The following is a 70,081-nucleotide window of genomic DNA, read 5'->3' as shown; positions in this document are numbered from 1 at the left end:
AAGAAAAAGAAAGAAAAAAAAAACGTGGCTGACACGTGACGCCCAATCATTGTCCACATAGGCGCCATGTCATAATTAACGGCACATTTAACAGTTTGACTAACGAATGTATGAGACTGTCCCAAAATTTACACTTTAAGTATGATTCTGAGACGAAAAAAACTTGATGTACTAAATGTTGAAAACCATGAAACATGAGGGTAGTAAACAGTCTTTTACCCTAATAATAATAATAATAATAATAATTGTTAACGAATTGATAATAATAATAATAATTGTTAACGGATCAGGTTCGGATAACCCGTTAACTTAACGGGTCGGATTGAACCCAACCCAAACCCGATAAACCCGACCTGTTTACAGGTCTAGGGGGCATCGTACCATGGTGGGCGCCTGCCCCGAGCGGTAAGTGCACTTCCACCATGGCAACACTTCCAAAAGAACCAGGTGACTCTCCAAGTAACCACCATTACAAGTGCGAAATGATTATCAAAAGTTCAAAAAGCATAATCTTAATAAAATTCAAATCATGCGCATCTAACGCTATAAAATTACACAATCCAAGACTGGTTTCATAACATAAATGACAGAGACATGTCTCACATTTGAAGCTTAGTCCGATAACTTCTACATAATGAGTGATTAAACAAGACACATACAAAATTCTCCTTGGTGCATAAAACTTCTTCGCAGCCCCTTAACGGTTGGCCTTGGCAACTCTTTCGATCTCATCCTTCTTCTTGATTGCATAACTGCAGATAAAACACCACTAATCGTCAGCGAAGAAACAACGAATCAATGGAAAGAACATAACTTAAACGGAAATAGCAAACTCAGATGAAAGAGCTTTGGAGAAAATAAAGTGTAATAGGCAAATAAGCGCACTACCTGTTAGAGGAACCTTTGGCAGCATTAATAAGTTCATTTATAATTAGACCATATTAATTTAGGAAAACTAATGAAAGGTGCTTGAAAACTTTGAGTTTTAACTATAAGGACAAAATAAAGAATAAAATGAATAGTACCATGTTTGATTTTTTAGTGTAAAAATATGGTTTTTCGTTAAAATGAACAGTACCACGGGCTTTTCGTTGAAACTCCCTATTAATTTGCCTACCTACTATTTGAAATGTTCATTTCCAATGATGCAAAATATTGTATACCAACAACAAAAATATTGCATAAACTTAGGAATTGGATCATGCTTTTGATTGTATCTTTTTACCTACAAACAATCATATACATATTACTTTATATATTTTTACCAAAAAACGTCAATAATAGGCTAATATATGTAATAATACATGAAAAATAATTTACCTACCATGTATACAAAAATGTTATTTGATTCAAAATATATAATCTAGGTTTTCTCAAAAAAAAAAAAAAAAAAAAAAAAATATATATATATATATATATATAATCAAGGTGTATTATATATATATTTTTATATAATTGGAACAAATTAATTTACCTACCCACAAATTAATTTCCAATAATTTACCTATGAAAAAATTATAACCCGTGTGTAATATAATATCTTTTTTTTTCACTAATATATGGAGAATAATTTACCCATAACAAGAAGAAATGTAATTTGATGTATTATATTGAAAAATATTATGTCATACCTATATTTATACAATAATAAAACGTGCCTAATATATGTAACAATACATGAAAATTAATTTACCTACAAGTTAGAGAAGTGTTATGTGATTCAAAATATATAATATGGATTTAGTATAATTTTTTTAATAATTGGAATAAATTAATTTACTTCCCAATTAAAGCAATATAAAAGGTAAATTTTTGGTATGATATGGATACAATTAATGCAATACAACATTTTATATATTTTATTTCACTTTTTCTACAACTTTTAATTTGGAATAAATTTAGGGATTTGGAAAAGTGGCATAGGTGTAAATAAATTGTATTAGTAGGTCAATAGTGTTCTAATGTGGCTGCAGATTTTAAATTTGGGTTTTTATTAGATGTTTATATGTATATGGGTTTTTATCTAGAAATCATGAATTGTAAGAGCTAGAGCATCCTAAAATAAAATCATTACCATTTAGTGCTTTCTTGAATACCTACTACTTTTCATTCAAGAATGATACATGTATTGTCATTTATTCTCTTCTCGTTTAGCAAAGTACCTTATTTAATTCACTAATGCTATCACCTTACTGAAGGAAAATGATATATCTACAGTTTTATTCCGCAATAGTATTTTCTCAATGTTTATCTTCATATTACAAAAAGAAAACTAATGAAAATGATTTGAAAACTTTTAGTTTTGACGATAAGGACAAAATAAAGGGTAAAGTAAATAGTATCATGATTGACTTTTTTGTGTAAAAATGTGGTTTTTCGTTAAAATGAATACCGATAACTTTTCGTTAAAGGTCTCTATTACAAAGTCAACATAGATTTTTTTTTTTTTTTTTTTTGATATTGCTATTCTAGCTTGTCATATTTTCTTACTCATGTTTGATGACAAGTTTACCTCGACCCTACCTCGTTACACTTTTTTACGAATATTTTACAAGTTTTATCTAATATCCTAATTAAATAATACAAAATATATTAAAATTGAACATTTGAACACTGCATCAGTCAAGTCGTTATGGTTTGGTTTCTGATTTTTTGCTCAAAATGCCAAGCTTATTTAATTGTTTCATAAAAAAAAGTATGTCCCTCCAATAAATTAAGCATAATTATATTTTATTATTCTCTTTCATTCAGATTACATCTACATTTATTTTATAGTTTTGTCATCTTTCTTCACATGAAATATTTTATTATAAGAAGAAATGTGAGGCATGATTTGCCTACTCAATTGCTTAGAGAATTTCTAATGGAAGATACAAAATGTTTTGAAATTTTTATTTTACATTTTAAGTTGGCTGTAAAACATTCTAATGACAGGATGTAGAATATTCATCTTCACGGGGAGATGTAAATAAAAATGTAAATATAATCTCTTTTTACATGTTTTGGAGGTGGGTCCTGTGACACACCCCGACCAGCACGCCTTGATTCTAGGATCGGGGTGTGTCATCCTGGCAGTTAAAGAACGAACAATAAATAGAATCTCAAATTTACATCTCTCTCGTAAGTGTAGAACCATCATTTACACCTCTTGAAAAATGCAATATATAGCTTTTACATCTCAAATTTTCTCTATTAGAGATGCTCCTACACCATTGAAGATGCTCTATCATGAATGCCAAAGCTAAAAAATGGTGCTATATTGTGGAGTGGAGAATGCTATTGGTTGATCAGGTTACTAATAGTACTGAGATAATCTCCATTGATGAAGAAAAAGATTAAAGAAAGTTTTGATGAATTTGGAGAAAGAACAAGAGAAAGAGAAGGAGATAGAGCAACGAAAGCAAGAATCTGAGTGGTTTCTAATTAATAAGAAAGTGAAAGCATTACGACACTTTATAACAGTAACAAACTACTCTATGATTGAAGGACTGTGGAGATATTACATTTGAGCAGTTTAAGACAATGATATCCCAGCCGAGTTCTTATGATTGAAGGACAGTGGAGAAATTACATTTGAGCAGGGTTCGGCCGAGTCCTAAATGAACTATAACTGTTAAGGATTGACAATCGATTCTGATAAATTTGGGGTTATTCAAAGGATCAAAATGCATGCTTAATCAGATAAGAATGATTTAAGTTAAAAAAGGAACTAGGTTTAGAGTCATGTTTCGAATGGATTAGGTATAAGTTTCGGTTAAGGAAGGATGGGTTGGAATATTCAGAGAAATGTCGAGGAGGCTTAGTCCTATCATGACTCTACCTCGATAAATCGACTTATCCTTAATGGTTTGCCTATAAATAGAAGGGGCTTCACAACGAGAAAATGATCTTCAACTCAACACAAAAATCAACGCTCTACACAAAACCTTCTCACACCCTGAGAAAAATACTAACTACTCACTAACGCGTCTTCGTTGGCCGATATTCAATTTGGTTAAACATCACTGTGTCAACAATCGGCGACACCTTTAGCTTGGTTAAACATTACTGGAGATGTAGAACCTACATGGCCTAGGAGACTTTCAGTTTGGTTAAACAACACTCTCATATCCTTGTTAGTTGTCTATCCAAGTCTCGGCAAACGAGGAATTCTCTATTTTTTTTGTCTGAAGAGATCATCTCATCAGTTTCGGCAAAGTGAGGTGTTCCCATGTTACTCATTGTTCAACACAACGAAATTCGAATCAATTATTGAACTTCGCACCGAGATTAGTAACCTTATCTTCATGTTTTAAGAACCCTAGGTCGAGACTGTTCCTTTCTCAACTGTAGTCTTTCGGTCTAGAAAGCAGCGCGCTTTGACAGCACAACCACAATCTTACTTGCTCGACTCACCTTGGTGGCAAGTTAGCACGCTTGCATCAACTACAAGAAGGACGCAGTTAGATCTTAGTTACTCGGCTTATCGTCACGTAGGCTTGGTAATTTTTAGAGTCAACAATTATAGAATTGTTTCAATTTATTTGCAATAATGTTGATACTCAATAAAATACACACACACACTAATTTGTTGGGGTACTTAATTAATTTTATCTAGTTTTTGCATAACACTTTCATTTCAAGCAACGGGATGTCCGTTGCTTCGTTTTAGGGCTTTGAGTTTGTCTCTTGAAATTCTGTAAATAATCAGAAATAACGGGCTTGTCAGGGTTAAGATCTGAAACTTTAATTTTTTTTTTTAATCTTTAATTGGTTCATTGACTATTATGTCCATCTATGCAAGGATTTTGTTGGTTTTGGTTGTCATGCCCCTTTATGCAAAGAGAGATTCTTTGCCCGATTAGGGGTGGTGTGAGAGGAAATTGCATAAAAAGTGAGACAGGGTTAACATGATAGTGCGGTAGGACAGGATAGGGGGCGTTTGTTTGCCCTCACTAAGTGGGACTGGACTGGACTGGACTAGCTGTTAGTCCAATAAGGTGTTTGTTCCATGCTGGGACTAACATTAATGAGACTAAAGGGGACTAGCATGGACAAAACCCTTCACTAAGAGGTCTTAGCGAGACCCCCCAATAACCATGGGACTAGCTAAGACTATCTCCTCTCGTCCTCGTCATGCTCAACAACCACTCTTGATAGACTCCTCGTCATCTCCGGTCACCTAGATCATAATAAAATATTAATAATTTATATATTAAATAATATAATATTAGAATTTGTTATTATCCAGCTTCTTAGTCCAACACTGCACCAAACACTTCACTAAGTTAGTCCAGCTTAGTCTAGTCTAAGCTAGTCCAGCTTAGTCCTTAAAGCTAGTCCAGTCCGAGATAGTCCGACGCAACAAACGCCCTTTGTGTCTTAGTCCGTAGGGATGACCTGATCCTATCTCTAGACCTTAGAATTTCTTTGATTCACCAGCCACTACATGGATGAATAATCTCTCCAAAATCAGCTTTTTGATCAGTGATTCACCGACCACTACATTCAGGGATCCCACCTTATTCTCAAACCTTGCGGCTCGGTTGATGGGCACTCCGGTAGCTAGGCTCATCTTGCATACAAATTCTGGCGGTTATACAAGACTATTTTTGTTTTTTTTTTTTTTAAATGTCCTGCAAGGCTCCAATTTTAAGCACTAAACTTTGATGTGTCAATATATGGGCCACACGATCATTTTTGCAGGATCACTAACTCTACTTATTGAGAAAGAATCTCATATTGATGAGAGAATAGACCTTGCATAAGCTTATAAGTAAGTTGGGCTACTTCACATATTACCAATTGATTTACCGTGAAACTTCAACTTTCTTCAATACTATTAAATTTTCCTACAAAAAAAAAAAAAAAAAAACCCTGATAGGGTAGTATATTTATTTACAACTGCGATGCAATGACAGTGGGAGGTTGTATTTTATTTCGTTATAATATAAGAAGCTTTTCATTTTTTGAAACAAATGATATTACCACTAGACTGTAGTAGTAAGTAGCAGAAACTTTATTATTCTCTTCATTTTTACCACGCAGTTACGCTTGAGCTAGCTGATTAATATCAAATGGAACAGCATCAGTAGGAAGCGTGGCATTGTATGCTCTTCCGCCTAGAACAACATTTGAACTCTCACTAGGATGGATTGCATCCCAAAAGGAATACTGAGTCCTGTTTTGGCATGGGGTATTGAAGGGGACGCATAGCCCGGTCTCACGTACCACCTCACAGCATGGTGCATCAAAAATCACAGAACCTGGAATACCAAACAACTGATAAAGCTCTACACTTATTTTCCACCCTAATTGAGATTAATTATGTTAAATACCAAGCGAAAGAAAGTATATAAGAAAATAGTTACGTACCAAGAGATGCAGCGGCACTGGATAATCCAATCCCGTAGAAATCTATATAAGTGAACTTAGCGTCGGTTAGGTTGCTGTTAAGGTCATCGACAAGTGATTGAAGCCTTGCGTTGAAAACTTGGACTGCACTGTTCATGTTATCTGAGCATAAAGAGACGTTGTTTGTGCTGCGATTGCACATAGCCACTTCAAAGGGTATAGAACCAATTGTACCGAGCCCGAAAAGGGCTATCTTTCTTGCCCCAGAATTGTACAACGTCTAGCATTCCAGTAAGTTATTCAGCGAGTAGACGTAAATAACATATTTTTAGTTAATATGAATAGGTTAATCTCTTACTAGTATCACACATGGTATGTCGTCATACTGTGAATTTAGAATGAACGTTTGAATAACAGTGAGTTCACCTTATTTGTTTTCTAAATTAACAGTTTGATAACATAACATGCATGCTCGTGTCTAGGAAGAGAAAATTAAACTAGAATCGGGAAACATCAAAGTTTTACCACTAACTTTTATTTGCCCAGAATACTGTTGAATAAGAACTCCTGCATATTGCTCAGAGGTAAATTGGCGGCTAGTTGAGTATAACCTTGGCATAAAGTAGTTGTTAATGTAGTCATTACTGCCAATTGTAACTGTATATATGCACTTTCCCAGGTACTGGATAGCTGCTGAATTATTATTTCCCTGAAGGGAAACAATCTGTCTTACTATGTTTTGGTGATTCACCAACTGCTTATTAAAGGTTACTCTCATACCCTGCAAATTAAATATTGTATTATAGAGATATTTGTTGTTCCAATAACATAACTTTGCAGGGAAAATCAAGCATAAAGATAAAAAAATAAAAAATAAATAAAAATAAAAACGTACGTGAATAATTAGAAAGAAAAATTAATGAGTGTGAAATTATATAGTTACCTGGTTCCGTCCCGATTCATCACGAATACCTGCTGCACCGGATGCGTAATTCACACCGTGGAGTATTTTCCATCCTATTGCAGCAGCAAAAGGTGGAATGTAATGACTAAAGCCTAGTAATTCAGCTGTAATGATGAAATGTTAAACTAATTAGCATGATGATGTAGATTTATAAATGAGTTCATGCTAAGAAGTTTTTTTTTTTTTTTTTTTTTTTTTTTTTTTTTTGTACAAGCGATAATACTATTTACTACACTAATAAAATGGAAGATTTAAACTCCAGAGGTAATAGATTGAAAAAAGAATGTCATGTCCACCACTTGCTATGCCAAAAAGTGTACCAAATAAGCGACTTATAAATTACTTATCTATGTACCAAAAGTGTATCATATCTCTTCCATTTTCCCCTCGCATTTTTCCTTTTCTATGTATCAATACAAAAAAAAAAATGTACCAATCTTAAGAAAAAAAAAAAAAAACATATCAATAAATCGATTTATAAATTACCCAAAAATAACCAAAATTGTTAACAAAATAAAACACATGAATTTCATAAGCAAAATAGAAAACATAAGTACGAAATTAAAAACAAATGTATTCGATATTTATGGTTAGATTAGATATTGAATATAAAGTTTTTTTTCTGGCAATAAAAAGGAAGACAACTGGTGGTAAGTTACGGTTATCCATTCTTTTAGGGACCGGAGTGACTATGGGGAAGTTTCACCAGCCCGTGGCCACAAGTAGACTCACCAGCTCGGAGTATCGAACCCAAGACCTCCCACATTTTTTTGTTTACTGGGGAGTCGCAATCTGCGTCATTACCACTGAGCCACTTGATATATTGAATGTAAAGTTAAGTATTTGGTTTTTTTTTTTAACAAAGTATTATTGGACTTTTAACATAAAGAAATGTCACTAAATTTTGTGCAAAAAGACCAAACGACTGACCAATAACATCAACCAAATTACGTCCATTGGAAAACCTTCCGGTTGGACCTCTTGGAAAATCAATGCCGTAGGGTTTATAATTTGCTTTAGCCAACGTTAAAAGGCCATTGTTGTTTCCACTGTCAGATAATGAGTCTCCAAATATGAAGTAACATGGAACTTGTGGTGCCCCATCAACAAAACAAGAATAATGTAAGATTGAAACCAACAACAAAATTGGGACCACCCACAAAAATGGCTTCATAATTTCTACGTGCATCCCAATGAAGAAGAAAAAGAAGAGAGACAGAGCCAAATGCAAAGGTGATGATGGGTTAAAAAAAATTGGTGGTTTGGTAAGTAAACTAAATGGGAGGACTTACATATATATATGCTTCAAAAGAATATTGGGTTGTTTAATTTTAACCAAAATTAACCAAACTAACGCCTAGTGGAGGTGATGGTCCTCATTTATATTTGACTTTGCATTAGTAAACTTTTATTTTTGACCTAATTTCTCTTTCTTTCTTTTTTAAATGACCAGCAGGTGGCTTCGCCACGACAGGGAAGACACACAGAGATATTTCAGCCTCCTCTTAACCACCATCGTGTGATTCAAAGCCAATGGATGGTTAGGATTTGAGCTGACTTGGGATTTTGTCCCAAGCTTAGCTCTATGAGTTTTGGCTACGTAGTCGTTTCTCTTCCCCCATGAATAAAAGAGAGAAGCAGAGCTCCATGTTTGAGCTACTGTGAATCTTATTTTCTCTTGGCAACAACATCAACTCTTCTCCAAATCTTATCAGTTTTGGCGTACGGATCACTAATCTTCAAGTTAAAACACTTAAACCCAAAAACTTATACCTTAATCTAAAATTGAAATCTAAATATGAAAATGGTTAACTACGCTCCGTCGCTTTGATCAGCTACTTGTCAGTGGCCGTGGTTGCTGTGGAGCCAAAAATATTCACTAGGCGACACGTGGACTTTTGGACAAAAGAGGACAAAAATACCCTCGAGGCATACCGAGTTTCCTACACGCGAGCAGTGGAGAATCATCCATCAACCAAGTCAGGAGTACCCAAAATGGGTAACAATTCAAAACCTATTTCATTCCATATATGTTTTTACCTCATTTTTTCCTTATTCAATTAGCCATTTATTTCAAACATTCCATAACATCCTCAACCAATTAATATAATCAATATATTAAAGGCTAATTTAATCACCCATTATACCCCAAAAATCACACCAAGGGCCGGCCATTCCCATCCAAAAAGAGCCTATCATATTCTCTACCTTTTCCACCATTTTCCCTTTTTAATTATTTGGTAACTCCTAATTAAACCTAAATTAAACCCAAAAAACCCTAGCCACCCCTATCCCTATAAATATACTCTCATTCTCACCAAAAAACCAATTCCAACACTCTTGCAAAAATCCCAAAATTCTCTAAACACTATTTCTCTCTAAATTCTAACTTTGGCATCGGAGGTTCTTTGGCCAAAGCCCCCCCATTCATCGTGGGCGCGTGAGGCTTGTGGCCATAACCAAAGGTGTTATTTAATTTGTAGGTGCAATTTTGTCCAAGATCAAGGAGGAAGAAATTTGCATCCACAGTTGCCATGTTTTATTTGAATGCAATTATATCAATAAAATAAAAATGTAGAGGCTGGACACAGTTTCTTCATGCGGAGAAAATTCATGTGAGGCTCAGCTTGTCACTGGATTTTCGTGAATGGCACTACTGCCCACTCAAAATTTGTCGCTTGTTTAGATTCATGCATGACTTTCTTATATATATTTAATGCTTTCATAATTACGCAAATAATAAAAAGATTTCGTTTTTAGTTTTACTATTATTAAAAACTTGCCCGATTGGCAGTTGGACTTGTCCGAATAAATTTAATTTTTGTCTGATTGTTTGTAATTTGCATTTTCTTCAAGTTATTAATTTGTTGTTCAAGTTATTACTTCGTTGTTGAATAAATAACAAGTGTCTAACTTTCTTTACTTTCTGTCTTTCCCTTTTCATGTAACTTGTCCTACATTATCTTCTTACATTTATATGAAAATTACATACTGAGTTAAATCAATACTCGACCGGTTTGTGATTATCACTTGGCATACACAAAAAAATATTTAAAGTCTTTGGCTTAACGAGGCATAGAAAATAACTTAACATAGATTTAACCCCACTATAACACGGTCTCTTGATTAGAAGCTCTATTTACTTGTGGCAGAAGTTTATGATCTAACAATAACATCATACAATCTTTCTATTGGCCTGAGTCAATAGTAGCATGCCTAACACTAACAATAACTCATTTAAAAGAGCCTAATGCCTATTAAGACTTCCAAAGGCATCTTTAAACTGACATAACGCCAACATGCCCCTTTTATCCTCAATCTCCTTCAGTGCCTCTAGATTATATTAGGGTAACCATAAATGAAGAGTAGAACAAACGCAATTTGAAAATGCAATTGTACAAAATAGTAGTTGGATGAGAAGAACAAAGAATTTGGACGGCAGGCTTGTTAGGTTTTCCTCTTGGATGCTTCATCGCCGCTTTTTGTTGATTTAATATTCATTTAATATTAATAAGTGAGCTTTAATTTAGGGTCAAATTTGAAATATTATAAATTTCAATGGGGTGTCCAAAGAAACTTTTAAATTAAAGTGAGAGTGTTCAGAGATGAAAATCTCCATAACAAAAAAATATATATTCTTATTCCGCTAGAATTTTAATGTCGAATTCGATACCAAATTTTTGTGGTTGGCCTATTATTAATTTAACCCAACCATTTTACTCTTTAATTCAATTATATTATTTTATTCAAGAAAAGAATTAATCAAGTTAAGATCCTTGGCATTTTTTAGCCAATTCATACCCCAAGCTTGTTGGCTAAAGAAACCTGTCACATCCCGGCCCAGGCCCCCACCTCATCTCGGGCTCGATTCGCCATAACACGATATTGTTTGCTTTGGGCCCCGACCACACCCTTACAGTTTGTTTCTAGGAACTCACACGAGAACTTCCCAGTGAGTCACCCATCATGTGAATGCTCTCATCCGAACTCACTTAACTTCGAAGTTCCAATGGAATCCGAAGCCAGTGAGTTCCCAAAAGGCCTCGTGCTATGTAGAGATGGGAATATACATATAAGGCTTAGAGGATCCACTCCCCTAGACGATATGGGATGTAACAATCCACCCCCCCCCTTAAGGGCCTGATGTCCTTGTCGGCACACTTTCAGCCAGGGATTGGCTCTGATACCAAATTGTCACATCCCGACCCAGGCCCCCACCACATCCCGAACTCGACTTCGCCGTAGCACGATATTGTCCGCTTTGGGCTCCAACCACGCCCTCACGGTTTTGTTTCTAGAAGCTCACACGAGAACTTCCCAATGGGTCACCCATCATGGGAATGCTCTCGTCCAAACTAGCTTAACTTCGAAGTTCTAATGGAATCCGAAGTCAGTGAGTTCCCAAAAGGCCTGGTGCTAGGTAGAGATATGAATATACATATAAGGCTTATATGATCCACTCCCCTGGACGATGTGGGATGTAACAAAACCCCTCGTGTCATATGGTTGACTTGGTAAAACCACATGATTGACTGTCTTTGTGTTATTTTTAAGGCTTAGTTGGATCAATAGTCCCCATGATAATAGGGTAGTCGGAAGCTAGCCCATGGCATAACAAAAAATTAGGATTTAGACCCCTATGGTGAAGTCTGTTAGTATTTAGGCCCAAAATTAAAAATTTCGTCAATTATCCGTTAATTGCAAGCACATGAGGCTCACATGTGGGGCTAAAAAGATAAAGTAGCCTCCCAATTAATGAAGAGTTCCGTTTTAGCCTCATATGTGTGGCTCATATGCTAATAAATAACGGAGAGTTGATGAAAATTTCAATTTTGGGTGTAATCCTAACAGACTTCATCACATAGGCTTAAATCCTATTTTTTATTTTTTATTTTTACGAATTAGGCCTATTTTTAATGTATACAATGGTGAAGATTTAAGATAAGCTTAGTGGGTAGCCATAATTAGGTATCGAATTCTTTATTTATAAGAGTCAAATTTAGATATCACACTTAGTATTAGTGACACACTCATTATATATTCAATGTATATTAAAAGTAGAAGAGAATAATTATTCATTTTGAGAATATTAAAATTTAGGACGGCAAGAAGACATGAATGAATAAATAAATTATAAATAAAATAAACTTGTTACATTTAATCTTACCATTTTTCGTGGAGATTGTAATGGATATTTTCCTTAATAAGTAATTCATTTACTAATTTACGGTCTAGTGATATTTTTCTTTACTTGTAAGTGAGAGGTCTTAAGTTTGGTTCTCACCAAAGGTGGATTCTCTCCAAATTATTATGGCTTGTCCATCATGAGATTTAGCCCACCCCTCCACCCCACCCTTAAGGTAGATAATATCATATATATGTTTTCAGGAAAAAAAAAATATCTTCATCTATTTAGACCTCTCACTTACAATTGGACATTAATTTTATTCTAAACATTAATCTTTTAAAACTGTATATTTCCTTTAAAACATGTCAGACTATTATGTTTATTTACTGATAAAAATAATATTATGTTTATTTGTATTTATTTTATTATTTTTCGATTATCATTAAGATTTCTTGCTTAGTAAGATGGTAGTTTCTTCATTGCATTAAACATGAGTTTGGTATGTCATAAAAGTTTGGTCAATAACAGCCCCCTCTATCAATATTTGTTATACATATTTTAACTACTAGTATTTAGGTTTTCATACACACAACCCAATATTTTCTTCAAAAGGATTTAGAGAATATATTCCATTGTACAAGAGGAGGCATCACTACAAAGTTGGAGTAGGAGCAAAATGATAAAAGATGTTGGTATTTGCCATATAGGACCATCCATGATCAAGGTTCTAAAAGACGGTAGGCTAGTCGGAAGGTGGACTGAAGCCTAGCGTCTAAGCGGTTAGGCAGGACCTAGGTGGATTTAAGTAAATCTATTATATTTCGTGTAAATAAGTGTATGTTATACTTAAAATATATATACTTTGATGATAAACAACAAAATCGAATAACATATATATTATGAAGTATTAGAACATACTGAAAACATGGGGAACAAGCCTATAAGGTGTGTTCATTTAAGTATTCAACAAGTCTCTTACAATCTATTGAAAAAAAATTAAAATTAAAAATGTAAGTTATATATTTTCTGTCTAAGTGAGACGCAACCTAAGCGGGTCTAGAAGGGCTAGGCCGGTGCCTAGGCGGTCTAGACTGGTGCCTCAGCAGGTTTAGACACCCTTTCTTAATTTTCAAACTCCTAGGCATTAATCATGACAGTTGACAACCACCTAGCGCCTAGGCGGCGCTAGGCGGAGATTTTTAGAACAGTGGTTAATTGTATAAAAATGTTTATTAATGCTTGACCTGCAAATTGCTTGAGACAACTTTACAAAAAAAAAATTGCATTTGACATTTAAGGGGATGTCCTTCCCCTATTTCACTGACGAATTATAGAGAGAGCAGAAGAGAACTTGGAAAATGCAAGTTATCGAACCCCGTACTTCATGTCATTATAGAGAGAGCAGAGAGATAGATCAGGAGATGACTTAGAAACTGAGACAAACAAAAAACAATGGATGGACGACATGTCATTTAAGAACCAAAATGATAGGAAGAATGAAAAATGGTTATGCAAGTTATCGAATCTCGGGCCTTCCGCTTGCATAGCGAGCAACATCCCCAACTTGGCATTTTGTTTTCAATGGTTTTATTTAACTATTTCTTGAGATAAAAAAAAATAAAGAAAAGAAAAATCTTCCATTGCTAGGATTTGTACCCGGAATTATAAACTTTGGTTTAACCATTGCTACAGCAGATGCTTATGACAACTTGAGCAACTAATTATATATAAATGTTTACAAATGATTGACCTGCAAATGCCTCAAGACAACTTTACAAAAAAAAAAATTGCATTTGACGTTTAAGGGGATGTTGTTTGCGTATTTCACTGAAGAATTATAGAGAGAGCAAAACAGAACTTGGAAAATGAGATACCTGAAAAAAGCAGATGAATAACATGTTGTTAAGAACAAAAATAAAAGGAAAAATGAAAAATGAAGATGCAGGTTATTAAACCTCGTACCTATGCATAACGAGCTACATCCCGACTTGGCGTTTTGTTTCCAATGGTTTTATTTAAAGGAAAAATAATGAAAATGACTTGAAAACTTTGAGTTTTAACGATAAGGACAAAATAAAGAGTAAAGTGAATACTACCAGGATTGACTTTTTAGTGTAAAAATGTGGGTTTTCATTAAAGTGAATAGTACCGAAAGTTTTTCGTTAAAGTTCCCTTTATTTAACTATTGCTTGCGATAACATAGAAATTTTCAATGGTTTTATTCAACTACTGCTTATGATAAAATAGAAAGAAAAAAAATAAAGTTTTCCTGCCGGGGTTTAAACCTGTAATCGTAATCTTTGTTTTAACTATTGCTACAGCGGATACTCTGTGTCAACTTGATGATTTAATTGTATATAAATTTGACCTACAAGTGCCCTGAGACCCTATACAAAAATGAACAACTCACCTCTCAATTGCAAGTGACATGTATAGGGGTTTGTATTTGTTGTATTTCAAGTCTTAAAAATATTTATCATTTTTTATAAAATATATATAACAGCTCATTCATTAAACAAAATCTCCAGTTGATATGAAGACACATTCTCCGTTGATTTGAGAAAATATTTCTCTCCTTCACTTTTATATCCCACCACTAATCGTTTGCAATGATAATTTGGCCCCTCTATGGATCTGCCGCTGCGTGCCACTTCCCAACGTCGAACCACTGGCTGCTTCTGCTTTTTGACAACTTAACTTTCCCGTCGAGTACAACTTTGCTTCAGAAGGCTGCTACTGAGAAGGTGTTGGTGCATGTTGACAAATGCAGTATATTGTTGTGATTAGTTTCCCGTAGACATTGTTCTTTTCATTTTACCTGTCTTTCTTGTACTTCTCAAACCCCTGGGATGAATATTTAAGGCATTTCTTTGAAATTTTGTGTCCTGTTTAATTTTTGTTCATATATTGGTGACTAAACTGTCAATCTGGTTTAATTTTTGTTCCTAAACTATAAATTTGTGAATTGAGATCCATGTTAACCAAACGTGCACTTTTGGTCCCAAATGTTAATTTCCATTTAACTAAGGAGTTGTTTGATAACCATTTCGCTTCCAGTTTTCACATTTTTTAATATTGAAAAAAAAATCTTATTTGGTAATTTCTTTTGGTTTTCAGTGTTCAAAAAAATTGAAAACTGAAGACCAAAATCTGAAACTACTTCCTTGAGTTTTCACTTTTAGATTTTTAGTTTTCGTTTTTATGAAAACTGAAAATAGTTACCAAACAAAATTTTAGATTTCGTTTTTCAAAAAAGTTAAAACTGGAAATCAAAAACTAAATATGAAAACTATAAATCAAATAGCTATATCACGGTGTTTAAATAAATAAATAAAAGTAAGGAAAAAATAGCAGTCATCATCATCGTTAGGTGCATGACCTATGAGTGTAACATCCCACATCGTCCAAGAAAGTGATCCTTGAATGTATATTCTCATCCCTACTTAGCACAAGGTCTTTTGGGAGCTCACTGGCTTCGGGTTCCGTAGGAACTCTGAAGTTAAGCGAGAAGGAGGCCAGAGCACTCCCAGGATGGGTGACCCACTAGGAAGTTGCTCGTGAGTTCCAAAAAATAAAACCATGAGAGAATGGTAAGCCCAAAACGGACAATATCGTGCTACAGTAGTAAAGCGGGCCCTGGATATGGTGGACTCGGGCCGAGATGTGACGGTGGGTGTAAATGGAAGAAACTTAGCTTCATACACTCACAAAGAAGCGAACTCAAAATGGTTCAACCAAGTATCAAAGTTAAATAAAGTATTTAGGAACTTACTCATAATCTCTCTCACACATCGATCCTTCTTTATTTTTCTACATAAGGAGGTATGTAGAAAAAAGAAAGGGAACTTTAATGAAAAAAATTTGACCCAATTTTATTTTAACAAAAAACCACCTTAAAATTTTCTTTAATCAAAAGGACTTAAATATTAACAATAAGGACAAACCCTAAAATTTGAACACGAGCTGAATTCTCTAAGCCCAAAACATTAAAAAGTCAATTTACAAAAATATCCCTAACGGAAAATTACACAACCAGCTAAAAGTTTCATATATTTACAATATTGTCATCCTCTAAATTCACACAATCAATTCCCACCAAACTCAACCCTTAAAATACCTAAAATTTGAAAATGGTTATTCTTCTACTGTAAACCAACCAAAAACCCTAAAATTTGAAATTTGAAGCTCAAAATCTAGCAACATTCAGTAATCGGAAGATCAAAATCAAGTTGAATACCTCTAAAAGTCATCAATGGCTGATCGATTGCTGAAAAAAAGTCGAACAAAAGCCAAAATTTTCATCCAAGCACACCATCGACGAAGAGGTATATATTTGAATGTTTGTGATTCCATAAATCTATGAATTTTACTTCAAAAAAACACTACAAAATCGATTAATTTTGTTTTAGAGAAGATGAGGGTGGATTTCCACAAGGACTTGGAACTACAGAAGAGGCAGATTATGGAGAGAGCACAGGTTGAGATAACGAAAATACAACGTGGCAATGATGAGGAGAATGATCTCTGCTGAAAATGTGAGTGGGTGATATTAGTATATATCTGTAATATTAATTGGTTATGTTAACTGCTACTTCTTTTTGTAACAATTGGGGAAGACTTTAACCCCCTTCTATTACTTTTTGTATGTTTGCGATTGATACAGTGGGCAAACATTTCTTTAAATAACATGTTTCTATAAATAACTACTAGTTCTCTGTGAAAAAACTACATCGTGAACTTTGTCTTTTCTTTTCTTCATGACTTCATTAAATTTTTGTAGTCTCATAAACACTGTTGTATTATCGTTCTGTTTCATAAATAGTGTGGCCTAGTTCTTAAATAGTGCTTATTTTTTGGTTCAGTTTCATAAATAGTGCTTATTTCTTGGTTCAGTTTCATAAATAGTGCCTAGTTCTTGGTTCATTTTTCATAAATATTACCTAGTTCTTGGTCCAGTTCCATAAATAGTGTCTACTTATAGGTGCAGTTCCAAAAACAGTGTGACCTACTTCTTGGTCTAGTTCCAAAAATAATGCCTAACTCTCGTTTTTGTTTGTTTTCATAAACAATGTGTACTTATTGGTCCAATTTTAGAAATAGTGCCTAATTCTTCCTTCAGTTTCATAAACATTGTGGCCTACACTACACCACAAACAAGGATGGATCCACATAGTGACCTGGGAGGTCCCAGGACCCGTCGGCGATCCTAAATCGTTGTTAGAAATTTCCGGGGACCCCTCGTACTCGAGCATGAGGTCTGTGCAGGTTGTAGGTTGCATGTTGCAGGTTACAGTTGCTGTCTTCTTCACGGAGAAGAAAGAAAATAGGGACCCTTCCAACCTCTCTCCTCCTTGCTTCTGCCATGGTCTCATCCATCGGTGCCATCCACTTCTCCTCCATCTGTCGTCTGGCGGGGCAGTACATAAGTCCAAATTTCCCCAAATTAGTTCAACCACCTTAGAAATTTTTCTTATGGGTGAAATTTCCTACATAAGGTTAGTAAGATGGGTATGATCTGTCATGGGTTGGTGAAATTTGGGGGTGGAGCTGCCCTGGCTTTGGGAGAATGGGGAGGGAGGCGGTTGGTGGAGGTATGGCAGCTGTGTTCTTAGTGAGAGAGAAAGTGGATGTTTGGAAACTAGTAAAAGAGAAAAATGGTGTGTTTGGTTAGAAAGATAGTGGGAGTTTGGCGAGAGTTTTATTTGACTGGTGTTTTAAATTAGTAGTCCATATTAGATAATCAATAACTTAGATACTCCCTAGTAACTTATGAAACCTCGTAATGGACGCTTGAATTATGATTTTATAATTTGTAATATTGTTTTGCATATGATTTTTGAATGAAATGTATTATATTTAAATTTTCAATGTTGTTTTTGTCTATAAATTTTTTGACCTTTATTATTGGGAGCCCCCGAGTTTAAAATTCTGAATCCACCACTGATCACAAACCTTCTTTAATAGCATTAATTTATGGAAGCTTTAATGAAAAGAGCTTCTCCAAACTTTTTAAACTTTAATGAAGAGGACAAAAACTAAAAGAAAACAACCCAACAATAAAACCCCACGTGCAAAATAAAAATTTATTTTCCAGCCATGCCCCTGACTTTCATTAGACCTGTTAGAATTATTTAGAATTAAACTTACATTTATTTACAAATATTCCATTGCCTCATTAAAGCCTAAAAATCACATAAAAACTTAAAATAAAGTTAAACATTTTCTTAAGGATACGAATCAACACCCAATGTAATTAATTAATTAGCTCCTAACGGTAAACCAGTTGAAACAACGAAAAATGTCTGTTTGTGAAAATTAACATGGATGAAGTCCATATTACCTCTTCAAGTTTTCTGTCATTTAAAGACTCTACTGTTTTGGAAAATATCTCGAGAGTCAGAGCTAACGGCACCTTACAATTACAATGACATAAACTCTTGTATAATTATAGCAAATAGGAAACACAATCATGCATGAATTTTAACTTTTACCATATCTTTTATTATTTCTTCTGCTATAGATATTGAGGGACAAGCTCCAGATTTCGAGAGTAAATGTGCAATGTTTTAACCAATTGAGTTACAAGTCTTTGTTATTTTAGCCATATTTAAAAGGACGAACTTAGTAATATCCGGGGTATATGTATACTAATAGGATGTCTAGATGCTTATGTTGTCAAATTGTCAAATGGTACCATTATTGACCATATATACATTTTTTATCAAAGTATGTCATTCTAATTCTCCTTAAAATAAGGAGACACTATATATGAAACTGGACCAATAAGTAGACACTATTTATGAAACCAAATCAATAATGAGACATTATTTCTAAAACTAAACCAATAGATGGAAACTATTTATGAAACTAGATCAAGAAAAAGACACTATTTATGAAAATAGACCAAGAAAGAGATTATTTATGAAACTGTACCAATTGCTATACACTATTTATGAAACGTGACCAAGAATTAGGCATTATTTATGAAACTAGACCAAGAACTAAGCCATTATTATGAACGTGGACCAAGAACTAAGCCACTATTTATGAAACTGGATCAAGAACTAGACACTATTTATGAAAATAGATCAAGAAAGAGATACGATTTATGAAACTGTACCAATTGCTATACACTATTATGAAACATGACCAAGAACTAGGCACTATTTATGAAACTAGATCAAGAACTAAGCCACTATTATAAAAGTGGACCAAGAACTAAGTCACTATTTATAAAACTGGACCAGGAATTAGACATTATTTATGAAAGTGGACCAAGAACTATACACTATTTATGAAATTGGATTAATAAGGAGACACTATTTATGAAACTAGACCAATAAGGAGACATTATTTATGAAACCAAATAAAAAATGAGACACCATTTCTAAAACAAAACCAAAGGGTGGAAATTATTTATGAACCTAGTCCAAGAAAGAAACACTATTTATTAAACTGAACAAAGAACTAAGCATTATTTATGAAACTGGACCAAAAACTAAACACTGTTTATGAAATTGGACCAATTAGTAAACACTATTTATAAAACCGGATCAATATATAGACACTATTTATGAATCCAAACAAAAAGATAAGCATTATTTCTAAAACTGAACCAACATGTGAATATGCATTACATTACAGAGGACCTAAGAGGAGTGATTTATGGTTTTTTGGTTCATAAGATGTGGTACTATTATTCGAGAAATGTCATAAATTCAGGAATTTCTCTCATAAAACACCAAATAGATGTCGGATATAGAACAGCTCCATAAGTAATCAACTAGCCTCTTTTGGCTTTTTGATCTGGAATTTCTCTCATAAAACACCAAATGTGCCAAGAATGAAGATACCATAATTACGAATGGGGGCTTTTTTGCAAGCTTTCGAAATTAGTACAATCCAAAGTTGTCGAGACAAGCGAATCTATGATAATAATAAGGGAACTTTAACGAAAAGTACCCGGTACTGTTCACTTTAACAAAAAACCACATTTTTACACTAAAAAGTTAATCCTAGTACTATTCACTTTACCCTTTATTTTATCCTTATCATTAAAACTCAAAGTTTTCAAACCCTTTTCATTAGTTTTCCTTAATAATATTCTCAGATTTACAAGCCTGGAACTAGGCTATCCCATGACACAAAATAAAAATACAAGGCACAGGTGACTCAAATCAGACGTTAGAACACTGGATATGCATATGACCTTCGAGACTAAACAATGCTATAAAATATCCAAAAGACATTGATAAATCATCATAATCAAATTATTCACTTTCATCTTCATTTCAAACTTTTAAGCTCATAACAAAATGTGGCTAAAGCATACTATTAGCATCACCACATCTTTTTTAATAACCTTAAACCCCGAATCTTTTCCCCGTTGATACAACTTTGGCAAACCCATTTTACAATCAGCCTAAACCCCAAAATGGTATTCCAAAAACACAAAATTGAACTCAAATTTCACAAAATATAGGAAGAAAGATTCGACTTGGGACTGCAACTTTTTGACGAAGGCTATCTCGGTCGATTGCAATGCCAACGATTGAATCCCCGCCGACGACGGCAGGAAGTTGAACTTGAAGAGGTTCTCGAGCTCGCAGTCGAACGACGTCGCTAGGTTCTTGAACTCGTTTGGCCGGTGCTTCATCGATAGAAGATCCGCGTCGGCTGAGTGCTTCACTTCCCTCCACCCTTTCGACATGAAGGAGAAGGCGTTGGAAGAGGCCGAAGCTTGGCCTTCCCTTCCATGGCGAATGAAGAGTTGGATCTTGATTTAGTTTGAAATGGGAAAATTACCTGTTCAATCGGAGAGCCATAGAATCAAGTGAGATGGGATCTCATTGATTTAACGGAAAAGAAGATCGGCGACTGGGGTGATGAAATGGGAAAATTGCATAGAGAAAAGGAATATGATATCTGTAGAAAATGTACAAAGCTTATATCTCTCTTCGTATGAAGTGAAACGAAACAAATAAACACAGCTAGGTTTGCTGTCAGGGTAAAATTAGAAACTCAGGGGTTGGACAAATTTTATTGGGCTAGTTTTATATTGGGTTTGTCCTAACCATTAAATAAGGTTAGTGATCGGTTTTTGGTTAAAATTTGGGGTGGGTTCGGTTTTTTGCCAAAACCGAAACCAAACCGAAATTTCGGTTCGGTTTGGTTCAGTTCAATTTTTTTTCGGTTTTTTCGGTTCGGTTTTTTTTCGGTTCGGTTTTTTCCGGTTCGGTTTCGGTTTTTTGTTTTTATTTTTTTTCAAAAAATGAAAAACATTGAAATTTTAAATTTTAACATATCCAACACAATCATAAAATAAACATTCTAACTATAATCAAAGACAATGAAAATAAACATTTAAAGTTGAACTAAAATCATCAATAAAGTCTTTCAAAATCCAAACTAACAACCTCACAACACAAAAATCACACAAAAATCGTACAAATGACTTAGAAAAGTTAAATTGTATGATGTTGTTCAAAGATCAGTGTTGTTTGCTTGTAACTGCATGTTGACAACTTGATTAGTAAAGGTAATGCGTGAGTGGATTTATTTAGTGTGTGTTGGATTCTTTTCCATCACAAATTACCCAAGTAATCTACCCGAAATAAATGTTTATGGATTATGTTACATGTTATATGAGAGTAGATTTGGAAAAGAAAGCTGGCGCAGAAGTAGACAGTGCTATGGAGATGGATGTAGGTACTTCGGGAAGAGGTTTGGTTCTGTAACCTTATATGGGGGAGAAATAATAGGTTAGGGTTTAGAGTTTTTATAGGCATTTTTTAAATATTTTGAGCTTAAAGTTTGGCAACACATTGGGTTAGCACATTTTAACTTACAAATTGGGTTTAGAAAATAATACCCAAAACAAATAATTAAATAAAAAAATTAATTTAATTAATTCGGTTCGGTTTCTAGATCACTAAAACCGAACCGAACCAAAAGAATTCGGTTCGGTTCGGTTTTTTCAATTCGGTTCGGTTTTTTCGTTCGATTCGGTTTTTTCGGTTTCGGTTCGGTTTGGTTTTCGGTTTTTTTCGGTTTTCGGTTTTTTGAACCCACCCCTAGTTAAAATTCAAAATTTTGAAGCTTTTTTATTAATTTTCCTAAAAATGAATCCTATATCCGCAAGTACAACGACTGTACCTAAATATTACTTCCTCATGTAAGTAGGAGAAAATCCTAAATCGACAAGTAAATCTAAATCCCCATGGATATTGTTTCCTTATTAATGTAGGAGATTAGAACTATATAATCCCAAACGATTTGACGAAGGTCGAATAAATATTTTATCATTCTCCAACAGAAAGAATCTGTCCAAACGATGCTGACGTTACAAGAAGCGACTGCAGTTGTTGGCCACAATAGTGGTGTGGCAGTCATGGCGGCTGTGGGGGAATGTTGGTGGCGCGGTGGCAGTTGCAACGAAAGTCGAGTAAATAACCACCACCTATATGCCGGTGAAGCTGGGGATATTGTTGTTACTCTGGATTTTGTGAGGGAGATGATGGAGGATTTCAAGAACCAGAAGACATTGCACCCGCGAGAAGCTTTCCAAATCATCTCACAGGCGAAAGAACTGTTGCGAGCCCTGCCCTCCCTGGTTGATATAAGTGTTCCTGCTGGCAATCACATTACTGTCTGTGGCGATGTGCATGGTCAGTTCTATGATCTGGTAAATATTTTCGAGCTCAACGGGCTTCCATCGGAGGAGAATCCGTATCTGTTCAACGGAGATTTTGTCGACAGGGGATCTTTTTCTTTGGAGGTAGTCCTAACGTTGTTTGCATTGAAGTGCATGTGTCCATCAGCGATACATCTCGCAAGAGGAAACCATGAGACAAAGAACATGAACATGATATACGGTTTTGAGGGCGAGGTCCGGTCGAAGTTAGGTGAAAATTTTGTGGAGTTGTTTGCTGAAGCGTTTTGCTGTTTACCGCTGGCTCATGTAATCAACGACAAGGTTTTTGTAACGCATGGCGGTCTTTTCAGTGTCGATGGAGTGAAATTGAGCGACATTAGAGAGATAAATAGGTTTTGTGAACCTCCGCAGGAAGGGTTGATGTGTGAATTGCTGTGGAGTGATCCACAAGCTACACCCGGAAGAGGCCCAAGCAAGCGAGGTTCAGGTGTTTCTTTTGGTGGCGACGTGACAAGACGATTTTTGCAGGATAACGATTTAAGTTTAGTTGTGCGATCTCACGAACTGAAGGGCGAGGGATATGAGTTTGAGCATGATGAAAGACTCGTCACAGTTTTTTCTGCTCCGAATTACTGTGATCAGTTCGGTAACAAGGGTGCGTTTATTCGTTTCGAAGGACCAGATTGCGCTCAGATTTTTACTTTCTCAGCAGTGCCACATCCCGACGTCAAGCCAATGGCATACGCAAATAACTTCCTTCTATCCGCTATCCGACGACAACTTACCGGTTGAGTACAACTTTGCTTCAGAAGGCTACTAGAGATGGTGGTGCTGCACGTCGAGTTGTTTTGTTTTTTCATTTTACCTCTCTTTTCTTGTACTTGAACCCTAGGACGAACACTTAAGGCATTTTCTGTGAAATCCTGTGTGCTTGCCCGGAAGCCAGGTCACGATGAAATGTACCAATCAACGAGGGGTGTCGTCTATTCATTTTCAATCTTTTACACAATGTAAAAATCAAGTTGAATTAATCATGACCTAAAAAAGCTGGAAAACTCCCCTGATACCGCCAACACTGCCGACGCTACCAACCTCTGAAAGGACGGTGGGTGGCGGTAGGTAGACTTGGCATTTTGGACCCAACCCGTTAATTCTACCCGACCCGTTAATATTAGTATTTGAGTGGATGCTTAATGGGTCGGGTCGCTAACGGATGAACCCGTTAAATAACGGATCACTTTGGGTCAATCCGTTAGACCCGTTAGTTGATGTTTTAGTAATTTTAATAAAGTCTTAATAACAAAAATTAAACTCTATGCAAATAATAATAATAATAATAATAAGGGTAAAAGACTGTTTACTACCCTCATGTTTCGTGGTTTTCAACATTTAGTACATCAAATTTTTTTCGTCTCAGAGTCATACCTAAAGTGTAAATTTTGGGACAGTCTCATACATCCGTTAGTCAAACTGTTAAATGTGCCGTTAATTGTGACGTGGCGCTCATGTGGACAATGACTGGGCGCCACGTGTCAACCACGTTTTTTTTTTTTTCTTTTTTCTTCTTTCTTCTTCTTCCTCCGACAGCAACTTTTCTTTTCTTTTTTCTTCCTTCCCCTTCTTCTCCTTCCTCCTCCTTCCTTCTCCCTTCTCCTTCTCCTTCTTCTTCCTCCGAATTTGGGGAAGTTTTTTTTTTTTTTTTTTCCTTCTTCCTCGTCTTTCCTCCTTCCTCCTTCCTTCTCCTTCCTCCTTCTTCCTTCCTCTTCTTCTTCTTCTTCGTCCGAATCTGCCCAGATTTGGTTTTTTTTTTTTTTTCTTCCTTCTTCTTCTCCTTCTTCCGTCCTCCTTCCTTCTTCCTTCTTCCTTCCCCTTCTTCTCCTGCTTCCTTCTTCTTCCTTCGAATCTGGGGAAGATGAAGGTTTTTTTTTTTTTTTTTGAGGAAGATGAAGAAGGAAGAAGGAAGAAGGAAGAAGGAGAAGAAGGGGAAGGAAGAAGGAAAAAGAAGGAGGAAGAAGAAGAAAGAAGAAAAAAAAAAGTCGCAGTCGGAGGAAGAAGAAGAAGAAAAAAGAAAAAGAAGAAAAAAAAAAGCCGAATCTGGGCAGATTCGGAGGAAGAAGAAGGAAGAAGTAGGAAGGATAAGGAAGAAGGAGGAAGAAGAAGGAAGAAGGAGGAAGAAGAAGGAAGAAGGAGAAGAAGGGGAAGGAAGAAGGAGGAAGGAAGAAGGAGAAGGAGGAAGAAAAAAAAAAGTTGCAGTCGGAGGAGGAAGAAGAAGAAGAAGAAAGAAGAGAGAAGAAAGAAAAAGAAAGAAAAAAAAAACGTGGCTGACACGTGACGCCCAATCATTGTCCACATAGGCGCCATGTCATAATTAACGGCACATTTAACAGTTTGACTAACGAATGTATGAGACTGTCCCAAAATTTACACTTTAAGTATGATTCTGAGACGAAAAAAACTTGATGTACTAAATGTTGAAAACCATGAAACATGAGGGTAGTAAACAGTCTTTTACCCTAATAATAATAATAATAATAATAATTGTTAACGAATTGATAATAATAATAATAATAATAATTGTTAACGGATCAGGTTCGGATAACCCGTTAACTTAACGGGTCGGATTGAACCCAACCCAAACCCGATAAACCCGACCTGTTTACAGGTCTAGGGGGCATCGTACCATGGTGGGCGCCTGCCCCGAGCGGTAAGTGCACTTCCACCATGGCAACACTTCCAAAAGAACCAGGTGACTCTCCAAGTAACCACCATTACAAGTGCGAAATGATTATCAAAAGTTCAAAAAGCATAATCTTAATAAAATTCAAATCATGCGCATCTAACGCTATAAAATTACACAATCCAAGACTGGTTTCATAACATAAATGACAGAGACATGTCTCACATTTGAAGCTTAGTCCGATAACTTCTACATAATGAGTGATTAAACAAGACACATACAAAATTCTCCTTGGTGCATAAAACTTCTTCGCAGCCCCTTAACGGTTGGCCTTGGCAACTCTTTCGATCTCATCCTTCTTCTTGATTGCATAACTGCAGATAAAACACCACTAATCGTCAGCGAAGAAACAACGAATCAATGGAAAGAACATAACTTAAACGGAAATAGCAAACTCAGATGAAAGAGCTTTGGAGAAAATAAAGTGTAATAGGCAAATAAGCGCACTACCTGTTAGAGGAACCTTTGGCAGCATTAATAAGTTCATCAGCCAAACATTCAGCAATAGTTTTAACGTTCCTGAAAGCAGACTCACGAGCACCAGTTGTGAGGAGATAGATAGCCTGATTCACACGTCTCAGAGGTGAGATATCCACAGCCTGACGCCTAACCACTCCAGCAGATCCAATACGAGTTGCATCTTCACGTGGACCACTGATTGGCACAAAGAAGACATACAACATGAGAAATAAAACAAGGATATACAAACACACAGAATTCAAAGAAGAAGAATGGTCATATCCATTGTAATCCAAACAGATATAAAAATCAACATGTAATCAGAAAAACTATACTAAAGGGCACATGAGCATCTGGTCAAGCATCAAACAAGGGACTACACAAAGCACAGCACATCTTATTACCATGAGAAAGATATTAACATATTTGCGTACGTACCTGTTAACGACAGCATCAACAATAACTTGGATTGGGTTCAGATCAGTTAGCAAATGGATAATTTCCATCGCGTGCCTAACAATCCTGACAGCCATGAGTTTCTTTCCATTGTTTCTCCCGTGCATCATGAGAGAGTTTGTAAGCCTCTCCACAATAGGGCACTGAGCTTTCCTGAATCGTTTGACTGAGTATCTCCCAGCAGTGTGAGGTACATAAGTTGCATGCTTGGAAGGTGCAACTCCAATGTAATCCGCCAGTGAAATGTCACTGACCTACATGTTAAAATTATACGTTATCATTCCACATAAATAAGGGAAATAGATGTGATGAAGAATCACATAAAAAAAATTAGTCCATACATTAGAAGATGCAAGACAATAAAATTAACAAGCTTTTGTCGACAAAATCCTTTTCAGCGTCTAAACAAAACAAAAAACAACTTGAGGCAAAAAAACCAATCAATCAATAGAAACACTTAATAGCGAGGACAAGCTGTAAGATACACATGAAATAAACCAAAACATACATAAATGCTGACTTTATCAGTATAAATTTGAAAATCACAGTAAAAACAAAATCAGCATATTCAGGACGACACAACATACATGTCACCGAAACAAGTGCAATAAACTTAAGCCTACTTTGTTAGACATACAGTGAATCTAACTCATGACAGCCACAAGGAGGACACGCATATTTCTAGATCAAATCCAATAAATCTATTGACATTTGAGCCACACATCCATCACGTTATTTACAACGACCCACAAAGAAACAAACATAAAGATGCCTACAGTGAATTTAACACAAGACGGCCACAAGGAGGCCACACACATTTCTAAACATTTAAAAAAACAAATCCAATCAATATATTGAGGCTGAGGCAGAAACCCGTCATGTTACTTACAACTACCCAACAACAAAACGAACATAAAAGTTGCCTCAGTTAGTATCCAACCATCAGTATATTCTAAAACAGAGTATAATAGCTCAAACCTACCTACATTAAGCCTATTGTAGCTGTAAACATACACGTTGAAGGAAACCTTATTTCATCTAAATCATCACAGATAAGAGAAAAATATAATTCACTAAGTCAAATAATAAAATCCAGAAACCTGGACATCATCAAAGCTCCACTTGTTGAACAGCTTCACGTCATAGTGAGGCTGCGTTGGTTCGGCTACAGGAAGAGGTACATCAGCAGCAGCCATGGTTCTGTATAAACACAATTAAAGCTAGGAAAGTCTGAGCATTGGCGCGATAAGTCGTTGGTACAATAAAAAAATTATAAAAATATTTGGTAATAGCTGCCATTAAAACCAAGCTGCAAAGCAATATGCTTATAATCAAACTTCGCAATAATATCAAAAAACCAGAAAATGAGATTGCAGAACAATCACAGTGCCTCAAATGCTTCAAATTTTAAATAAATTTTAAAAAATTATGGGAACCCTAACCCATATGTTTCTACTAATCAAGCAACGAAACTGATGTAAATAAAATTCCAATAAAAATAAAAGGGGAAAAGGATACAAATCAGTAAATCCCTAACTTAATCACTTTAGCACCGTGAACCCTAATTTCGCATTTCAATCAACATACCCAACTAAAAATTCAAATCTAATTCTAATTAAAGGAATAGCCTAATGATAATTAAATCCAGTTTCACAGTAAGTAACAGATGTTATGCGAAAGTTACGCTATCAACGACGGGAAGCGGCGGAGGTGGGTGAGAGAGAAGAGGACTGACCGAGAGGTTCGAATTTCAGACGAGTGAGCGAGAGGTGCCGGGGAGGGCGTGCTGAATCGCTGAAGACTAGGAAACGGCTAAGAGTGAGAGGAAGAGGGTCATTTTATCAGCTAGGGCTTTGGATCTCGGGTCGGGTCTAGTTTACCTTTCTTCTAATTTTGTTGGCCAAATTTCACTTTTGGTCCCTATATTTTTATTGAATTTCGGTTTTGGTCCCTGTGGTTTCAATTGTATCAATTTTAGTCCTTGTACTTTTGCAAACGATGCAACTCGAGGACACGCTGTATTTTTTTTTTATCTATTTGCTATTAAATTACTAAAATGCCCATGCATCTAAGTGACACATGCTTTTTCTAGTTTAGTAGTTAATTGACTGGATAAAAAATGTAACGTTTCATTGAATTGCGTAGTTTGAGAAATTACATGAACTAAAATTGAGACAATTGGAACCATAGAGAATAAAAGTGAACTTCAACTAAACTATAAAGATCGAAAGTGAAATTTTGCCTATATTATTAGTTTATTTATTTATATTTTTAAAGTGTTTATATTAAAATTCAAATTTGGATGAAAAATGTAATGTGTCATTCAATTACATAGTTTGAGAAACTACATGAACTAAAATTGAGATAGTTGAAACAATAGAGATCAAAAGTGATCTTTAACTAAACTGTAAGGACCGAAAGTGAATTTGCCTATTTTATTTATTTCAAATTTTTAAAGTGTCTATATCGAAAATCCTAATTTCCAGATTATGCTTTATCAAAATGACAGAAAGCAATCACTTTTAAGGGGAGGAGAGAGATGGCGGCAAACTATGATAAAACACCATACACATATTCTTTACACACTTAATTTTTTTTTATACAGGAAAACTAATGAAAAAGACTTGAAAACTTTGAATTTTAACGATAATAACAAATTAAAGGATAAAATGAATAGTACCAGAATTGATTTTTTAGTGCAAAAATATGAATTTTCGTTTAAGTAAACAGTACCAGAAACTTTTCGTTAAAATTCCCTTTCTATACTGCAAAAGCCTATGGTTTTAGTGTTTTTCCAACTTTTATTATTTAAATTTAAACTTTTCACAAGAGATTTTATACAATTATGTTCTTGTTTTTGCAACTTCTTACCCCGAGTGGGGTTGTTTGTCAACAGCTACTAAGGTTTTGAAAATTTACTATTCAAATGTATCATAATTCAAATAAAATTCAACTCAACAAGATTAATTGAGATCTTCATAACAAAAAAAATGACACAATTCTCATGCTCAAGGGTAAATCCGACTACTTCTTAAGCAACAATCGAATAAACAAAACGCAGACAAAACTCCCGCGTCATAAAAAATTTCGGCAGCTCCTTAACGGTTGGCCTTAGCGACTCGTTCGATCTCATCCTTCTTCTTGATTGCGTAACTGCACAAAAAGGAGCACAAATAGTCAGGAAAGAAACCAATGAATCAAGGGAAACAGATGAAAAAAGCACAGAAATAAGAGTTTGGAGAGAAAATAACAAGTAATAGGCAACGTGCATATGAAACAAGTCGTCAGTACCTGTTAGAGGAACCTTTGGCAGCATTAATAAGTTCATCGGCCAAACACTCTGCAATAGTCTTGACGTTCCTGAAAGCAGACTCACGAGCGCCGGTTGTGAGGAGATAGATAGCCTGATTCACACGTCTCAGAGGTGAAATATCCACAGCCTGACGCCTAACAACTCCAGCAGATCCAATACGAGTTGCATCTTCACGTGGACCACTGGTCGGTAGAAAGAAGACATACAACAGAAGAATTAGAAAAAGGTGTCACAAATACAAGTAATTACAAGGCAAAATATGTTACTACTATGAGACAGATATTAACATATTCCCGTCCAGGTACCTGTTAACAACAGCATCAACAATAACTTGGATTGGGTTCAGATCTGTTAGCAAATGGATAATTTCCATCGCGTGCCTAACAATTCTGACAGCCATGAGTTTCTTTCCATTGTTTCTCCCGTGCATCATGAGTGAGTTTGTAAGCCTCTCCACAATAGGGCACTGAGCTTTCCTGAATCGTTTGACAGAGTATCTCCCAGCAGTGTGAGGTACATACGTCGCATGCTTGGAAGGTGCAACTCCAACATAATCCGCCAGTGAAATGTCACTGACCTATATGTTGCACATCACATGGTATAAATAGTAGATGTGAGTAAAACAAATTAACCAAGTCAAATGTCACTGACCTAAATGTTTCACATCACAGAGTATAACATGTTTATATTTAAACCGAGCGCAATGACGTTTTAGGATTCATACAGCCGACCCCACTTAGTGGGATAAGGCTTTGTTGTTGTTGTTTGTTTGTAAATTTACAGAAATACACGCTAAAATCATAATAACAAACTTAGCCTATGACTTTCACTGTAGGCCATAAAGATATCTAAATTTATTTTAAACCAAGACAACGACCGACATGGAAATGCAAAACGAATACATAACCTATGGTGACCCACTACAGGTCCACTCTAAAGCATTATTAATATCCACACCAAGATATAAAATATCGATGATATCGGAAATATCGATAGTCCAAAAACACGGAAATTTCGATGGAAATATCGGGATATTATCGATATCGATTAAAATTGAATAAAAACCACGGAAATTGTAAGAAAAACTTAGAAATTTTTATTAAAACTTTGCATGATGTTTATTTAATTATCTATTAGTTTATCACAAAAAATTAGAAGGAAATGCATTGCATGATAGATATAACTGATTTAAGTTGATTATATAGCGAGCTGGCAAACATTGTGAGTGTAGAAAATATGTAGTAATTAATGAAAGAAGTTTAAACACACCATAATCATTTATATATAATGAATTAGTACAATATTTTACACTTTATACATGCATATACTTGAGTGACTTAGCAAGGTCTAAAATATTGATGATATCGGAAATATCGGTAGTACAAAAACACGGAAACTTCGATAGAAATATTGAGATATTATGGATATTTTAGACCATGATCCACACGAAACCTAATGTACCTCTGAACATAAACAATCAGGAACTTAAGTCCAGCTGCACTTAGTTTTACCAAACTCAGCCTTGCTTTATCAAATTCATCATATATTAAAAAGCCAGAAACCTGGACATCATCAAAGCTCCATCGGTTGAAGAGCTTCACGTCGTAGTGCGGCTGTGTCGGCTCCAGCACCGGAGCAGCTATATCAGCAGTGGCCATGGCTTCTGTATAACAGCAATTCAAGCTACAAAAGTTTGAAAATCAGCTCTAAACCCTAGTTGATTAAATTTAAAACACCTTCACCCAGCAAATGAGATTACATAAATTTGATCGCTATTGGACACTGTCTGCCTCAAATGTTCCAAATATTGAACAAATTAAATAATTATGGGTTCTTAAACACATAAATTATACAAATCAAGTGGAAAAAATCAGATAAATAAAATTCGCAAGAAAATTAAAAATTGAAAAAGGGCATAAATCACTAGCTTAATCACCTTAAACCAAAATTTATATTCTAAATTTCGTATTTCAATTCAGAAATTGAAAATGCAAGCTTAATTCTAAATAAATGGGAAACACTACGAAGCGTTAAGAGTAAAAGAGAAAAAATTAAAAAAAAACATTAGCAATCGACGAAGGGAAGTTACAGTGGTGGTGGGTGAGAGAGATGAAGACTGACCTGGAGGTTGGAGTTTCAGAAGAGAGTGAGAGAGACAGAGCGTGAAGAAGAAGACAATAAAAATGGCGCCGCGATGTGGAGTGCTGAATCGCTCGGGACGAGGGAACGGCGCAGGGCAAGGAGGTGAAACAAAGGAAATAGTTCGGATTCTGAATCAACTAGGGTTTGGGTTAGGTTTACTCTTTTACCCTTCGTTATGAAATTTATTTCACATCACCCATGATTCTCCATATAAAATAAAAATTAAAAATTGGTCGATAAAGATTTAGTTTTCTCAATTTACATCATGTATTAAAATTGTATTAATTTTATGTCATTGATCGGATTAATTGTTTAATCTTTTATTAAATTGATGACATATTATGCGTGAAATCCTATATGAATTAACGCGAAAGCCACATGTGCACCAAATTGGCAAAAGAAATTTATCAACTTAATAAAAATTAGATAATCAAAAACAAAAAAACGTAAATTAATATAATTTGAAAACTTTGCAGTAAAATTTGAGGTTTTGAGCAAATTAGAAACTCGTAACATTCTTTAATCAAACCAACCTCTTTCGAACCCGGAGAAATGTCAAAGCGAGCCAATCGATAGGCACTTCATTCGCTTGTCGACGAACACAAGAAAATCCAGCGGACGTGTTTTGTTAAAGATTGTAACGAAATCGGAAAGAAAAAATTATTTGAAGGACCAAAATGTGAGAACTCCAAAAAATTTAGGGGGCAAATATGATACTTAGCACCCTCTTTAGAATTGGGATGACCATGTGAATTTTATCAAAATTTGGGGTCTTTTTGTTGCTGATTTGCTTCCAACCATGGTTCGTAGCTGATTTGCTTCCAACCATGGTTCGTAGGTGTTCTATTATTCCGAGTAATTTAGGGCGTGCTTAATGACCTCATAACACATCAAATCCGCCCAACAGTGGTGCAGAGACTAGAAAGCCTTCGCCCACTCGACTTAGGCTCCGTCATACTACCAATAACCTTAACACCATGCTTAGTTACAGCCGACGCTTCAAGATTCGATGGCTCTTGTTTGTTGATTGAATCGCTTCTCACCAGATATTTGCATTCACCAAGTGTTAGAACCAGAATCATATGACGTATATTCTCTTGCAAATAGCTTGAAAAAGTTTTAAAATTAGCAAAATCTGAATGGCTAGGGAAAGAACATATGCTAAGTTCTTTTTCACGGACTTGGATCCTCTCCTGGATCCTCTCCTGAGCTAATGAAGAGGATCCTCCTGACCACTAATCATAGGCCGTTGGATTTTTATCCAACGGCTACAAACAGGAAGGTCTCTTTAAAGTTATAATAATTATAGCCGTTAGATAAAAATCCAACTGCCCATGATTAGTGGTCAGGAGGATCCTCTCCATTAGCTCAGGAGAGGATCCAAATCCCTTTTTCACTATTCAAAAGGAAGACGAAGCATAAATTTGATACCAAATTTCAACGCCGACGAAGCAACAAAACATTGTAACTTTTAAGAACTAAAATTGTTGCTCAACAACCATAACATCTCATCACAAAAATAAAGTCTGTAACGCTAGTAGTACGCAGTAATGGTAAAAGCATAGTCATTCAGTGACACAAAATAACAGTTGTTTGCAAAGAACCTAAACTCAGACATAGGAGCATCGACAAACAAGACCATCTCAGATGATTACCGCAACCTTCTTGCCTCCCTCTCTGACTCGAGCAGGGTAAGGATATCCCCCTCCCTGACTGGTCCCTTGACGTTCCTCATGATGAAACGGTTCTGGTCATCCAGAAACTTAACTCTCACTTGAGTCACCTGCCCACGAGATCCAGTTCGTCCCATAACCTTGATCACAATAGCATGCTTGATCGTGTTTTCCATTCTTCACAGAAAACAACATAGAAAAGAAAAATTTAGAAAACGCAGAACGTCAATTAACCCTACAATCTAGCCAGCAAGCAAGCTGAGTTATATGAGAAATATATTGAAATACAACATATATGAAACAAGTTAGCGGGTAAAGGAAACCAACAATGCAAAATTATGCCTCTTATCTTAGTTTGTAAAACAAGAAACAGAACAAACCAAAGTACAACCACCAAAGAGGTAAAATGGAAAGCGAAATCCCGCCAGCCTCACGAGATCACGAGGGCAGACCGCTTTACACAGCATTACGAATTTCAGATAATAAGTATAACACAAGTTAAGATTCAAGACCCACCACAAAACAGAGCAACAAAACTCAATACAACAACAACAACAAAGCCTTTTCCCACTAAGTGGGGTCAGCTATATGAATCCTAAAACGCCATTGCGCTCGGTTCTGTGTCCCGTCTTTCCGTTGGAGCAACAAAAATAGGGTATAAAAAATAATGGCATTTGGTAGCTTCCATTAACAATTGAGCTGCAATGTAACTTTCAGATGATCGAACTTCCTCCGAAAAAGTGATATACAGAAATATGAAAGCCAGTAAATCAGATTAAATAATCACTATTGACAGTTCCTTAATTATTGCGATATTAAAAAAAAACAAAATAAAAATCGAGTGTAAGGGACCAAACCCAACGATATTTTTCTCCAATTAAACAAAAATTTCGACAAACAAACAAAAATTAGTATAAAATACTGAAAGGATGAAAAAAAATCCAAACCTAATTCTAATTAAAAGAATAACATAAAGGAAGAATTAAGACAAAATATACATTGCGATGGCAGATGCAATTACAGAGAAAAGCTATGAACACTGACCTGGAGGTTGGAGTTTCAGAAGTGACTGCAGGAGCTTGGAGAAGACGATAAAACGGCGTCGGAAAAGGGTGTGTTGAATCGCTCAAGACGAAGGAACGGCGCTGCTAAGGGTGTGGAGAATCGCTCAAGAGAGTTAATATAGTTTAGTCGACTAGGGTTTGGGTTGGGTTTACTGTTTTACCCTTCTTATTGTACGTATTTCACATCCACCGGTACTTCAAAGTTCACGGGCATATCGGTAAATAAATAAATTCAGGGAAAATGGAAAAGCGAAGTACTTTAGGCTTATTTATTGTTGAGGAGAAATTGTAGCAATAATTTATAAATTTTAATTTAATTAGAGTAATAATTATATAACTAAAAATTTGTGTTTATTAGTCTTTTAATTCATCAAAACGTGTAGTTATAATCTTTTTCGTTTCGTCAATTTTTTTAGAATTTATGTCAAAATGAGTCACGTACGCAAGTAAGCTTAAATCAAGGAACAAATATGATAAACCAAACAAGAAAAATTGTAGCAATAATCATTTAACTTTAATTCAGTTGTAGTAATGGTCCTTCTAACATAACTCATTTTGACGGAATTCTAGTAAAGTTGATGAAAATAACCATATTTTGATGAGTTAAGGAATGATCATGGATTTTTAATTAAGTGATCATTACTCCAATTGAATTAAAATTGAAATTCATTTCTACAATTTTATCTTGTTGTTCATGTGGACACGACGTCGTTTCTCCTCGCGTTCATCATATTCTGCCCAGCTTTGAACCCCGCCACTCCCTCTCTCTCCGAAATGAACCGCTCTCGCCTGACGTCGCTGTTCAATTTCTACTCTCGTTTCGGTTTCCGAAACGTACCGGGCGTTTCGCTCTACTCGACGGAGACGTATGCCCGTCCTTACAGAGAGTCCTGGAGAGGCACACTGAACACCCTCTACCGTCGGATTTCTCGCTCCGGAGATCCGGCGGCCCCCATTACGCCGATTCTCGACAAATGGGTCGAAGAAGGCCGAACCGCACACAAAGATGCCCTCGTCACCATCATCAAGGAGCTCAGGCAGTACAAGAAGCACAAGCACGCTCTTGAGGTACTAGTATTTTCTATTTTCTGTTTGGTTGCCTGGAAAATGTGGAAATGAAAATAATTTAGGGTTCTTATTCAAATTTTTAGTTAAATTAATGAATATTCTGTTGCACTCGGTGGCATTGAATTGTCAATGGATGGAAATTGTGCTAATTGAGTAGCTTAATTGTTTTCCTATCTCCTTTTGAATGCATATAGTGACTGTTTATAGCTCTGTTTTTGCCCTGTTTTGGTCCCACAATAAAGTGTTATAGGGTATAATAAATTAGAGTTCTCATTCAGGATTTTACTTAATTTATCAACTATTCTGTTGAACTCGGCGAAACTGAACTGTCAATGGATTGAAGTTGTGCTATAGGGTAGCCTAATTGTTTTCCTATCAGCGTTTGATTGCATATAGACCTATAGGGCATAGTTTGAAAAATGAAAAATAGAAAATGATGAGATAGATACTTGTACCCAGAAGAGCCTAGTGGTGTTGGATGATCACCCAGAAAACCCCAGCAAATTCCCATCTTTATTATTATTTTTCTCTTTTCTCTTCCACTTTGATCCTTTTTCTAATGCTTTGTAAACAAAGGAATAATTAAGCTTTGCTCTGATTAATTAATTTTGTGGTTTTCTGTCCTTGTAAATGTGTTTTGTTTAGTTTATCTGTTAATTATCTGTTTAATTTTTCCTTAAACTGAACTATCTAGGCCTCTGATTTTTTTGCTTATCTTGGTTATGTTTAACTAAATTAAACATTCCATGGACCATGGACCAAACTAATCAGAGTCGTTACTAATTTACCAACTCTCTAATTTCGAACAAGGCTTCTATTAGGCACTAAACCTAAATTTATAACCACAGCTTCCAGAATAACAGTTTAAGTTGGAGCTTCAAACAACAGTTTGATCTGTCACTTACTACTACGGTCTAGTAGTATTCCTCTTCATTTGTGAGTGAGAGGTCTTAGGTTCGATTCTCGCCAAAGACGAATTTGAACTACATTATTGCTAGCCCATTGTGAGGATAAGCCCACCCCCTCCCCCTTAGTGTAGATAATATCGTTTGTTCAAAAAAAAAAAAAAACAGTTTGATCTAGAGCTTGGCATGTACAATCCGATCCATTGAATTTACTGGATGGTCAAGATTAAAACAAGAGCATGGTCACATTAATATATACTGAGGAAAGCAACTCACGTTGAACAAGTTTACTGTCATGCGTCGTTCTGGTTCACACGTGTCCTTTATACACTAAATAAAAAGTCATCTTGCATAAAATAAATACGTTGACAACTCGTTTCAATAATGACATATCACGTGTTTTTTCTACTTCACATAATATTATTGAATTGGGAGCAGCCTCTCCATAAATGGGGGTAAGGCTAGCCGACATTCACCTCTCCCAGACCCTGCGTAAAGCGGGAGCCTTGTGCACTGGGTACGACATAATATTATTGAATTAAAACATCACATAACGAAAAACTCACTTCATGTAAGGCATCAAAATCTTAAGGTCAAAGAAAAGCACGTAAAAATGGGACGTGGGAATGATTAAGTGCCAGAGTGAGTGGCTTTGGTCAATGCTTACGAAAGAAGGAATAAATTGCGTTGATGATGTCACCCGAAGGATATTGAAATATGGCCGTTGAATGGAAGCCTTCTGACCTAAATGGAACCGTATAAGAGGGATCCTGCTATTGGAGCAGGATAGGATTGTGCCCTCATATCCACCATTTCGAGGCCATGTATTGACCATGTAGTGGCCGTTTAAAGTTCAGTGTTTGGCCCTTTTTAGCCCCATTATATATGGTTGCTATATGATCAATACATGGTCAAGAGACAGCCCATACAAGGGCACTGTCCTATCTCGCTCCAAGAATGGAAGGGGATCCCTCTTAGAAGGAGCTCATATTCATTTAGACTGTTAACTCTGAGAGCCATGATTAGAATTCAAAATAAGACCACCCCAAATGGTCAAGCTTTCATCTGTTTCATCATCTTGATACTTGGATTTCTGGAGAGTGATTGTCTTGTCTAGTATGTTATCAAGTAGCAACCCAACTTCTGAAAGTTTGATTTTGTTTATTTATTTGCAGGTATCAATGTGGGTGTCTGACAAACGGTACTTTGAGCTTACGATTCCCGATGTTGCCATCAGGCTTGATTTGATTGGAAAAGTTCATGGAATAAAACAAGCTGAGGATTATTTTAACAACATTCCAAAACAGTTGAAAGGTCGGGATGTTTACTGTGCTCTACTGAACGTCTTTGCTCATGCAAAACTTGTGGAAAAGGCTGAGGAAATTATGCAGACGATGAGGGATTTGGGGTTTGCTAGGACACCGTTGTCCTATAACATTTTGCTCAATTTGTATTATCAGAGTGGAAACACTGACAAATTCAATGTTCTAATGAGTGAAATGGAAGAGAGGGGAATTGGTCGTGACAAATACACTTATTGTATCCAGCTCAATGTATGTGCAGCTGCTTCTGATCTTGAGGGAATTGACAAGGTTATGGCAGAGTGGGAATCCAATCCCGAGGTTCATATGGATTGGGATAGTTATACCAATGCAGCAAATGGTTATACGAAAACACAAAATGTGAAAAAGGCTTTGGCAATGCTAGAGAAGGCTGAGAAACTGATACCAAGTTCTAAAAGAAAGAGGGGAGCATATGAGTACCTTATGACACAATATGCAGCACTAGGGGAGAAAGATAGTGTTATGAGACTGTGGGAACTATACAAGAAGCACTTGAAAATATACAATAGGGGTTATATAAGTATAATAACCTCAGTCTTGAAGGTTGGCGACATTGAAAGTGCCGAGAAGATCTATGACGAATGGGAATCCAAGAATTTAACTCCAGACATTCGTATCCCAAATTTCTTGATCAGTGCTTATACCAAAAAAGGCCTAGTTGACAAGGCTGAATCCATTATTAACAGGATAGTGCTGAAGGGTGGGAAACCGGATGCGAAGACTTGGTACTATCTGGCAAAGGGCTATCTCAATCATGACCAAACTGAGAAGACAGTTGAGTCGATGAGGAAAGCACTTTCAGTTGTTGAGGGGTCACGGTGGACGCCAGACAGGGATGTTGTGGCTGCCTGTATGACATACATGAAACAGAAAGCAGATGTGGAAGGATCTGAAGAATTTATAAGACTACTCGGAGAGAAGTGTAGCTTCCCCGAAAGTATTCAGGAGAAGTTGTTGGCTTACATAAATAATGAGGATTCAGTCACTGTAGAAATCGGTGACCTGGAATGGGATCATCTGAACAGAGTTGTGAAAGAAGTGGATTAGGGTTTAGGTTCCAATTATCCGAATCTGTCAGATACAGATTTGAAGATCATTGACGGTGTCTTGTTCTGAAAATCGTTGGAGTGTGGATTCTGATTCCATTTCCTCTGGGGTACGTAGTTTAGTCGATATTTAGTTTCTCTTTTGATGAGCAGTTTGTTGTCCAAACTAGTGGACTTGCTGGTGGTCTGATCTATCCACTGTTAAATGAAGGATGTTGGTTCTAATCATTTATCCTAATCACCATTTGTGCAATTTGCCTATTACATGATAACAAGTTATGACAAAAGATTTGATGAACTACTGATAAAGATTCAAAAGCACAGAACTCAATCCCAATTTTGTATTCCTTTTTATCTGACAAAGTGCTAGTATAAAGAGTTCAACTTTGCTAAACCCCGACGGTAATGGTGATGTTCACCTCCCATTTGATTGCCGTTAGGTTAGTTTGGTTTAATTAATGGTGATGTTCACCTCCCATTTGATTGCCGTTAGGTTAGTTTGGTTTAATTGATTTGGCCTTGCAGCCTGTGCCTGCCTCCCTGAGCTTGAATTGCTTACAAAGCAACACTGATTGATGAGTTTGGAGCTCGCCCTTCTCCTTGACTTGTATTACCCTCCTCAACCACTGCCAACCTGTAAGGTCACTCTCAAAGAAGTCTCGCCTTACCTACGCAATTATGCTATGCCTTTGAGTTGACCTAGTACGATCAGATTGAGTATGTATATCTAATTCACTCACTATCATGCTATGTAAAAACAATGAATCTCGAAATTTAAATAGTTTCATTAAATTATGCTATGCCTTGAGCTGACCTGGTACGATCAGACTAAGTCTGTATATCTAGTTCACTCACTACCATGCAACGTAAAAACAATGAATCTTGAAATTTAAATAGTTTCATTACCTCATGCTATGCCTTGAGTTGGCTTGGTACGACCAAACTAAGTCTGTATATCTAGTTCACTCACTATCATGCGGTGTAAAAACAATGAATCTCAAAATTTAAATAGTTTCATTCAATTTCTCTTTTCCGTTGGCTTCAGACTAATTAGCTTTGGGAATATGGTGTTTCAGAGAAAGCTAGCTGTGAAGTTATAGCATTGTAGGTGTTCTGATGGTTATGAACAAATATTCAGTAATTAAGTCTGGCGTTTAAAGGGTCAGGAGTGGTTGGAGAAAGTCGCTCAAACAATCTCATTTCTTGTACCATCAGAAAAATCTTGCTTCTCCTCCTCAAACTAATAACTCTGCATTCTCGTCACTTGTCACCATAAACTGGTAAGTGACAATTGGCCGGGGAAAATTTCTTTCTTCCTTCATACTGATAACTCAAATCTGCACAGCACAGGGTCAGGATCGTTGAGCGAGTCTTGCGCACAGAGAATGCTTCAAGCTGCAACGACTTGGATGGAAAAATATTTGAACTGCTCAGCATCAAACTTTGTTGCCTGCCAGTCACAGATGGATACTGCAAAGATGTTGGCGGAAGCTCTCATATTGCATCGGAGTTATGAGACCCGAAAATGACATATGATACCCTCGAGCTACTAATTCAAATATTCCATCTACTTCCCGCGGTCTTTCCCCAATCTCCCCAAGCTTTTGCAAAACACATTGGTTAAGAAAGGGTGTCCGAGAAATCAGTAGCTACGAAAATGGTTGAAAAGGATCAAGTGAAGAGGTTAACGACTTAATGTGTATCGATTTTCTCATGGTTCACCGATATAAATGATAGTCTTCTTTTGGAAACCTTGGATCTGTAACACCATACCTCAAATGCCTCAGTCAGGTCAGGATATTGAATATGTTCATTCTCCAACCATTCAGTCAATATCTCCGCCTGCTCGACGGATGGAAGTGTAAGAATTATGGAAACAAATGTGGATTCCAAGGATTGCCACAGTTCACTATCCATCTTTAGCGTAGGAGCGTCATCACCGGTAGTTGTGGCAGAATCGATCACTGGTCTCGCAACCCTCACAAAAGGAAGCCACACCTTAACCATATGAAGCCGTTTTGCAGTTGGCAAAATGACAGTGCCGTAACCTATTGCCTCTAGAATCTTTGCTGCAACCTCAACAATCCTAAGCTTTGTCTCAATTAGTTCAGCTGTCGGCCTTGCTTGCTTTACAACGTTAACTATTTTATCCGATGCATCCATCCAATTGCAGACAAGTTCCCTCATAGTTTCCAACTTAGTTAATATCTGACATGCCCACGACAGATCTGATAAAAGCGTTTGAAACGACTGCATCTTCCCTCCATCAGAAGATAATTCTACTTCACATAACAAAGCTTCTAATAGATTACTAAATCTTCCAAATAGTCTATTCACACATTCTTTCACCTCGGATTTGACTTCATCATCGGCTGTTAAGAGCGGGGCATCATCATCTTCAGTAAGCATGTACTCAAGCTGCTCCTGGGCAGAAGACTTGAGATCATTCATGATTGGAGGAGGGGACGATGTGGCAAATCGGATGGTTGACAAAAATATCCCCATAATTGATGAGTGATTGACTGGAAGAAGACGGGCAAGAATTGGCTCCACTTGTGATCCCAGGCGTGGTACGATCTTTAAAATCTCCTCCTCCTCGGACTCTTCCCAGGGAACTGCTTCTAAGTAGTTCACACAAGCAGTTATGATTTGTGGGCATCCAAGCTTGACAGCCACCTGGAGAATTCCAATGGCGTTTTTTACACCATGCCACAAGTTATCAACTAAGCCATCTACTGCGACGTAAAAAAGGCGGAGAACACTGACATGGTGGTCAAATTCTGATTCTTGGCAGTATACGTCAACGCAGTTGCGTGAGTCAAGAATCTGACATGTTGGCCAATTTTCAGAGAGGCGATCAGCGAAATACTTGCTCTTTTCCAAGAGGATCTGGGAATGACAATATAGCCGATCATCCCGCCCATCCTCTGTGCGTATCCTCACAACAACATCACTGGTTGATCGGTCCCCAATCTGGCTAGAAGTACTTTTTTCAGAACCCTGAAAGAAAAGAACATTAAACGAATAGAAGAAATAACAGACTAACCATACAAAAACTGAAATGAGGATAGCAATGACAAAAACATTTAGAGTTAACAAATGTTTGGGGAAACTTACAAGATACTCCATTGAAGCATTAAGCACTAATGAGTATACCTTGAACAAATGTTGGAATCTGTACATAAACATGATTAGCACAAATGTTAGAAGTGACCATCATTAAATTTCCATACAAACCGGATAAAAAGGGTGACCCCAAGCCAACAAGGCTTCCCACTCGTCCACAGTCTTACCCCTTGCTTTGCAAAGAGGCTGTTTCCACGACTCGAACCCATGACCTTTTGGTCACAAAGTAGTAACCTTTCGTTGCGCCAAGGCTCACCTTCTTCCATACAAACCGGATATTTTTCAAAATTTCAATTGTTTTCCGTTTCAGTTTGGCTTGAAATAGTAACAATTATCAACATATTGAGCTGATTGTTGCAAATTGGGTCATAAAAGAATGAAATCACACCTTATGAGAAACATTATGTGACCAAAAAGAGTTGAAAAGTAGATTTGTGATATTATGGGACACTTTTCCCAGACTAACCAAACCATTTCACTATTGCCAGGTGCAGCAAAACAGCCGATTGCATGTGAGTTCTTGTTACATTTCAACTATATACCAGTTCAGATGATAGCAAAACAAAATTCAACCTAAGCCTTATCGAGCGGTAACGACTCCATTTACTTCTAACTAACTAGCTTAAATCCAAATTCTCAACTAGTTGATGCAGATACTTCTTATGTTTTTTCTCCTTTAAAATTGCTCAAAAGAACTTGGGAACCCATACCATATCAAATCTATATGATCATATCAAAATACGATCTGCCGATCTACTCTGACAAACACAGTCTACAACTCCAACTTATCTGAAAACATGGCAAGTAATAGAACAAACAGAAACAGAAAAAAAAAAAAACATTTAAAGATTTCAAAATCGAACATAAACTAATATGTCGTCAAAATTAAAAACAAGAACAGAAGAACAAGAAGATGAAAACGAATGCATACATAAATTCCTTTTGAGGATGAAATATATTGATACATAACGAAGTGCAGTGGCGTTGTAAAATTCATATAGGCGACACCTCCTAGTGGAATAAAGCTTGTTGTTGTATCTACAGATTAGATTAAAAAAATTTAACTTTATTTGACAGGACTTCAATTTTTCTTCTTCCCAATATTACATAAATTAATGTAAGTATTGGGACTAAACCCATATGTTTCTACAAATAAATTTACAAAAATGAGAGAAAAAAATAGCAAGAGAAATAAAAGAAGTAAATTAATCGCCTTTATACCAAATTTTGTGATTCAAAATTTCAAATTTCAATTCACAAACCCAACAAAAAATTCAATCCTAATTCTTATTAAAAGAATAACAGAACGAAGAATTAAGAAGTGACACACAAACTGAATTTGATAGTCAGTAGTAGATGTGATGAGAACGATAAGCTATAAGGGACGGGAAGTTGCAGAGATGGATAAGGGATGAACACTGACCTGGATGTTGGAGTTTCGGGCGGGTGTGAGAGAACTTGCGGATGACCAGAAAACGGCGCCGGAGGGGCGTGCTGAATCGCTGAGCAAAAAGAACGGCGCAGTGCAAAAGGTTCGGAGATGCAACAGTTGTCGAGTTTATTTTTTAATTATTTTAGTTTTTGTATTAACACTCTACATTAAAATTTAATATTAAATAACTTATTTATCATACTATGCAATGACAATTTTAACTTTACTAGGTTTAAAAAAAAGATTTTTAAAGAAAAGCTCCTGATATTATTCATTTTAACGAAAAACCATATTTTTATCCTAAGAATTCAATCTTTGTAGTATTCACTTACAACACATTTTTATCATTTTCATTAAAACTCAAAGTTTTCAATCTCTTTTCATTAGTTTTCCTTTAAAAAAAAAAGTGAACTGTTATTAGCACTCCAAAAATCTCATTATATACCCCAAATCACTTTTAACATATTATTTATCTTCTTCAACTATCAAAATCCAGCATACCATCTATTGTTTAACAAAACCCTAATCAATGAAACTACAAACATGTTGATTGAGAAAATTTGTTTTTGGCGAATGAAACACGATGTCGATGTTTCGGAAGCTTCACATGAGGTAAGACTTCATATTTTTTTTATTGTTTTAGTGATTTTGACGACATCGATAATTATTTAATCCTGCTTTTGATTCATTTTCAAGCTTCTATGTTCGTATTTATTTTTTAGAAATCACAGAGATTACATGAAGAATTAAACACCTAAAATTACAACTAGATATTAAAAACAGACGACATGGATTTTAATGGTGGAATTAAAAACAACTCACATATGTTTTAAATCCCAAAGAACATATTTTGTCAAAATTCCAGTCGGCATTTTTTGTCCAAATTAAAAGCTTTATAAGATTTGAGAAATGTGGGGTGTATAAAAAATATGAGATGCATGTAGAAAATGTAATATGTAGAAAATATAAAGTGTATATTAAGAATGTAGGGTATGAGGGTATTATGGGAAAATATGTAGAGTGTATTAAGATAATTTTTAATTGAAAAAGCAAATATGAAGTGTATTAAATATGTGAGGTTTATTTAACAATTTGTGGGGTGTTAATATAATAAGTCATTATTTTTCTGTATTTTCTTCTTTTAAACGTTAAATCATGTGCTTTAGTGGGGCATGTGATATCTACTGTTCTAAAAACCTCCGCCTAATGTCGTCTAGACCTCGCTTAGGCTCCGATTAAACTTTAGGTGGCTGGTCACCGCCCCCATTAATCTTTACGCGTTTGAAAAATAAGAATGGACACATGGACCTGCTTTGGCGCCCGCCTAAGCTCCTGCCTTGCCCGTTCATTCCTGCCTAAGCACCTCGGCCTAGGTCGCGACTTTCACTTAGACAAAAAGTAGATAATTTTCATTTTGTGTTTTATTTTTTATAATAAATTGTAAGAGACTTGTTAAATACTTAGATGAACACATATTATATGCAAGTTCTTCCATGTTTTCATTATGTTCTATTACTTTATCATTTATATGTTATCTTATTTTGCAATTTTTTATCCTAATGAAATTATGTATTTTTAAAGTATAAGTAGACACTTATTTATACGATATCCTCCTAGCCACCTAAGCACTAGGCCCATGCCATCACCAGACTAGTGTCTAACGTGTTTTAGAACTTTGATGATATCATATTATTGGATAGATACTGCACCTGTCTATGGTGAGTTGGAGAAATTCTAAAGTTTGGTTTTCGTATCAGCTCATAATCACCACTGCAAATCCAATCACAAAAAAAAAAGGAAAAAGAATAGTAATATTCACACACTCGTTTTTATCTCCTACACACCTTTGTTAATTTTTATCTTTTATTTTCTTCAATTCATTTGATCCGAAACCAATAATTAAAAGAGGTATGCAATAAGTAAAAATGAGCGTACAAATATCACTACCCTAAAAAACCCAATCTCAAACCCGATTTGTTTTGTGGATCCCGACCCGCCCGTATTCAACGATCCGAGGGGAAAAAGACGGTTCGCGGATATTGGAGAATTCGAGATCCCCGCACAACGCAAATACAAAGCGATTGTTTCAAAACCAAGTCACGCTCACTCGGAGAAAGACCGAGAGAGCGACCAAGAAAAATGAGACCCAACATCGTTTCCGAGGTAAATTCTCATATCCGATCTATCTCTCTTTTCCCTTTTGTCCCGAGAAAATTCCAGTAGTTTCTCCTATCTTCCGTTTGGTTGCTGAGAAAATGCAGAAATGGAAACCGGAATTTTGATTTTTTTTTTTTTTTAACTGCGAAATGAGGAGGTAGATGTTAAACAGTGAACTTAGCTGCTTTGAACTTCTCAACTTCTAGTTTTCTTTCTGAGTGATATTTTCATGTTTGATTTCGATTCGGTTTTGTTTGTTGTGTTTAGCTTCAGCATCATGAAACCTGGATCAACTCTGTTTAAAATTTGGAAACCCTAAATTTTCTTTAATTACATTTTGTTTAATTGAATTATGCTGAAATTAGTGTTTAATATGGTTTGTATGTGTGTTTGTTTGGGTTATAGTGAATTTGAGATTGATTGTATGTTTGGGTGTATGTATAGGCAGGACTGCAAACTAGGTTGAGGCAATGGTGGGAAAGCATTCCTTTTCTTACTTCAGCGGTGGTCGGCGTGTGCGCGACTATTTACTTGGTTTGCCTCCTGGTTGGATATGACTCCTTTTACGAAGTGTGCTTTTCACCCTCTGATGTTGTATCCCGATTCCAAGGTAAATTTTTTCATTGTCAGTGTGGTAATCTTTAGTTATTAGAAAGAAGTAGAACTTTGCCACCCTCCTTCCCGGGGTTAAACATGCGCTTCCTTGTCCCTCATTCTAGAACTATTATTCTCGATTGTTCACTTCTGGATACTCTTGTGGACCTTGCAATTAACGTCTTTTGTTTTCTTGTTTTTCTGATTGCTTCAATTTTTATTATGCAACTAAAATTTGACTTCACCACAAAACACCTTAGGTCCACTCTTCCAACTTATGTTCAAGTTTTTGTGCAGTTTCGTATATGATTTGATCACAGATTTTATAAGCACTGGGGCTTTATAGTTTATACTAATGAACATATTAATGACATTGTTCAAGATTATTGCTTTATATTTAATACTTACAGTGATGAACTATTTGATGGTCTTGTATCATCATTATTTTTCTAACATTTGGAGATAGTGTGTTACGTGAATGTGGATACTTTAAATTATAGTTCCTGATCAAGTGGCTTTAACACCGGTGCTGCTTAACTTATTTGACCCCTGCACACTGACGTAGAAACCTTTTAGTAGTCTTTTCAAAACAGTATTTCCGATCATGATTGTTGTAAACCTAAATATTAAGCCTACCTAACAATCCGTAATTTAGTCCCCCTAACGTCAGACTTTAGCACAACCTTAGGGTCACTTGTCCGGCCCATTTTGAAATCAAATAGAGAATCTCTGCTCATTTTTAACTACATTTTGTTTCTCTATCAAAAGTATCTACTTTTAAATTAATTAATCTATGAAAGTTATATTTGTAGGATTTATTCAGCTGATAGAAAAATAATATGCCATTTTTGTATGCAAACTGATTTCATCCAATGGTCATCAACCTTTTGTTCTCTTGTTCAGTCTACAGGATTTTCACCTCCATTATCTTCCATGGTTCAGTGCTGCATGTGTTGTTCAACATGATGGCATTAGTTCCTTTGGGTTCTGAGTTGGAGAGAATCATGGGAACTGTCCGCTTGTTGTACATGATCATTCTATTGGCCATAAGCAATGCAGTATTACATCTTCTGATTGCGCTTTTGGTATCCTATAACCCTATTCACCCTTCTCAGTACCTCATGGATGAATGTGCAATAGGCTTCTCGGGAATCTTGTTTTCTATGATTGTTATAGAGACAAGTCTGAGTGGACACCAGTCTAGAAGGTTAGTGCTTTTAATTTTTCAACCATATTTGACTTTTCTATTGTCTCAGTGGGAAAAGGCTTTGTTGTTGTTGTTATTTGACTTTTCTATTGTCTAGCTTAAGAGAGAAAATTTCAAGTATTGTCTTTCTCTTACCTAGAATAATTTTTATTCATCTTTTATAAAATGAAGAATAAGATATTTAGAAGCTTTTCATGTGATCATACAATGGGTGCACTAAATTGTGCGCAGTTGTCTGTATAGATGCACATTTGAATTGTTTTCGCTGTTTTCGTTTGTTCCTGGAGAATGCATTGGCTTCTACTAACACAAACATTATTTGCCCTGCAGCGTGTTTGGACTCTTCAATGTACCTGCTAAATGGTAATGGCAGTAACATGCTTATGCCATGTTTAATTCTTATTCTTTTACATTGCCATATATTTTATTAATTATCTGACATTGATTACGCCATATATTTTATTAATTATCTGACATTGATTACGCCATATATTTTATTAATTATCTGACATTGATTACGTTAATCTGTTTCAGGTATGCATGGATCTTGCTGGTAGTGTTCCAAGTTGTTATGCCAAATGTTTCTTTACTGGGACACCTATGTGGCATTTTGTCTGGCTTTGCTTGTAAGTTTCTCCCATTCTAATCTCCTGTTTCTTTTTTGTTGTGTCACCCGAGGAAGTTGGTGATAATGCTTTGTGTTGGCTTTGCAATACAGATACTTACAGCTTATTAAATTTCCTCATTCCGGGAACATCCTTCTATTCTAAAATTGAGGCCTCCTCATTGTTTGTGAGTAAACTGCTTTTGATGATTCATCAATTTGGAAACATACTATTGTTCGTCTTATTTAATTGGACTTATGCATTTATTGCGCGGATCCCTAATCTTTTTATTTTTTATTTTATTTTATTTTATAACTTTATGCTTCCAGTCAAGTTGTGTGAGGAGGCCTAAATTTATTGTGTGCACTGGTGGGAATCCTTCTGCCTTCATCCCTACATATTCAACCCAAGGTACACCCTCTAGGTAAGTAATATTTCTGTTCCTTTTACTTTTCCTTTGACTGATGAATTTTGGTAATTCGATTTCTTGAAGGACTACAGTTATTAATGTTAAAAGAGTTGTAAAATGGAATATTTTATTTACCAGTGGATTCTCTGCTGGAAGTATCTGGAGAAACTTGTCTTCATGGATCCCACAGAGGGAAACATCTGTACAGGTATTGTGTTTTTCACCTTTTGAGGATGTAAATGTTGAAAACCCTTTACTTACCGACCCTCTTTAAGATCCATATTCTACATCAAATGTCACTTGGATGTTAAGAGTGTTGTACCTTAATTCAATCTTTGAAATACACACTTTCTTGTAATTCCATTCCCTCAATGTTTGGTGAATATAAATTAAGTTACTAAATTTGATGACTTCCTATTGCAATAATGAAGTCAGCACAAGATGGTCACATGTTTCCTGGGAGAGGAAGAACACTTGGATCTGGTCGAGGTACTATTTCTGATGCTGATTCAGAATCAAACTTACAGGCTAGACTCTTGGACAATAGCAACTCAGAACGTCCATCAGATGCGGCAGTTATTGGTACAGGACAGAATTTATCTGATGGAAGGTATAAAAACTTAATGCATACTTATAGCTTAACGAGTTTGTTCTGGTCATGGATAGTGCTTTTATTGTTCTTTTACTCTTGTTAAAATGTTATCATGCACTCCTACCTATGCAATTACTCTCTTATGTTATAAACTTATAAGAGAGGAGTGTAACCACAGCTGCCTTTTTATACTAGAATGATTACGAAGGTTTTTTTTTCTCGTTTCTTTTGTTCTCTTAATCTAAGAGTTCCATTAGATCTTTTGATTGACCGCAAAATTTCTGCCAAGAAGGCAAGAGCGCGATTTCTTCCCAAATCTGGTTTTGGGCATCTTTCACCGTCTGTGAATTATTTATTCTCTGGATGTTTACATCTGCTGCCTTTTTACTAAATAGTTTACTTCATAGTAAGAATGTTCTCAAAATTCTTCTAGCAAATGAGGTAAACCAAAGCAAATAGTAAGCAGTATGCGGGAAAATGGTATTACCTCTTTTCTTGATATTTTCAGGCAGGCAACACTAAATAATGCAGCGGCAGAAATTCCTGTACACCATCAGGTTTGTCTTTTTAATTAATCATTTAGGTTTGCCTTGACAGTTCTTCCAGTCCATCTGGTTTATATAAGTCTCTTGTTTAACTTGTCCTTTGATTGCAGGATTATGTTGCATCTGAAGAAGAAATCCAAAGGCTTGTATCAATGGGTTTTGAGAGGGTAAGATGTTAAACCGCCCTGTTTTTCTCCTTAATCGAATGAGCTAACCATCCTATAGTACGCATTCTGTTAGCTGCATTGATTCATATCGATAGAGTTAGTGGATGCGGAGATTAGATATGAAATATGTTACCACACATCTGGAACGGGTTTAGATGATATTAGCATTTTAATTCATGCTTTCTGGTATGAACATCTTCTAATGAAGTCTTGGTAATGGGCTACAGACACAGGTAGAAGTTGCCCTAGCAGCTGCAGATGGGGATCTTAATGTGGCAGTGGAGATTCTGAGCCAACAGGTCTGTCTTTTGAACTCGTTGATTTCCCACGGGTGTTTCGATTTGAGATTTCGTGTTTTAATACGGAGATTGGGGATTATCTGCAGGGCTAAATGCAAGCAAGCAAACGAACTCTTTGACTTCCCAAAGATACGGTATCGCGTTTATGTAAAGTTTCATGTCTGCATATTGTATATTGTTTGCCGTGAATATTTGATTCGGTGACAAAAGATTCTGGATATGGGATATGACTACACACACTAACATCTTGTTTAAATGAAAGCACTGATATGGTTTACAACATTGCTGTGAAATCTACCAAAACCCTTCTACTGTATGCGTTACCGTTTGTGACTATCAGCTGTTGAAGTTTGTGACTATCAGCCGTTGATGTGCGTGTTCTGCACTCTGCAATGATCCACGGCTAACAGTCGCCGGGCGACTGTCCTTTAGCATTCCGAGGCGACTGTCCTTACCACGCATCTAGGTGATGCATTATTGGTGTAAGGAGGTTCTTAACTCATTGGATTGCCATAGTAAATCATTCTGCTTGTAATGTTCCTTGAAACCTGATCAATTTCCATACGTCATCAAATCAAACTAACTGAAAGGAGAAATCAAAGAGAGAGAGAGCTGGTTTGGTGGCTCGTTGGCACTCTAAAAATTTAATTGTGCACCTCAAATGTTCTAGTTCAATCCAACGCATAAATTGGAAACTGCCGAGGCTAATTTCATTATTTCCCCCCCCCTTGGCTTATGTCATTAAAAAAAATGGAAAACTAATGGAAACATCCAAAAAAGTTATCTTTTAATCATCAAGACAAAATAATTTGATAATACCCAAATTGGGCATAGGAAAGAAGACAAGGGAGACAAGGCATTCAGAAAGATCACATGCATTTAGCAAGGCATTCAAAAAGATCACATTCATTCAACAAGTTCACATGCTGTTCAAAACAAAAGCAAAAGAAGACAAAGTATAAATAATTTAGTCCACGTTTAGAAACAGTGCCGACAATTTCAACAACAGTAGAAGCAAATGGACAAATGACAAGTACCCAAGGACACAATAGTATCCTCATTCAGTGTATATAAGGAGGAGTTTCATTCATATTAAGGACACAACACCTCAATACACACTACTCCAATACACCTCAAGCATAGAGCACCCAAAGCATTCCTAGCATTCCTTGTAAACACTTATTTTTGTAAACATTTTATATATCAATAAAAGTTCAAGTGTACAGATTCAAGCAATCTCCAAGTCTTAAGTAAGTTTTCTTTCTTGAGTGTGTTTGTTTAATTAGACTTCTAGTCCAAAACAGGGAAACACTATTGTAGTTATATTATTAACCTGCTAAATTGACAATCATACTTTGTTCGAGCATTCTGTTATAATTGAATGTTTGCTATACAAATAACTGGACCTTACCTTTGAGTTCTTCATATCTCTGAGTTCAACCTTTAAGGTCTTATACCTACATTGTGAGCGGTCGTCATGCTGAGACGTGTCAAGTTCCATGTGCAAGGTTTTATGTCTAGTTGTTATAATGGACATCCGACTATGTGACCGGGCCTTTGCTTTGCGAATTTGGTATCAAAACCAAGTTTAGCATTTTAATAGTACAATTATAATAGTAAAGTACCTTGAGGACTGAAATCGTTAACACAACTAATATCACACACTTGTTTAATTTTGTATGAATAATAGATATTATCGTCCTTGTAGACCTTGTCAACCACAACCACTAGGTATTTATTGTCCTAGTCATCCAAATATAACTAGCATAAAGAGAAGATTAACATATATATCCAAAAGAAATAGCAAAACTTTGAAGAAGCAGAAGTTTTATCTTGGTTATCTTGAACACTCTTCATTTATTAGTAAATATAATACCACAGAAGTGCATCATAGAGTTATAGAAGCATAAAAACAACAGATCAAACTTTAGATACCATGAGAAAAGAAGAGTTTCTAAGAAACCAGTTAGCCATAACTTTAGATAAATGTAGACTGTAGCTTATGATAAATTACCTAAATTTAGAAATTAGCGAACCACAAAAAAGAAAAATAACTTTAGACCAAAATAGTTTAGTTTGTTATTTTCCATTAAGAAAGCATAATCATATTTTGCATAGTGAAGAAAATTCACAAGCCAATAGTATTGTAAATCTTATTATTAGTCAAGTAGAAAATATAAAATTAAAAAATAATAAGCATAATTATTTATTAAACCAGTTGATAGAACATTTTCAGAAAAAATCCATAAAAACAATTAGACAAAATTTAGATTATATTACATCTCAGTTAGAAGATAATAATAAAAATATTCAAATGTTTCCGAGCAAAAGAGAGAAAAGAAGTTATTGACCTTATAGATAGTAAACCTAAGCAAGTAGAACTTAGATCACTAGAAATAGCTAAGCGATTAAAATTAGAAGTTCAAAAAATTCAATTAGTGCAAAAAGAGTTGAGTGAACAAGTAGATAAGTTAGATTATAAAATAAATAGATTATTAGTTTAATGACCGATTCTAGAACTAATAGAAAATAGATCCAAGTTTTGAAAGAAATTAGTAAGTTAGATAAAGAACCAGTATGTTTAACAGATTTTTCAACACCAGTAGCTAGTAGTATTATCCCTATTAGACAAAATAATTTAACTATCCAATTAGTTTTAAGTTTAGCCGAAAAAGTAGACCAAGTTGAAGAACAAATAACATAAATAAATCAAGTTTAACATAACACATCTTCATCACTTCCACCATCTTTGTTAGAAAAGTTAGAAAATTTAACTTGAAGAAGATAAATCATTTTGACAATAGAAAATGGAACTATTTAGGAGAAAAGGAAAAAAAGTAGTTAGAGTTGAAGATATTTATTCAAATGAAGAAGAAGCACAATAATTTATTAGAAGATGATTTAAGAGAACACAGAGAAATAAATATAATTTGTATCAATTAGGTTTATTTGAAAATAGAAGTAGAATTGTAAGTAGCATTAGTCAACATGAAGTTAGCTATATTGATAAAGAAGTTACACTTAATATACTCAATAAAGAAGCAGTTATCCACTTGAGAAAATCACTTTTTAGTAAAATTCATATAGGAACAATATTAATTGGAATAACAGGATTAACCAGGGCATAAGTAGGCACAAAAGCATTAGCGTACATATATGATGACATATGAGATAATCACCAACAAGCAGCAATAGCAACAACTGAAGTAGACTTAAGTTCAAATTACAGTAGTGTTAAAAAATGTCATTTCTATCATTCTGAGGATCACCTAAGGAAGGATTGTCCTAGCTTTAAAGCTTGGTTGATCAAGAAAGGTAAAACAACAATAAATGTTTTTGTGATAGTAGAGTCAAATATGATTTGTATTTATTAGAATTCTTGGTGGTTTGACATAAGTTGTTCTATACATATAACAAATTCTTTGCAGGGATTTCAAAACCAAAAGAGAACAAGTAAGGAGGTCTACAATGTTTATGTTGGAAATGGGAATAAAGTTGCAGTTGAATCTGTTGGTTTTGTAAAACTGAGATTGTCAATTGGCTATGTTTTAACTTTAAGTAATGTACTTTATGTTCCTTCCATGAGAAGGAATTTGTTTTCTGTTATGCAATTTGTAAAAGATGGTTTTTCATTTGTAGGGGATATTAATCAAATTAAGTTTTATTTTCAAAATCAGTTTGACAATCTACTCGGTTATGCATTTCCAAATGGTGATCTTTGGCAAGTTGAATGTTCTTATCACCAGGAATTCTCAGTGTTGAGCATTCTGCTTCAAAACGTATGTCCCTAAATGATAAGTCTTACATGCTTTGGCATCAAAGACTTGGACATATTTCGAGAGAAAGGATAATGAGGTTAATCAAGAATGGAATATTGCCAAAGTTGGATATTAATGATACTGTGGAATGCATTAACGGTTTCAAAGGCAAAACTAACACCTCAACAAACAAGTGTGCAACAATAAGAAGCAATGGTTTCTTAGAGATCATACATACAGATGTATGTCGACCATTTCCAACAAGAACCATTTGTGGAAATTCATACTTTGTTCTCTTCATTGATGACTTTTCAAGATATACTTTCATATATTAAATTTCTCAGAAGTCCCAAGTTTTAACTTGTTTTAAGAATTTCAAATTAGAAGCTGAAAAACAATTGGAAAAATCAATTAAGATTGTGAGGTCTGATCGTGGAGGTGAATATTATGGAAGGTACACAGAGAAAAGACAACAAAAGGGTCCATTTACCATATTTCTAGAACAAGAAGGAATTGCAACCCAGTATACAACTCCTAGGACCCATCACAGAATGGTGTTGCTGAAAGAAGAAATAGAACACTGAAGGAAATGGTTAGAAACATGCTTTCTCATTGCCAGTTACCAGAATTTCTTTGGCGAGAAGCAGTGAAAACAACTAATTATATTTTGAATAGGGTTCCAGCAAAAGCAGCGGCATCAACACCATTCAAATTATGGACAGGTAGGAAGCCTAGTCTAGCTCATTTTCACACTAGGGGATGCACATGTGAAGCTAGACTTTATAATCCAACTGAACGAAAATTGGACATGAGAACCACTAGTTGTTATTTTGTAGGCTATGCAAAAAAGTCCAAAGGCTTCAGGTTCTCCTGTCCTAATGCATTAACTAGGATAGTGGAGAGTAACAATGTCAAATTCATTGAAGAATGCAGTGATGTACATTCTTATTCCAAAACTTCATATGTGTTTGAAGAGAAATGTGAAGAACCTCAAATCACTGAAAGTGAGTTTACTAAAAATGCCACTAGGAATGTTTTGATACCTGTGCCAATGGTGAGTTCACAAACAAGGAATATTGCACATTTGCCTTCTTTACCAAGTCATAGAGTGCAAGATGTTGTTGCAGATCCATTGCAGTACGATTTTCATGATCATATACTACAACAATCCCATTTTGTATCAATTCCCAATTCTTCTCAGCAAGTACCTGCACCTGCATCCACTTCAACACATGTGCTAGAGACTTTACCAATTCAAACAAGAAAGTCAAGTAGGCCTAAGAGGTCTGCCATTCCCAATTATTATCTGTGTTACTTGCAGGAAGTAGAATTTGACATTGGTGATCATGATGATCCTATCATATACCAAGCAGCAATGGAGAGTTCAAAGTCTTCACAATGGCAAGCTGCCATGGAGGATGAATTGGATTCAATGTACAAGAAAGTGTTTGGACATTGGTTATGCCTGCAGCAACTGTCAAACCCATTGTATGTAAATGGGTGTATAAAACTAAAAGAGATTCATAGGGAAGGATTGAGAGATATAAAGCAAGGTTGGTGGCAAAAAGTTTTACACAGAAGGAGGGTCTAGATTATAGTGAAACATTCTCTCCAATTTCAACCAAAGATTCATTTCGAGTGATCATAGCACTCATTGCTCACTTTGATCTTGAACCACACCAGATGGATGTTAAGACAACTTTTTTAAATAGTGGTCTTGATGATGAGATATACATGAAACAACCAACTGGATTCATTGAAAAGAGGAAGGAAGATATGGTTTGTAAACTTAACAAATCAATATATGGACTCAAACAAGCCTCTAGACAACGGTATAAAAAAATTGATCAAGTTGTGACAGATTTTGGTTTTGTAGAGAACAAGATTAACAACTGCATTTACTTCAAAATGGTAAAGTCCACTTTTATCTTTTTGGTTCTCTATGTGGATGACATTTTACTTGCCAGTTGTAATGTTCATTTGCTTAAAGAAACCAAAAGCATGCTTTCCAGTAGCTTTGACATGAAGGATTTGGGTGAAGCACACTATGTTTTAGGCATTGAGATTGCTAGAAATAAGTCTAAACGATGGTTAGGCTTGTCACAGAGAGCCTACATTGATAAGGTTCTCAAAAGGTTTATTATGGAGAATTGCAGTGGTAGAGATTTACCATTTGGCAAAGGTGATAAGTTGTCATTAATTATCTCAGTGTCCTATAACTGACTATGAAGTGCATACAATGAAGGATAAACCTTATGCTTCCTTAATTGGCAGTGTGATGTATGCACATGTTTGTACCAGACCTGATTTGGCTTTTATGTTAAAGTGTCTTAGGAAGATTTCAATCAAATCCAAGGTTGGCTCACTGGAATGCAGGCAAAAAGGTGTTAAGATACACGGAAAGGACTCAGTTGTATGTGTTGTGTTACCATCATGTAGATAATCTGGAACTGGTATGTTATATTGATGCAAACTTAAGTGGATGTATAGATGACAGAATGTCTACCAATGGCTATATTTTTCTAATGTGTGATGGTGCTGTCTCATGGAGGAGCAAGAAACAAACTACAAGAGCAGTATCCACTATGGAGCCTGAATATATTGGTTGTTTTGAGGCAATGAAACAGTGTAATTGGATGAAAAACTTAATTTATAAGATGAAGATTGTGAGAAGCATTGAAGGACCAATCAAGCTTTACTGTGATAATACAGCTGCAATATTCTTTGCTAAAATCAACAAGAGATCAGATGCATCAAGACTTATAGATATTAAGTATTTGAAAGTTCAAGATAAAGTTAGAGAGGGTGTGATTGACATTCAACATATTAGCACACATGACATGGTTGCAGATCCAATGACAAAGGCTTTGAATGTTACAGTTTTCAACAAACATGTACAGAAAATGGGTTTGTAGTCAACATTTGATGTTCTTTAAGTGTGGGAGTAAGCTACACAAATCTGTATGTATTGTGTAAGCCATCAGTAATGTCATAATGTTAATACATGTGTTGTAATGCTAAAGGTTAATGTTTTTAACATGCTTAATGATTATTCAAGTATTCAAGGTATCTGCAGTACCTTGTGACCAAAGAAATGTGGGAGTATTTGACTTGCATGCAATTATGTCCCAAGAATTTTCTTCTCTAGAATACAACATACATTTATATATATATATACATATATATATATATATATATATATATATATATATATATTGTAGGTTAATCAGTTTGTGGTTTTAGAGTTCTGACATTGTATTCAATGTTGAATAGCTCTAAAACTCAATTGGTGAATTTTCAATGTATAGTTGTTTAAGTCATTGAGAAAATGCAATAAGTGATCACATTTGTATGTATATTTGCAATTCAATTTATTGAACAGATTTTGCTCATCATGTGGGAAATGTAAGAAATCCTAAAATGAAGTGAGCCTCATCAGTTCATGTTTAGTGCAATTATATAGAACAAAATGGTTGTATTTCATTTAGGACTTATTCGTGTGACTCGTACAGGTTCAGAGCCACAAAGGTGGGAAACTTTAAGTTATAATTGTTTGAATTAATTAGCAGTTAAATGGATAAACTGCTTGTAACTGCATCCTTGATGGGGGGATGAGTTGCAGTACATATAAATATCACTTTGGTCTCTCTTCTCGGGTAAGTGTGATCCTTCACGCTAGAAGCAGTCCCATTGAGTGTTCTAGGATCAATTTCGTAACCAAGAAAAGAGAAGACAAGTGATTAACTTGCTGTTAATGTTTTCTACTACAAGTAAGTAAACTCCTATTATTTGTTGTAATCGCTGCATGCATAATAATGTAATAATTGCAGCAGTTATCATTTAATGTCAAATTGTCAAGATTTTGGCTTAGGGTTTGATTGTTAACGATCCTTATATATATCAAACACAGTGAGGTTGCTCAAAAGATTGTGCTAGTATCCGATTTTATATGTCAAATTTGTATTGGAGTGTTTGACAGATCACTCTCTTTGTTCCATAAAAGACATGGTTACGCTTTGAAGAATTCGTATATCGACATATGGGTTCTGAAAGCGGATGCTTGGAAAATGATCCGTAGGATTTATTTTCCTGATGGGACTGGATTTGTAGCCTGGCCATTGGGGATTAGAACAAATCTTGGCAAAGTTCACATGATTCAGGATGGTGGAAAACCTAAGCTTGTTTTGTACGATCCCGAGTCACACCAAGTTAAAGTTACTGGAATCAGAACTAAGTCAAGTTAATTTCACTATGTTGACGCTTATTGTCAGATTTTATTTTTACCCTACTAATGATGATCGAATTCTTAGTTCTTAGTTATGAGTTGTGTTTTGGGTGATTGGAGATGTTTTTAGTTAGTAAAATATTGTCTTCAAACACTTTTATTTTTTAACTTTTGGGTTGCATAAATGATCATTTATAAGTAAGGACAACATATTGAACATATATCGACGTCACAATGATGACATATATGAGGCAAAACTGTTAAAATATGTTTTAGATCATATGTGATGATGACTAATAATTTTTGTAATCAAATGTCATATATTTATTGTAACTAATTACCCTTTTTTCTTAACTACAATTATGTACGTGTGTTTGGGGGTTATGTAATCATCAGCCAGATGTTTAGGTCAACCTGAATTTCATGTTGCTAAATCATTGATATATTATTTTATGTTCAATCACTTCAAAAACAAGGAGTGCTTGGGTGGTAAGTTGGAGTGCCAAAAAGATGATCACGTCCCTTTCTAATAAAAAAAATTAGCAATTAGCTACAATAAACATATTTTGATTTCCATATCTATTTAGAATTTTTTTTACAACGATAATGTTGGTAGTTAAATTGTTATATATTAAGGTAGGAGGATAAGTGGGAATTCAACTCACACCTAGATGAATATGAATTATTGTTTTTCAACACTGCGGTAACTTTCCCTTCTATTCATTTCCTCCTAAATAACTAGCTCTCTGAGTCTGTTCTAACTTTCCCTTCTCTGTGTGCGTCTCGCTCCTCATCGTATCGTTGCAGCGACCAAAAATTGCAGAGCTCCTTTCAAGAAGTTGGGGTATACCCGTTTTACCCCCAGTCTCCCTCTCTGTTAAGGTTTCATCTTCCCCTCTTTTTCTTACCGTTTTATTGTAGCAACACAGAGAAAACTGTGGAATACTGATAAATTTGGCTTTTTTAGTTAATATTTTATTGAATTTTCAAATGTATGCTGTAGCATTCTAAGTTCCTTCTGTGAAATTTTAATGGCTCATGATATTTCTCAATGATTTTGTTTATGGAAAATACCTTCAATATGTGAGCCGTGTGGAGCACGTGAAGGTAAAAGAGTAACACATTAGTGAAAGGAAAAATTTTGCAATGGCTACTCTCCTTATTACCAATTAGTTTTATGGTGAAATTTCAACTTTCTTCGTGGTATCAGAGCAGGTTGACCCACGTATGAAGCCCAACGACCATACATGCTCCACATCATCCAATTTGTGTGGTCAACGTGTTTGGCTTGAAAATTCACTCATATAAGCGTGCATGTGAGGATGCGAAATTAAAAGAGTCCCACATTGGTTTTTAATGTTTGTCCTATATTGAATGATGGCTTTTAGTAAAATGGTATTTCCTTTTGATTTCCCAATTTAACGATGAGTAATTCATCCCATTTTCTTTTTTCAGTTCTGTAGTCTGTATGCGTTTTATACTTCATTTGTTTGAACATGATGCGTTATATATGTGTTTGGTGAATTTGATTTGGAGAAGTAAAAAAGTCTCGGTTCTTTGTTAGAAAAATGAAGGACAATTTGGGTGTCTCTTGGTTGAGAAAGACATTCGTGGTGGTATAGTGTATAGGCCGAACCATCGTTTCGTTCATCATCTTAGTTCATCATCGTATAAATTGGCGATTCGATTGTTTCTCGTCCACATTTTTTGTTCGAAAACGAGGCATAATTTTGCATTGTACGTTGCTTTCCTTTACCCGCTGTCTTGTTGCATATATGTTGTATTTCAGTATATTCCTCATACAATTCAGCTAGCTCGGATTATTAGATTGTAGGGTTTGAACTAAATTGACGATTTTGTGTTTTTCTAAAACTTTCTCTTTCTATTTTGTTAACGGTGAAGAATGTAAAACATGATCAAGCATGCTGAAGAAAGCTGAGGTTTTACCATAAAATTAATTGACAATTTTCTTGATGTAGAATTCACTCTAAACACGTCCCCCCACATGTGACGAATTTTCAAGCCTAGCACGTGGACAATACAAATTGGGTGACGTGGAGCATGCGTTGCCGTTGGGTTTCACACGTGAAACAACTTGGTTCTGATACCATGAAGAAGGCTGGAGTTCGGTTCCACCATAAACTAATTGGCAATTTGGAAAGTAGCCCAACTTTTTATAAGCATATGTAAGGTCTCTCATTTTTCTAATGTAGGATTCATGCTCAACACATGCTATTCTGGTCAAAGTTATGGGACAGACTGGATCTCGTGCGCAGATGACTCAAGTGAGACTCGAGTTTTTAGATGACCAGAACCGTTTCATCACGAGAAACGTCAAGGGCCCAGTCAGGGAGGGTGATATCCTTATCTTGCTCGAATATGAGAGGGAAGCCAGAAGGTTGCGCTGATCAGTCTTCTGTGCTGGTTTTCATACCTCTTCTAGTTGAATATTAGAGTATGAGATAACCAAGATTATAAAATAATAAGAATATTATTAAACAAACAAGAATGTCGAAACGACTATAAAATCCCAAGATGCTACATCACGATTAACTTATTCTCTAATGAATAACAAAGCACTCTATCTATAAAAACTAACCCTAATATCTAAGAAAACCTAATTCTAACGGGCTGAGCCCAAATCCTAAATCTATTATGTTCCAACACCCCCCGACAAACTCATAGCGGTAAACAACATGAGTTTGCCAACAAGTAGATGTGGATGCAAGTTTCGTTAGTTGGACAGACAAGCAAGCTTCGCAACGCAGACAAACAGGCAGGCAGTCTCTGCAACGTGGACAGACAAACAGGCAGGCTCCGTAACGCGGATAGACAGAAAGGCAGGCTCCGCAACACGGACAAATAGATTGGCAGGCTCCGCAACATAGATAGACAGGCATGCAGGCTCCGCAACTCGGACATGCTCCATTAGGCGGACTGGCAGACATGCAAACTTGACTTGATTGGCAAATTGATTCTTGTTGCCAAGCTAATTTGGCTGGTAAATTGATTCTGATTCAGACTAGCTGGTGTTGAGAGTATGGAAAGAACCTTTCACTAAACGGACGAGATTTTCATATGTCAATTGTAGCAACGAACAAACAAACACATACACTATCACTCGAGTGGTCACAATTCCAAGCACTCGAATGACGGTCACAAAACAATTCCAAACAACCAACAATTCATGCGGGCCTAAAACAAACTTAACCATATTATTTTCTTTGCCCATGTGGGCCTAAAACAAATAGCCAAAAATAATTTCTTGTTTTTTTCTTTTTTAATTTTTTATTTTCTTCTCTTTGTTTTTTCTTTTCTCATTTCTTTCAACCACTCTTTCTGGGCAGTGGTTTTCTAACAAACAAAACAACTGCGAGTGCAGTGGTTAGATGGAGGTGCGCATACAGTAGGTATAGTGGTGCAAAGGATCTGGTACAGCTTGACAGAGACAGGTCTGTTGTGGAGGTTAGATTGCAAGTCGGGTTCTAGTTCAAGGCGGGCATGGTCGACATAGCGGCAAATGTGCAGCAGCAGGTCAGGGAACGAAGCATTTGGAGTCAGGGATGGTAGCAGATACAACAGCAGTGCGAGACAAAAGTGTAGTAGTGGTGTGATGGATTGGTCAGATCGGCGGGTCGGGTTGGGATTGCAAGCAGCAGTCTTGTACGGGTCGAAGACAGTGCGTAGTGTTAGGGCTTAAAAAGACTTCACTACTTTGGAGATGTTTATCTCATAAAAAAGAATGTAATGCAGCGGAATTGATAGGCAAGAGAAAGAAAGAACACTCAATGTATTACACAAAATTTTTATTCACTCACAAACTTAGTACAAGAGGAAACACTCAAACACTCTTACACTTCTTCACTCTTTTCTCACTTCTTGCTCTCTTGCTTGGCAACACACACACATACCTATATTTATAGGGCATGTTTGCCGACTTATACATTCACTAGAATTTTCTAGTGCATTGATCATGCACACTTTTCCAATTTCAGCCAATATGTTTCTAGATTCTACCACAAACAAAAACATTTTATATTTTCTTAAGCATAAGGCGGTGGACTTGACTATACCACAAATTGCTGCACTTTGCTAGAGTTTTCTAGCATATCACTTCACCGACAACCTTTTGCTAGCATTTTCTAGCACATTTCATGAGTTTTCTATGGGCTGGATCATCTTCTTGGGCTAAGAACAAGATTACATTTCAACATCCCCCCTTAATCTTGTCTTGTGACGCCGATTGAGTTCCTCAGTCTCATAAAGTCTTCTTGTTTGAGTGGCTTGGTGAATATGTCGGCGACTTGGTCTTGAGACTTCACGTATTCCACTTACACATCCTTTCTTGCAATGCACTCTCTTATGTAGTGATAACGGGTATCTATATGCTTGCTCCTGTCATGAAATATTGGATTCTTTGCTAAAGCTATTGCAGATTTGTTGTCGACATAGATCTCTATTGGCTCTTCTTGTGGCATGCTTAATTCTTTTAGCAAGTTTCTCAGCCAAATTGCATGGCAGACGCATGCGGTAGCAGCTACGTATTCAGCTTCGCAGGTAGAAAGAGTGACAATCGGTTGCTTCTTCGACATCCATGTGAATGCAGTGTCTCCCATGAAGAACACAAATCCAGTATTGCTTTTTCTATCGTCGGAATCTCCTGCCCAATCACTGTCGCTATATCCAGCAAGTTTGTAGTTATCAGAACTTGAATAGAACAAGCCAAAGTTCATAGTACCTTTAAGGTATTGAATAATTCTTTTGGCTGTCTTCAAATGTGTAGTTTTGGGATTCTCCATGTAACGACTGACTAATCCGACGACATAGAGAATATCTGGTCTTGTGCAAGTCAAGTAACGCAAGCTTCTAACTAGACTTTTGAAAAATGTTGGATCTACACTTTTTCCTTCGTCATGCTTGGTTAGTTTGACTCCGCACTCCACTAGCGTGCTTATGGGCTTGCAGTCGTCCATTTTGAACTTTTTCAGTATCTCTTTTGTGTAACTTTCTTGGGAGATGAAAATACCTTCTTCGTTCTGCTTGACTTCAATGCCTAGGTAGTATGGCATCAACCCGATGTCGGTCATCTCGAATTCTTTGGTCATCACTCTCTTGAACTCTTCATACATGCTTGGATCACTTCCAGTGAAGACTAGATCATCCACATATAAGCACACAATCAGAATATCTTCATCTTTGACTTTGACGTAAAGAGCATGTTGATGAGGGCACTTGATGAAGTTGTTCTCCTGAAAGTACTTGTCGATGCGACTATTCCATACTCGTGGGGCTTGTTTTAACCCATAGAAGGCTTTCTTCAGCTTCAGAACTTTGTCTTCATGCCCTTTGATTTCATAGCCTGATGGTTGCTGAATGTAGACTTCTCCTTCAAGGACTCCATTTAGGAAAGCGGACTTCACATCCATTTGTTGAATCTTCCATTTGTTTTGAGCTGCCAAAGAAATTAGTAATCGTATAGTTTCCAACCGAGCAACGGATGCAAATACCTTATCATAGTCGATTCCGGGTCTTTGACAATAACCTTTCGCCACTAATCTCGCCTTGTATCTTTCGACCTCTCTGTTGGCATTCTTCTTTGTCTTATACACCTACTTGACTCCGATGGCTTTGTGTCATTTCGGAAGAATAGCGAGTTCCCAAGTATCATTTTTCTGGATTGCTTCGATTTCTTCATCCATTGTTTTCCTCCACTTAGTATCTTGCACTGCTTCTTCGAAGTCGACTGGTTCGCAACCAGCAAAGAGATAGAAAAGCGTAGGATTATCAAGTCTTTTAGCTACCTCATAGAGATCTCGTAGACTTCTTGTGCGTGGTATTTCTCTTTCATTTAGACTCCCACTTGATGATGCTGATGCTGGTGAATTATCATGATTGGTTGATGTTGGTAAAGCAGGTGGAGTAGTGGACTCTTGTTGAACCTCTCTTGCTTGCTCCATCATTCCTTGTTCATTATCTTCTTCAAACTGAGGAAAGAAGCTGAGATCACTTGCATGAGAGCCAAAATCCCATTCTCCTTCTTCATTGAAAGTCACGTCTCGACTGATCATCATCTTCCCATTGTTTGGATTATACAGCTTATAGCCTTTTGAATTTGAGTCATAGCCGATGAAGATGAACTTCTCACTTTTGTCGTCAAGTTTGGTTCTCCTCTCGTCTGGTACATGTACATGGGTTATGCTTCCAAAAACTCTTAGATGAGAGATACCCGACTTTCTTCCACTCCATGCTTCTTGTGGAGTCTTTCCCCACACACTTCTTGTTGAAGACCAATTGGATAGGTAGATAGCACATGCTACAGCTTCTGCCCACAACTCCTTAGGCAATCTCTTACTTTTGAGCATGCTTCTAGCCATGTCGAGGATGGTTTGATTTTTTCTTTCCGCCACACCATTTTGCTGAGGGGATCTTAGAACTGTCAAAGGTCGACGAATTCCATTGGCTTCACAAAATTCTTGAAATTCCTTCGAAGTGAATTCTCCTCCTCGATCAGATCTCATGGCTTTGATCTTGCAACCACTTTCTTTTTCTACAGCGGCTTTGAACATCTTAAATGCTCCAAATACCTCTGATTTCTGCTTCAAGAAATACACCCAGGTTTTCCTTGAAAAATCATCAATGAAGAGAAGGAAATAATTATTTTTACCCAAAGAACTTGGTTTTATTGGACCGCACACATCGGTGTGAATAAGCTCGAGTGGCTTCTGGGCTCTTATGGTCGACTCCTTTGGAAAGCTTTTCCTGAACTGTTTCCCAAGTAAACATCCTTCGAAAACTTGATTAGGGTGACTGATGCACGGTAAGCCTCTCACCATCTCCTTTTTGGATAATAACTCCAGTCCCCCAAAGTTAAGATGCCCAAAACGAAGATGCCAAAGCCAGGATGCGTCTTTGTAACATATCTTGAGACACTTTGCAACATCATTTTGAATATTCATAGGAAACATCCTATTCTTTGACATTTTCACCTTGGCAATTAATCTTCCTTTGTCATCTCTAAGAAAAAGGCTATAATTTTTCATGTGAATATCATAACCTTTTTCTAAGAGTTGTCCCAAACTCAAAATGTTGCTTTTCATATTGGGCATGTAGTAGACATTTGAAATTAATTGGTGACCGCCATTTTTTAGGGGAATTAGGATGTTACCTTTTCCTTTGACGGGTATTTTGGATTCGTCTCCAAAAAAAAAACGTTGCCACTCACCGATTCATTGAGCTCTACGAACATGCTTTTTCTTCCGCACATGTGGTTGCTGGTGCCGGTGTCAAGGTACCATGTATAGTCTTGGTCTCCATCATTGTTCTTGCATGCTAGTAGCACAACGCTATTGTGGAGCCAAAAATATTCACAGGGCGACAAATGGATTTTTGGACAAAAATGACAAAAATACCCTTGCAGTACAACGAGGTTCCTACGCGCAAGCAGCGGGCAACCCTCTTTCAACCAAGACAGAAGTGCCCAAAATAGGTAACAATTCAAAGTCCATCTCATCAAATCCTTTCTACAAGGTAATTCCCAAACACATTCCTTTTAAATTATGTTAATTGGCTAATTAATGGGTTTATTGCCTAATTAACCCATTAATTGTCAATTAAACCATCCATTATATCCAAATAACTACAAAATACATCCAATTCAACCCTAAAACACCACATGGCCGGCTATCCCCATTTCAAAACCTAATCCATCACTTTTTTCTACCTTTTTCACCATTTCTTCCTTTTTATTACCCAATAAATTCAAAAACCACCAAAACATTCATCTTATGTTTAATAGCCAAATAAATTGGCTAATTAAACCTAAATTAAACCTAAAAACCCTAGCCACCTCCTATCCCTATAAATATACTCCCATTCTCACCAAAAAGCTAATTCCAACACTTTGGCAAAAATCCCAAAATTCTCTAAACATTCTTTCTCTCTAAATTCTAACTTTGGCATCGGAGGTTCTTCGGCCAAAGCCCCCCCCATTCATCGTGGGCGCGTGAGGCTCTTGGCCTTAACCTAAGGTGTTAATTGTTTTGTAGGTACAAAATCGTCCAAGATCGAGGAGGAAGAAATTTGCATCCACAGCTATTATCTTCTTTCTCTTCTTTCACATAATTGACCTTCTCATCAGGCCTGTTGCTTGGAGCTCTACATTCCCAAGCATAATGCCCAAACTTTTGACAATTGTAGCATTGAACTTGAGATTTTTCATACCTCAAGTTTGAGCGTCCTCTTCCACGACCTTTTGTTGAGCTTTCTCCTCTTTCGTAGTTACTATGGTTGTTGAAGTTCCAACCACGTCCACGTCCATGTCCACGTCCACGACCTCGACCACGACTTCTTCTGTACTGGCTTCTCTCGTTGTCGAAGCTTTCTTCTTTCTTCTTTGGCTGGACATGCGTCTTGAGGAGTTGCTCATCATTCCCTTGCCTCTTCTTATGTTTCTCTTCATATGCTTGTAGCGAACCCATTAATTGCTCTATACTAATTTCTTCCAAGTTTTTTGTTTCTTCAATTGTCACGACAATGTGCTCGAACTTGGGGTCCAACGAGCGTAGTATTTTCTCCATAATTCTAACATCTTTTAACTTTTCTCCGTTTCTTTTTAATTGATTGGAAACGGCTAAGACTCTTGAAAAATAATCAGATATTGATTCAGACCCTTTCATTTGTAGAGATTCGAACTCACCTCTCAGTACTTGAAGACGAACCTTTTTTCACTTGTTCGGCTCCTTTGTAAGAGGTTTGAAGCTTCTCCCATGCTTGCTTGGCAGAGGTTGCACTCGAGACTTTCTCAAAGCCATTTTCATCTAATGCTTGGTAGATGAGGTAGAGAGCCTTCTTGTCTCTCTTTCTTGAATCTTTCAAACTCTCCTTCTGGGGTTGGTACAGAGTAGCTTCATCTTCTGGCTCAGTGTAGCCTTTCTCCACGACTTCGCATACATCATGTGCTCCCAAAAGGGCCTTCATTTTGACACTCTAATTATCGAAGTTGTTGTCGAGCACTGGAACTTGGAAGACTGCCATAACGTTGCTAGCCATAGCTTTGGTACCACTTTGTTAGGGCTTAAAAAGACTTCACTACTTTGGAGATATTTATCTCACAAAAAAGAATGTAACGCAGTGGAATTGATAGACAAGAGAAAGAAAGAACACTCAATGTATTACACAAAATTTTTATTCACTCACAAACTTAGTACAAGAGGAAACACTCAAACACTCTTACACTTCTTCACTCTGGTGGTCTGGTACATCAATGGGCGAATTTTGGTAACATGACGTGATAGGTCAGACAACAGTAGCGCGGGCTGGGATCTGGGTTGCAGGTTCCTTCAGTGCTGGGGTTTCAGGTATGCGGGATGGATGCAAGCGGCTTGACAATGGCGTTTTCAGATGGTGGTGCCAGACGGGATGGAACTGGGTTTGTCATGACGTTCAAGACAGGTGTGAGATGGTGGTGGATTTGTCGTTGTGGAGGGAACAGAAACAAACGCAGCGGTGGACGACAGCAGAGGCAGTGGCTGGTGGCTCAGCACAACTTCAGCTTCTGACTTTAACAAATATATATATTTTTTTTTGTAACAACAACGAAAGGGTAATTCAAACCAGAAAACGAAACCGGACAAAAACATAGGCAAACTGATACGAACAAACAGAAGCATATTACGTCTGAAAGAATCAAACCTGCTCTGATACCAAGTTGAATATCAGAGTAAGCGATAACTAATACTATAAAATAATAAGAATATTATTAAACAAACAAGAATGCCGAAACGGCTACAAAATCACAAGAGGCTACATCGCGACTAACTTATTCTCTAATGAATAACAAAGCACTCTATTTATAATAAACTAACCCTAATCTCTAACAAAACCTAATTCTAACGGTTGAGCCCAAATCCTAAATCTATAATTTTCCAACATTCTGTATGTAGGACTTTTATTACCTGTGTTGGTGAATGCCATTTGCCCTGCGAATGCATGCTCTAGTTTTTTTCAGTTTATGGTTCTTGGTGTTATTAGCTGATGGATTGATAGATCGAGCATCACAGACTTGAAAATTCGGGATGAAATTTGTTCTTATGTCTGGTTTATAGTTGAACATGGTGAATGTTACTATTTATTTAGTTTGGATTTGGAATCGTTATATGGCTTAATATTTTGGTTGACTTGAATTCCATTTTGATTGTGTTGCTCTTTGCGGTGAATTTGTTGAGTCTCTTTATAGGTACACGACCTACCATTATCTACTGCGCTCTTGCTTGATTGTTTCCAAACGTGCACATGCTTACCTTTGTTGCTTTTGATAATGTAAGCCACTGCTGTTATTGTGTTTGTAGTGCTTTTAGATGCGTCTTCAGAAAGTGCTTTCTAAAACTTTTTGCAGCAACTATTGCTTTTGTGATCCGTTGTGAAAGAAAGGACTGTAAGAGAATCCTAAAGCAAATTAAAGCATCGATCACAGGTTGGGAAGGGGGTTACCTTGCTGCCTTATGCAGTTTGGGCAAGGAAGTAAACGTTGTCGGCGTCGCTCATTTGAAATTAACGAGACACCAGTGAGAAAGTGAGAGAAGCGGGTTTGGATTCGAGAATTGGTTGAAGAACGCTGTTTACTTCTCTAAGGAAGCAGAGTGGAGTTCCTTTCTCTTGAAGAAAAAAGTGAGAAATAGAATGGGGGAGGGATACGGCTGCGAGTAGGGGTGGACAAACGGGTAGAGGAACTGTGAGTCGGGGCGGGTTGTCTAGGTTCGGGGCAGGGATGAGCTAGTTCCAAATGTTTTAGAGAATAAACGGGGCGGGGTGGGCCCGTGTCATTTACGGGGCGGGCCGAGTTCATACACTTAGAAAAAGGGGTTTCGGACCAACCCGTTTCTAATTATAATGAACGGTCGAGATTGAATGATAACCTATCATCCAATCTCAACCGTTAGTTTCTACCATAGTCATCCCGAGTCCAGGTTTCCAGATTTAGTCTCACTCCCACCTCTCCACCATCCGTCACTCCCTCGACTCCGACGACATCCTAGAGAACCCAGCCCATCACCGCCGCGACCAACACAATGGCACCACCCATCCAACCATCCTCCTCGACGACATCCTAGAGAACCCAGGTCCCAGAACCATGACGGCTCGATTATCTCCTCTTCGACAACACCACCGCCGTCAAGGACACTGCTACCAGCCATCATCCCTCTAAAATTTAGGTAATTTTGAATTAGGGTTTTGTTATTAATGTGAATTTCTGGTGTAGGGATTTTAGGGTTTTTAAATTAGAATTTGTAGATTGATGATTGATCAGTTGCCACCATTTAGGGTTTCCTTAAAATTTGAATTGCATTTTATTGCAGTATTGCTGGATGGATAAATATCGAGAACTTCCACCACAGTGGACTCTGCTTGAGCCCTTCCACCATAGTAGACTCCGCTTGAGCACTTCCACTACAGAGGTGATTTCATTGTGTTGCTTGAAACAACTAAAGGATTGCTCAATATAAGCATTGATGGCTTTTGTTGGCTGCTACGTATCATCTGGCTTACCCTTTATGTCACATTCTTCACAGAGTAACAATATCTTATATGTGTTGATGTTGGTATTTGCGAATGGAATTGCTTTAGTCTGCATTAAGCTTTTAGATTTTCTTATGGATCAGCATTACGAGATCGGTTACCCCTC

At 36.3% G+C, this 70,081-nt stretch overlaps 7 protein-coding genes, 1 long non-coding RNA gene, 1 other non-coding gene and 1 pseudogene across 13 annotated transcripts; 4 read left to right on the top strand and 6 right to left on the bottom strand.

Annotated features, from left to right (window-relative positions):
* Positions 1–486: 486 nt before the first annotated feature.
* LOC139190033 (uncharacterized) lies at positions 487–926 on the bottom strand. The gene is made up of 2 exons (XR_011574005.1): positions 889–926; positions 487–752 (listed from the first exon to the last, which is right to left on the bottom strand). It is a non-coding gene; the product is annotated as an uncharacterized lncRNA (long non-coding RNA).
* Positions 927–5,894: 4,968 nt separating this feature from the next.
* On the bottom strand, positions 5,895–8,562 carry LOC103430256 (GDSL esterase/lipase At5g45670-like). Its single transcript, XM_008368391.3, has 5 exons — positions 8,228–8,562; positions 7,277–7,401; positions 6,866–7,114; positions 6,355–6,613; positions 5,895–6,245 (listed from the first exon to the last, which is right to left on the bottom strand). The coding sequence occupies exons 1-5, from the start codon at positions 8,484–8,486 to the stop codon at positions 6,028–6,030; spliced, it is 1,110 nt and encodes a 369-aa protein (XP_008366613.2). The 5' UTR covers positions 8,487–8,562; the 3' UTR covers positions 5,895–6,027.
* Positions 8,563–22,758: 14,196 nt separating this feature from the next.
* On the top strand, positions 22,759–23,871 carry LOC103449649 (serine/threonine-protein phosphatase 5 pseudogene; annotated as a pseudogene).
* Positions 23,872–25,864: 1,993 nt separating this feature from the next.
* LOC103423233 (small ribosomal subunit protein uS7) lies at positions 25,865–28,606 on the bottom strand. Of its 2 annotated transcripts, none has more exons than XM_008361302.4 (5): positions 28,467–28,606; positions 27,832–27,931; positions 26,714–26,985; positions 26,267–26,470; positions 25,865–26,130 (listed from the first exon to the last, which is right to left on the bottom strand). In XM_008361302.4, exons 2-5 carry the CDS (start codon positions 27,925–27,927, stop codon positions 26,076–26,078), a joined length of 627 nt encoding a protein of 208 aa, XP_008359524.1. In that variant the 5' UTR covers positions 27,928–27,931; positions 28,467–28,606; the 3' UTR covers positions 25,865–26,075. The 2 variants fall into 2 exon arrangements, with proteins under 2 accessions (XP_008359524.1, XP_017184427.1); XM_017328938.3 differs by having other exon boundaries at positions 28,416–28,591.
* A 1,025-nt stretch (positions 28,607–29,631) lies between these two features.
* LOC103423231 (small ribosomal subunit protein uS7) lies at positions 29,632–32,361 on the bottom strand. Of its 2 annotated transcripts, none has more exons than XM_029090399.2 (5): positions 32,166–32,361; positions 31,607–31,707; positions 30,350–30,621; positions 30,023–30,226; positions 29,632–29,884 (listed from the first exon to the last, which is right to left on the bottom strand). In XM_029090399.2, the coding sequence occupies exons 2-5, from the start codon at positions 31,700–31,702 to the stop codon at positions 29,830–29,832; spliced, it is 627 nt and encodes a 208-aa protein (XP_028946232.1). In that variant the 5' UTR covers positions 31,703–31,707; positions 32,166–32,361; the 3' UTR covers positions 29,632–29,829. The 2 variants fall into 2 exon arrangements, with proteins under 2 accessions (XP_028946232.1, XP_028946231.1); XM_029090398.2 differs by having other exon boundaries at positions 31,607–31,727; positions 32,166–32,351.
* A 1,260-nt stretch (positions 32,362–33,621) lies between these two features.
* On the bottom strand, positions 33,622–35,044 carry LOC103413540 (small ribosomal subunit protein eS28). The gene is made up of 2 exons (XM_008352007.4): positions 34,904–35,044; positions 33,622–34,036 (listed from the first exon to the last, which is right to left on the bottom strand). The coding sequence occupies exon 2, from the start codon at positions 34,033–34,035 to the stop codon at positions 33,838–33,840; it is 198 nt and encodes a 65-aa protein (XP_008350229.1). The 5' UTR covers position 34,036; positions 34,904–35,044; the 3' UTR covers positions 33,622–33,837.
* Positions 35,045–35,598: 554 nt separating this feature from the next.
* Positions 35,599–39,538, top strand: LOC103430272 (pentatricopeptide repeat-containing protein At2g20710, mitochondrial-like). Its single transcript, XM_008368406.4, has 2 exons — positions 35,599–35,991; positions 38,072–39,538. Exons 1-2 carry the CDS (start codon positions 35,698–35,700, stop codon positions 39,284–39,286), a joined length of 1,509 nt encoding a protein of 502 aa, XP_008366628.2. The 5' UTR covers positions 35,599–35,697; the 3' UTR covers positions 39,287–39,538.
* Positions 39,539–40,276: 738 nt separating this feature from the next.
* On the bottom strand, positions 40,277–43,998 carry LOC103449612 (BTB/POZ domain-containing protein At3g05675-like). 3 transcript variants are annotated; one of them, XM_017336554.3, is made up of 4 exons: positions 43,835–43,959; positions 42,579–42,670; positions 42,403–42,460; positions 40,277–42,285 (listed from the first exon to the last, which is right to left on the bottom strand). In XM_017336554.3, exons 3-4 carry the CDS (start codon positions 42,412–42,414, stop codon positions 40,978–40,980), a joined length of 1,320 nt encoding a protein of 439 aa, XP_017192043.2. In that variant the 5' UTR covers positions 42,415–42,460; positions 42,579–42,670; positions 43,835–43,959; the 3' UTR covers positions 40,277–40,977. The 3 variants fall into 3 exon arrangements, with proteins under 3 accessions (XP_017192043.2, XP_070665825.1, XP_008387168.2); XM_070809724.1 differs by having other exon boundaries at positions 42,579–42,667; positions 43,835–43,947; XM_008388946.4 differs by lacking the exon at positions 42,579–42,670 and having other exon boundaries at positions 43,835–43,998.
* A 1,831-nt stretch (positions 43,999–45,829) lies between these two features.
* On the top strand, positions 45,830–50,700 carry LOC103449648 (rhomboid-like protein 15). Its single transcript, XM_029090396.2, has 13 exons — positions 45,830–46,006; positions 46,445–46,610; positions 47,498–47,801; positions 48,132–48,164; positions 48,336–48,427; positions 48,520–48,593; positions 48,736–48,830; positions 48,954–49,023; positions 49,247–49,425; positions 49,916–49,964; positions 50,063–50,119; positions 50,347–50,418; positions 50,505–50,700. The coding sequence occupies exons 1-13, from the start codon at positions 45,983–45,985 to the stop codon at positions 50,508–50,510; spliced, it is 1,221 nt and encodes a 406-aa protein (XP_028946229.1). The 5' UTR covers positions 45,830–45,982; the 3' UTR covers positions 50,511–50,700.
* A 9,263-nt stretch (positions 50,701–59,963) lies between these two features.
* Positions 59,964–60,105, top strand: LOC114820301 (small nucleolar RNA snoR111). The gene has a single exon (XR_003767791.1). It is a non-coding gene; the product is annotated as a small nucleolar RNA snoR111 (small nucleolar RNA).
* Positions 60,106–70,081: the final 9,976 nt, after the last annotated feature.

The sequence above is a fragment of the Malus domestica genome, chromosome 12 (genome assembly GCF_042453785.1).
Source record: "Malus domestica chromosome 12, GDT2T_hap1".
Taxonomy (NCBI): domain Eukaryota; kingdom Viridiplantae; phylum Streptophyta; class Magnoliopsida; order Rosales; family Rosaceae; genus Malus; species Malus domestica.
The sequence above is the reverse complement of the archived record's forward strand: the minus strand, read 5'-3'. Positions and strand labels throughout refer to the sequence as shown.

What these genes read in the sequence shown, in the direction of transcription:
- LOC103430256 (XM_008368391.3), bottom strand. Translation starts at nt 8,486, where the DNA reads ATGCACGTAGAAATTATGAAGCCATTTTTGTGGGTGGTCCCAATTTTG. An exon ending in TAATTTGGTTGATGTTATTG is followed by an intron (nt 7,402 to 8,227) that starts GTCAGTCGTTTG and finishes TCATCATTACAG; the next exon opens with CTGAATTACTAGGCTTTAGT. An exon ending in CAGTGCCGCTGCATCTCTTG is followed by an intron (nt 6,246 to 6,354) that starts GTACGTAACTAT and finishes TTGGTATTCCAG; the next exon opens with GTTCTGTGATTTTTGATGCA.
- LOC103423233 (XM_008361302.4), bottom strand. Translation starts at nt 27,927, where the DNA reads ATGGCTGCTGCTGATGTACCTCTTCCTGTAGCCGAACCAACGCAGCCT. An exon ending in GGAGCTTTGATGATGTCCAG is followed by an intron (nt 26,986 to 27,831) that starts GTTTCTGGATTT and finishes TTTAACATGTAG; the next exon opens with GTCAGTGACATTTCACTGGC. An exon ending in GTTGATGCTGTCGTTAACAG is followed by an intron (nt 26,471 to 26,713) that starts GTACGTACGCAA and finishes TGTGCCAATCAG; the next exon opens with TGGTCCACGTGAAGATGCAA.
- LOC103423231 (XM_029090399.2), bottom strand. Translation starts at nt 31,702, where the DNA reads ATGGCCACTGCTGATATAGCTGCTCCGGTGCTGGAGCCGACACAGCCG. An exon ending in GGAGCTTTGATGATGTCCAG is followed by an intron (nt 30,622 to 31,606) that starts GTTTCTGGCTTT and finishes TGCAACATATAG; the next exon opens with GTCAGTGACATTTCACTGGC. An exon ending in GCCAAAGGTTCCTCTAACAG is followed by an intron (nt 29,885 to 30,022) that starts GTACTGACGACT and finishes CTTTTTGTGCAG; the next exon opens with TTACGCAATCAAGAAGAAGG.
- LOC103413540 (XM_008352007.4), bottom strand. Translation starts at nt 34,035, where the DNA reads ATGGAAAACACGATCAAGCATGCTATTGTGATCAAGGTTATGGGACGA.
- LOC103430272 (XM_008368406.4), top strand. Translation starts at nt 35,698, where the DNA reads ATGAACCGCTCTCGCCTGACGTCGCTGTTCAATTTCTACTCTCGTTTC. An exon ending in AGCACAAGCACGCTCTTGAG is followed by an intron (nt 35,992 to 38,071) that starts GTACTAGTATTT and finishes ATTTATTTGCAG; the next exon opens with GTATCAATGTGGGTGTCTGA.
- LOC103449648 (XM_029090396.2), top strand. Translation starts at nt 45,983, where the DNA reads ATGAGACCCAACATCGTTTCCGAG. An exon ending in GACCCAACATCGTTTCCGAG is followed by an intron (nt 46,007 to 46,444) that starts GTAAATTCTCAT and finishes GTGTATGTATAG; the next exon opens with GCAGGACTGCAAACTAGGTT. An exon ending in AGAGGGAAACATCTGTACAG is followed by an intron (nt 49,024 to 49,246) that starts GTATTGTGTTTT and finishes GCAATAATGAAG; the next exon opens with TCAGCACAAGATGGTCACAT.